Source organism: Dreissena polymorpha, chromosome 3, assembly GCF_020536995.1.
Source record: "Dreissena polymorpha isolate Duluth1 chromosome 3, UMN_Dpol_1.0, whole genome shotgun sequence".
NCBI classification, from domain to species: Eukaryota; Metazoa; Mollusca; class Bivalvia; order Myida; family Dreissenidae; genus Dreissena; species Dreissena polymorpha.
Window position 1 is genome coordinate 29,091,077 of NC_068357.1, and position 72,089 is coordinate 29,163,165.

A 72,089-nucleotide genomic window follows, 5' to 3' on the forward strand; every position below is an offset into this window, starting at 1 on the left:
GAGGTCATAGGTCTCCATACATAGCTCCGAGACATAGGTCTCCATACATAGACCCGAAGACATAGGTTTCCATACATAGTCTCGAGGCCATAGGTCTCCATACAACGTCTCGAGGACATAGGTCTCCATACATAGCTCCGAGGCATAGGGTTCCATACATAATCCTGAGACATAGGTCTCCATACATAGACCCGAGGTCATAAGCGTAAATAGTGGGGTTCGAGGTCATATGAATATAGCATTTGATTACATTTGATTTACTGTTCCAAACCAATTAGTGTATTAATAACCAATCATAAAGCAAGGTAGCTTGAGGAAAATTTTATACTATTATATTGTGCTTTGGGTTATTGTCTGAACCATACTATAAAGACCGACGCTCGGTCGAAGACACGTTACAAAACTTGGTGGCAGCGGTGGGATTTGAGGATATCAGACCGTTATCCGTTACCTACAGCAACAGTATGGCGTCAGGCGGATACCGAGAGCTCGATGCGTTGTATGAAGAGCTAGAGCAACTTCGAATACAAAACCAGAGACTCAGACTAGAAAGTGAGATCTCCGGGCTACAGCTAGAAATGGATAACATGGACACAGGGTCGACCGACCGCAAAAGACTGTCTCGAGGGGCAGGTATGAAACAAGAATCGTCAAGCCCATGTTTCTCAGAACACACTCGAGCACCAGACCTGAAATATGCTGAAGATACCCCGAAGTATGTGACCAAAAGACGGAGTACATCGCGACCCCAAGCGGAGACCCCGAGCAAGGAGCGTACCGCTATAATGAGACCTGCGACATATGATGGTTCCGGGTCCTGGTCCGATTATAAAGCACATTTCGATGCTTGTTCAGAATTAAACAGATGGACTGAAAAAGAGAAGGGACTGTACCTTGCCGTATCGTTGAGAGGTCAGGCACAGGGTGTATTTGGGAATTTGTCCAAACACTGCAATGACTATACAGAGCTTGTGATAGCTTTGCAAGAAAGGTTTCAGCCGCCCAATCAAACAGAATTGTACCGGGTGCAGCTTCGAGAACGAAAACAGCGTGCATCGGAGAACTTGTCAGAACTAGCGCAGGACATCAGAAGGCTGACAAATTTGGCTTACCCTACTGCCCCAGCCGATGTTAGAGAAACCCTTGCAAAAGAGCAATTTTTAGATTCACTACATAGCGTAGAGTTGAGGATACGCACCAAATAGGCTAGACCATCGAGTCTGAATGATGCTGTGCGTCATGCAGTCGAAATGGAAGCCTACTACAAAGCTGAGCAAAAGCACCTTGCCTCAAGTCAGGTGCTGGCAACAAGTACTGCCGAGGGCGATAGCCAGATCAAACATCAGAACGACCTCAAGACCTTGCAGTCTGCAATTCAACAGTTACAAAACGAGTTTCGTGAGTGGAAACGACAAAGTAATAGTGCCCCGAGATCATTTCAACCTAGGAACACGAGCTCAGATAGACCACGGAATAACTTCCGAACACCTCGATGGAACCCAAGGCGCACTAATGTTCCCAGGTATAATAATAGTCAAAGGTCAAATACGAATGCGTCACATAAAATGGACCGAAGTACAGGTGACAAGGGTGGTGAAGTTAAGAAATCCGCTTTCAATGGGGCCGGCTTATTCTTCGTAACAGCACACATCGATGGTTCTGCTGTAAGCTGTCTTATAGACATAGGAGCTACACTTTCATTGATGTCAACACATACCTGGAGTATGATTTGTGGCAAGTGTACCGAACTCAAATATTTTGACAAGGACATTTTCGCGGCTTGTGGAACGCCGCTTAATATCAAAGGTCAAACCACGCTAGACCTACGCATTAATGGGAAAACCTACCCGATCACGACGATAGTAGCAGACATTGATGGAGAAATCATGTTAGGTCTTGACTTTTTCAAGCAGTATCAGTGTCATATTGACTTGGCGTCAGAGCAGATACTCATTAATGGAGACAGGTGTTCTATTAAAAGCAAAGGAGCTTCAGGATGCGCGGGTAGCACACCAGCGTCGTATGATTTTAAGATAGAGCATAGACCACGTCGGTTGCATAGAAATGCTGATGATCTAAATTGGAGGCAATTTAGACAATGTGGTGAAAACTGTCCGGACACGCGAGATGTAAAACCTGCAGTGAATATCATCGAACAGAGGAAACCCCATGATGCTGATATAATATTAGATATTGTCTCAGCTCAGAACGCTGACGCAGATGTTTCACGTCTGAAGCAGTGGATCCTGGATAATGCACGACCAAATAATGCTGACGTTGCAAAATGCAGTCTTTTCCTCAAGACACTACTTAATCAATGGGAGCGTCTCGAAGTCAGAGATGACTTAGTAGTGCGGAAATGGGATGTGTTTGGGACCAATATTGTGTATTGGCAGGCCATCGTTCCGTTCAAACAAAGGCGAGTTGTGTTGAAACACATGCATGGTATCAAGTCACCAGGACACCTTGGTATTAAGAAAACGTTTGAAAAGATTAGACAACAATATTACTGGCCTGGACAACGATATGATGTGAAAATCTATGTGAGCGGTTGTGACGTTTGTGCTAAGCGCATGAGTCCTGCTCGATCAAAAAGGAGGACCATGGCGAAAACGAAGAATGCCGCAAGTACTAGCACCTCGTTTTCAGTATGCAAAAAGGATGTACCGGTTACGGTTAGCTTCCGAGACCATATTATGACGTGTACATTGAAGAGACTCGCATGCAAGACGTGCGGAGTAACCTTCAAGAAGGTCGTTAACCTTAAACGACATTATGCCCGAACGGGGCACGATAAAGTTTCCCAGGGTAGTGACAAGGGATGTTCTGAGTCTGCCAGCGCTTGCGCGAGTGCAGTGATTGATAAGGAAGATCACGGCGAAAGTGACTGGGATTCCGATCCCGAGATCAGTGTGGACGAGAAGGGCTCTTCTTCAGACGAAGATAGTGACTTTGAGTTAGGTAGGACTGTTAGAAAGAGAACGGCTCCCACTCCTGTTCAAGCGCCGGTCAAGCGAGCCAAAGGTTCGGAGTCTGAACATCCTGGACCCAGTTGTCAAGTCAAAATCCTTGATGAACAGTGTAGAGGCATTGATAAGGTAGAGACTGGGAAGTGGTTGCGCAGTAGCGGGGTTCGAGCGGATTACAAACCGAAGGGAGAGAATGCCGTTCAAGTCGACAGTGTTGTCCAAATGAACAAAAGTACGCAGGATGCAGTTATCGTTGCTGAAAGGGGGACACAGACACGAGACACCGTGCAAATGCTAAATGAATGTCAGTGCAACAAATTGCACAAGTGCAATTTTTGTGGAATATACTTTGAGGATATGGCAATGTACTTCATCCACCAGGGTTGCCATACCAATGGACAGCCTTGGAGGTGTAATGTGTGCGGACACACATGTAAAGACAGGCAGTCATTCTTTATTCATGTCACAATGCAACACAGTGCTTAGACTGTGAAATATGATTGTTTTATTTTCTGTTAATCATTGACACTTAGGTAAAGTGCATATTACTGTTACAGAGTATTATAGAGTATCATGTTTTGTTAATTTTTGGTGTTCTTTTAAGACTGCTTTGATTTGCCATGTTATGTTGTTTAAAAAATATATATATATATATAAATACATGAATAAGCGGGACGCTTAAAATCGGAGGCGTGGGTAATGTGGTGATTTTTAACCTACCACCGTTCTTTACTTACGTTCATTTTTCTTTGGGTAAATTGTTCCTTTTAGTTCATATATTAAAAGCGTCCATTGATTTCCGGTAAGCATTGTTGACGTTTAATTCATTGTTGAAAATATGCCTAGAAATGTATCGTTGTATGTCGTTGTATGTTGTTTTTATATCCATTTGTTTAATAAATGTTTATTCTGTTGATAAAGACCAGAATCTCATTATTATGCTTTATAATTAAGTCAAACCACTATTACGTAGATCTCAACTGTATCACTATGGAAATGTCCGAGTAACGCCGCATGAGCAGAAAGTATAAAAGGGCGCGTTTCTTCTATGAATAGTCAGTTGTACTGCCGACTTCGTCGAGTTAACATCGCGAAATTAGGTAATTAAATTATATTATTAACATACATTAGGGACTTTGGGCACATAGAGACTGGCTATCCTCTTCAAACGTTCTGAGAGCCTTGAAGTTGGATTCCTACCCCTCAGCAGCCCGGGTCGCTAATAGTTGATATATAAGTCACATACCTTCACACAACACTACAAGGCTCCATACCTAGGGTAACGAGTCACACAGACTCGGAGTCATAACGAAGTGTTCCGAGGTCATAGGTCTCCATACAAAGTCTCGAGGTCATAGGTCTCCATACATAGCTCCGAGACATAGGTCTCCATACATAGACCCGAAGACATAGGTTTCCATACATAGTCTCGAGGCCATAGGTCTCCATACAACGTCTCGAGGACATAGGTCTCCATACATAGCTCCGAGGCATAGGGTTCCATACATAATCCTGAGACATAGGTCTCCATACATAGACCCGAGGTCATAAGCGTAAATAGTGGGGTTCGAGGTCATATGAATATAGCATTTGATTACATTTGATTTACTGTTCCAAACCAATTAGTGTATTAATAACCAATCATAAAGCAAGGTAGCTTGAGGAAAATTTTATACTATTATATTGTGCTTTGGGTTATTGTCTGAACCATACTATAAAGACCGACGCTCGGTCGAAGACACGTTACAAAGGCACTCCTAGATTTTGCGCGATGAGGGTAGCATCGATATTTTTGGGATAATTTTTTTCGCCGATTATTTATTTTTCTTATTCGATAAATTGATCAAAATACTTAATAATGCACACACATAATTGATACAATTGAATCATATCGAAAAGTATTTGTCATTTTAACTTTTAATAGATATATATTTTGAGCAATTTCCAAGTTGATGAGTTATTTCTATCGACATAATTATATTCGTTCTGCTTGTGACGACCATATTATTATCAAAGCGTAGTAACATTCTGATAATGCACACATTCCTCTCGAGTCTTTCCCCCTTATGAAAATTTTTGATGTTCTTGAGCGCATTAGAAATACACATTTTCAGCGCAAAACATCGTTTGTTCGAAGATGGAAAAACATCATTTCATTTTATATATTAACGTGAACTTTAAGCTTTCATAATTGCAGTTAAATCTGTGAACACTTTAGTTAATATCTCACAACTAAAGTTAACAGCGAATTCAATGTTGGAGGAATGCCTAACGCGGTCTCTATTTTCAACTTAAGTAATACGTTTATAAACGAAATGAATATATAATTAATAATCCGTAAGTATATGTTCTGCGATTCAAATATAATATAACAAAAACTGCTGTTAAAATGAAAACTAAAAAAAGATACGTTTCGTTTTTACAAAACGATACCAGCGGAGTGACAAAACAGAAGAATTCATTCACAACAAATATATGCGAGCAATTGACCAGGAACAAATCTAGTAACGTTTGAAACACAACAAATATATGCGAGCAATCGAACAGGAACAGATCTAGCAACGTTTGAAACACAACAAATATATGCGAGCAATCGAACAGGAACAGATCTAGCAACGTTTGAAACACAACAAATATATGCGAGCAATCGAACAGGAATTGATCTAGCAACGTTTGAAACACAACAAATATATGCGAGCAATCGAACAGGAACAGATCTAGCAACGTTTGAAACACAACAAATATATGCGAGCAATCGAACAGGAATTGATCTAGCAACGTTTGAAACACAACAAATATATGCGAGCAATCGAACAGGAATTGATCTAGCAATGTTTGAAACACAACAAATATATGCGAGCAATCGAACAGGAATTGATCTAGCAATGTTTGAAACACAACAAATATATGCGAGCAATCGAACAGGAATTGATCTAGCAATGTTTGAAACACAACAAATATATGCGAGCAATTGAACAGGAACAGATCTAGCAACGTTTGAAACCAATTTGAGCCTCTCTATGAAGACGGTGCTTAGCGCATGCGCGTAAAGTGTCGTCTCAAAGCACTCAGGAACGACACTTTCCACAAAAACTGGATTTTTGCTAAAAAGATCCTTCATATTAACGAAAAATACAATAAAAGCGTATGTTGTTGTACTTAGCACACGGTTTTAACAGGTTTAGACAAGAGGCGCCGTGGCATTGGCTCCCCATAGTTGATTGCCCAGTCCCTTGGTTTCGTCTTCTCATTGCGTTCTTTCATCTCTTTAACAAGTAGTTTGAGGCCCCGGAGTTTCTCCCTTACCGTCGTTCTTGGAGCGCGTGACTCTTCTATTGGCATCTCTTCTATAAATTCCAGCACTTGTCGGTGTTTGTTCGGCGATGTCGGGGGACGCAAGTCCTTGCATCTGCTAAGTAATTGTTTATAGTTGCTCACCACCGAGTACGTTTGAGGTTTTGGTAACACGCTTAAACTGTTGTACGTCATCGGTAAAAAGCACGGAAAATGACGACAGCGCAGCGTAGTGTTCGTTGAATCGAAGAGGCATGATTGGCAAATTTGGTCTCGCGGTATTCCACCTTGGCGGCCATTTTGAAACCTTCCGCTCTGTCGACTGGATGAGCGTGACTCGATTAGCGCGGCCGATTCAATTCTGGGTAATCGATCTGGAAGTCGAGTCGGTTCATACTCTTCCATTTCTTCCTTTAGAGATCGTGTCACCTTCAGCAGCTCTTTAGATTCGCGGATGAACTTTGTGTTAAGCACTCTGAAAAGTTATACAAGTATGTAAATGATGGCAAAATTATCTGTCTGTTTTGCGTTTTTTTCAATCACAACAGTCGATTGTTACCTTTAATCCGAGCTATTTTCTGTACCGAGACCAATTCCAATGAATCACTTATGAAACCAATACACTAACAACACATCTGCACAAAATTATAAGCATAAAAAGAACTTAAGTGCGTTTTAGCCGCGTCATGCAAAAATAGTTATTATGCCATATGCGGTAAGCGTAGCTCTAGACTAGTCTGTGAAATCACGCAGTGTAGCCAGAAGCTACCCTGTCCGCAAATGAGATCAGAATACTTTGCGTTACATTGTATTGGACAGCATAGCTCCTGGCCACACCGCACAAACCCATTTCCAAGGCTTTTTATTTTAATATCTTTATTTTAAGCCTAGAAACTTTGCACTGATATTCACACCGCTTGTAACAAAAATCGAAATAAAAAGTTTGTTGTGCTGTTTATCGTGCGAAATTCTAGTATTTCAGATATTCTGCAGAACGTTCAACCGACAGTTTTCAATGTTACAAGCTAATTTCTTGTTCAATATTTATTTTTCATGGTCCGCAATCGCAGCGATACGTAAGGAAAACGTAAGTATTTATCTCAAATTTATAGAAAATTTGCTCTTAAAATAAAAAAAAGAGATTATTTTTTGTAAGGGGCTATCCCTACAAGCCCAGCTGGCCCTACAAGCCGGCATAGCTCCACATCCCCACTGTACCGTATCTTGTCCTCAAGGAGGCGGTTGTGCACCTCGTTGACCCTGCGCAGGCGCAGTGTGGCCGTGTGTTTCTGCTTTAGGATCTTCAGGCTACGGTCCATCTCGCTCTCATCCTCACAGCGACGCCGCGGAGACGTCGACCTGAAACGTAGACGTTACTTATGTGACGGTTCAACGTAGCGTAACTTAATAGTATGGAGCTGTAAACGTAGGCTTTACGTTCACGTATAGTAACGTAAATGAAAGGGACACGTTTTGGTACCGACGTAAAGTGTTATTAATATCACAATATAATGGCGTTGATGTTTTCTTTGAGAGACGTTAACGTAACGCGGAGGAGACGTGTAACGAGGTTAAAGTAAAGGACTGAGCAGAAAATACGAAAGTTGCGCTTGACATTTGTCAGTAGAACATAAACGATGCACATTATGGCCAGGCTAAATCAGCATAAATTATTTAAGAATAAACGGCCATGCAAGTACGTTTAAGTTAATAGTAACACTATGTACTCTTCACGCTACATATATGTAATGGTTAAAAAAGAATTTAGAAAACAAGGCTTGTCGACATTCATAGCTTCCATTTGAAACATACGGGCAAGGCATTTATAATTTAGACACGTAACCATCAACAACTGCCTCATTGCTGAATTCTGCTTTTTTTTTAGTTTATAAATAGCTGACAAATAACTATAATAATATTTTTATCATATAATAATAATAATAATAATAATAATAATAATACAAATAATAATACAAATAACAATAATAATAATAATAATAATAATAATAATAATAATAATAATAATAATACAATTCTTTGGAGACTTCGCTGTCAGCTATGGACGTTGTCTGTGACAACACGGACGGTGTTTTCGATTGACGTGATGACGTCAGCTGTGAGTTCGAAGAGACGTTCGACTGACGTGACAGTGTTTGACGTGGCGTTGCCGTCGTTTGTCCTAGAGACCCGAGGTTCAACGGCGTCATAATAATCCGCGACATTATGTTTGCTGGTTGATGTTGAAATCTTTGAGTCACGTACAACCAACAAATGTTTGGTTGCTAATATATGTTAGAAATGTCTACAGCCTTAATAGTAAGCGTGTGAAATTGCGAAAACTAATTATTCAACGAAGATATCTGGTCATGTTGGAGATACATAATTGCAAACAATCTACGGTATATCATTTTTAAATAATTGCTCTTATTGTAATATCACTTTTTGTGAAATTCAGCAAAGCTTAATTTCATTCCAACTGTTTCATTTATACGTAAGCCAGAAACGTATTTTATACGCTCTAGAGTGTTTTCAATAAAAGTCCACGTCGTTCTGATTTGTCCTGTAAATATTCTCGCACCGATTTGTTTGCCAGATTATTAAATCCACGCAAAACGAGATTAACCAAATTCGGCAGGGATCCTTTCTGGATGACCGCTTGTGCACGACGCTGTTTATTAGAGTTAGAATTTGTTTATATAAATCCACTATTTACAAAAAAAACTGTCAACATTTTGTTTAGATTCATTCCGCTTCAAAACATTTCGTTATTAAGCAAACGCAGTCTGGTGAATGCCCCATTTGAAACATAACACATGTTCAGTTTCAACATCGGATAATGCCTAATCAAACAGAATGTTCTTTATTTAAACTCAGTGCATTGAGTAGATTTGTATACCGTATTTGTTTGCGGTGTTAGGTTGATTTGTCTCGCAGCACTTTACGAACCATTTAACGTTAAAGCGACATTTTCGCTCTGTGGATTAAAGCAATAGTCGGCACATCTACTGTACAACAAGGTTTGTCGTTGTGAATACTTGCGGACAGGGATCCGCCTTAAAGAATCCCAAGATAATTAGAAAACTCGATTAAACATACACGTATCATTATTGAAGAACGAAAAACGTTGTTACTGCGATCATTCACAATCGCTTATTGTGGTTTGTGTTATTATTTTAACAAGTTATAACTTTATGCCCAAGCACGTTTGGCTTTACAAAATCTTGCTTGATCTTAAGACATTTCTTCACAGTGAATGCTTGCGATGATTAGCCTCAGGCTGCCACTCGGGATGAGACTTCTCTATAAACGCAAAGGAGCACAAAAAATAACGAAAAACTCTTCTTAAATTAGTAAACACGGTTGTTTAGAGCAACGTCGGACAGTAACTTCATGTATTATTTTAAATCTTTTTACGTAGTGAAGTTTCATATCGCGACCACGTTATGATATACATATATACAACGAAATCAGCGTCCTCACCCAAACGCCATCGTAGGTAAAATAATTCCTTCACATATAAAATGTGCTTTAATCTATCAATTATTTCAAGCTGGTAATTCACTGATACAATTTAAATATAATTGACAATTATCAATTAGTGATGTGGCATCATTATTTTGACTTCATGTCGATCTTATTTCAACAAGAAAATCTAGTCTAACCCTTCTAAAATGTAAAAGATCTTTGTTTAGGAAGAAACAATCAAATGTTCAATTACCTTTTTGTGCATTTATAACGAACATCTATTGACACCGACAAAAATCCTCTACATCAAAAATAAATAAATAACTACATCCTCTAAAGCAATATTTCCGAATGTGCAGAATATCCGATGAAAAAAAAGCGGCAACAGTCTTTTCATGGAAAACTGTAATACATACCGGTAGTTAATGAATGCGTTCTGTTGCTTGAAGGTCGACCCCACATTGATCATTTTTGAGCTTCTTCATTTCAGTATAATACTCGGTACGGAATCGACCGACAAAAGCTTAACCAGATCAGACTCACTTTATGTGTAATGAACTTTTTGGAAATGAAAGACGCCCGGCTTGATTGAAACAATCGATATACCTTTAAATAATTGTGCAATATTAAAACTATATGTTTAATTCAAATATATTTTGGCTCCATTTTTTACGTATTGTTAACAAAGATTTGTTTTTGTTTATTGATTGATCTACACATGTAAAGTAATATAAACAATAAACGTTATGTAGAGAGAAAGTAAGACAAACATTAAAGGTGAGCATAGCCTCTTAATTGGCGATTGATGTGTCTTTAACTCTTTAAATTTGTATCATATAACATAGGTGTGGTGATTGATTGTCAGGTGAATATTTCTAATCAGTACCGTATCGATTTACACAGCTTATTGCTACCCAAAGACAATGCCAAAGTCACGCCGAACGGGTGTAGGAGAGACTCGGTGATATCTGGTTACATGACACAATACAATATCGGGACGAAGTTCATTTGTATTATGCTAATATGAGCGTCAGACATTATATTTATTACAATCTTACTATCTTCATATTTTCCTGGCATGTTTTATCATGTACTAAACATATTCATTAAATAAATAGATTGCTATCAGTATATGGCTATCTAACTGTCGTCGTGTAATAACACACAGGAATCTCAGAATTATTTTAAAAATACAAACGTGGCCATAATAGTATGAATCTATAATCCAATGGAACTCCATCATCATCATCATCATCATCATCATCATCATCATCATCATCATCATCATCATCATCATCATCATCATCATCAGCATCATCATCAGCATCATCATCATCATCATCATCATCATCATCATCATCATCATCATCATCATCATCATCATCATCATCATCATCGTCATCGTCATCGTCATCGTCATCATCATCATCATCATCATCATCATCATCGTCATCATCATCATCATCAGCAGCAGCAGCAGCATCACCATCATCATCATCAGCATCGTCATCATCATCATCATCATCATCATCATCATCATCATTATCATTATCATCATCATCATCATCAACATACCATATTCTTCTTCTTCAACAACAAAAACAACAACAAAACCATCAGCAGCAGCATCGTCATCAATAACAACAACTCGCCCGCAATCCTTATCATCGGCACCAATATTTTCTCACCCAAAGTTACTCTTACATATTTGAATCTTGTGTCCTCTCATCACAGAATTAAATACCGAACACACTTTTGATTTCATTTGATTCGAATGGATAATAAATCAATAATAAGAATGGACTCGCATACGACTTACAGTAAATTACAAATGTATGTGTTATTTTTGTACCTTTATATTATTGGTGTAGATAAAATCAACAAAAGACGTCTACAAAAAGTTAGATAAACGCAGGCTCTAAAATAGATTTTTTTCATTCTTAATAAAAAGAGTATTGAGTATATTTATCATTAAACGGCCGATATTTCTTAACTGCCCCGTTTGCTTTTCTTTACCGACTATAAGAAAATTTATGTATCGTCGCCATTATAGGAAAGGCGGAGATGAAAGAGAACGTCGAATAAAGAAGATTTTAAAGGACTTGTTCACACAGAACTGTTGCATCATTTTAAGTATACATGCATTAATGACGCATTTAAACATTGGTAATAAGTAACCTAAGTTTTTACAACGAATTCACTTAGTGGTGTATGTTTTGTAACTACTTCAATGTCATATTAGAAGCTTATCACACCATTGGGTTCACAATTTTTCGTTTAACATGAATTATACACCGCGCTAAAGCTACAAAATGCTACAATAGATAAGAAACCATCTGACAAAGAAACGTATGCATTTCTTGTTTAAAAAAATGTACATTTGTTAAAAATAAAACGGAGAAATCGAATGTTTACTAGTTTACGAGGCTGAGAATACGTTTAAATAGTGTTCATTAAAATAATTACCGTTTATTAATGTTAAACTGGTAAAAAAAATCCACCTGAACGTCTTGTAGTGGATCATCCGATTATTGAATAGCGCATTCAGAGCAGTCTCATAATATATTAATGTATTTACTTCATTGTAACTCGATGAACAGGCGACGGCATCAATTGATAACTTTTTTATGTTCTTTGTGTGGCACACAATACCCTCCCAAATGGTAAAAAAAGAGATCGACAATAGAGATCAGATAAGTTGCGCGACATCGAAGTTAACGAGATTTTATCTTTATCCGATTTAAATATTTGTCATTATCATGTTGTTATTGACATTACTGCAACAGAGCGTTATTCTTTGGCCAAGAAACACTACTGGGCTTTGAAAATCACTTAATATAACGCCATGGTGGTCATTTCCGATACATCGGAACTTATTTAACGTTGATCGATATTTATGCTTGCCTATAAAATGAATTGATAAATAAGAAAAAAACATCTAAAACAAGAACTTTTAAATCTATTTATTTATTTATGCTATGCTAAAATTCTGGACTTCTTTTGCGTGTCTATGATAAAGTGATATGATTACTTTGTTATGATCCTATAGACATATCAGCGAGTCCATTATATGTAAGCATTTTTTTTCAAAAAAGACAATACGCTCACTCAACGTTAAAAACAACACAAGAATAATAGAGTTCGTTTTGAACAGATGATGTTTCATATGGGCCCTTTCCTCGTAAACACCAGTTGTGCAATAATAATAAAACTATTTCATAGGAATGTGTACTGAAATAACGCAAAAAGATCACTTTCAAATAAAGCATAATTAAAATTAATCACAGGCAAATGTTCTTCCGTCAGATATCAAATATCCAACAAAGCATGGACGCAACACCTTTTGAATTCAAATGTTTCAAAACATTAATTTAAAAACGTTGAACTTAGAAATATCAGGAACTATTTAACGAATATAATTTGTTATCAACGATTTCTTTTCACAAAGTCGCCCATTTCTTTTAAAGAATAATTTAACAATAGGCTCTTGATGAGACCAAAAAGCAGAAACGCATTATTCCAAACGTGCATTCGTTCACCCTTGAGTACATTTAGTGAGCAATACACAGTTTCTAAAATAGTTAGTAAATGTGCAGCAATTTTCCATATAAAAAAGCAAACAAAAAGCCAAACAATTCGAACAAAAGCACCTGGAATTAAATTATAATTATAGAGCCACCAATATACAAATTATCTCTGGAAGTATGGGAGATTTTGGTGGTTATTGAACTTAGCCTCAAATTTATGCTAACATACAATTTCAGAAATCTTGGTGAAGATCAGATGAAGGAAACCATAAAGTGCGGACTTACTGACGGACAGTCGGCCCTTTTGTCTTTCGTCGGGCCATACAAATGAGACGCGTTCTGAGAAAACTGGGCATAATGCATGTGCGTAAAGTGTCATCCCAGATTAGCCTGTGCAGTCCGTACAGGCTGATCAGGGACGACACTTTCCGCTTTTATGGTATTTTTCGTTTAAAGGAAGTCTCTTCTACATGAAAATCCAGTTAAGGCGGAAAAGGTCGTCCCTGTTTAGCCTGTGCGGACTGCACAGGCTAATCTGGAACGACACTTAACGCACATGCATTAAGCCCAGTTTTCTCAGAACACGACTCAGATAATTTGCTACAGCCCAAACCTTTCCGTTTTATTGGTCACATGAGACTAAAGTGTTTGAATCGCACGCAGCTTTCTATTCAATTTAATAAAATTGGGTTAACTTGTTTTCGTCATCTTAATGCAATGTATTAGTGACTGGCCCTTCATGGAATATTTTTGCCGTTTGATTGAAATTCAACTATTGGTAAAAGGATTACAAAGAGTTATACTTTTAATCAATATTTATTTTATTTATGTGAATTATGTTTAACGCCTTAATTATATGAGAAAGCATTTAACTGCTATGTCAAATTTGCTAAGCTACTTTAAATTGGTATCCTTTTAAGATGTCCTATTACGTTTGAGAAACATCGGTTGATATTAAAAAAGCGCAACACTAAAACATACATTTTAATAAATTTACAAATACAGCTCAATTATCTTATTTTTTTCACTCGTTTCACTCCATTACTTGATTATATTTTTAAATTGAAACAAAATGTACGACGGCCATTATAAACGTAATATTTAAACTGTCGCATGCTACACATGCTTTGAAGCAAAAATCCCCACGATTGGTCAAGTGTGTGTCTTATGATCCTACATTTATCAAACACATTTCTTTTGTTGAAATAATTGGCTTTTTCGAGTATTTATGTTATTCCTTTTTGTTTTGATACAAACGTACCAATATAGGTCTAATACGATTTAAACTTATAAGCAAATTTGCTCACATAATATCTTTACATCAATGTTTACATAACAAACATCTCCGATATGAAGTTGACATTTTAACCATGACGGGAAACATACTTTGAAATACATTAAAATAAGATCGTCTTTAAGAGGCTTGCATGTTAAGTTCTATTAAAATGACTACACAAATATTGTTCATTTCCTTTCAAACGCATGGTCGTTTTAAGGTAATAGAGCTCGGGCTAAGACTATGGTTCAAAGCCAATAATATTGTGAATGGGACAGGTAGGTTGAACACAGTCGTTAATTTTAAATTTACCACAGCTGAAGTATAACCGGAATGCCGTTTTTTTTTTTCAGGCGTTTAACTGCATACAGTATAATTTACGTCATTGGTATGCACTTTTACTATTTACATATAACCGGAATAGTCCGTACTGCTAATAAATACATATTCCTGAACGGTTGGGACTCTGGTGACTACAGGTCTGGTAAATCCCCCGAACACGTTCAGCGTGATGAACACCGAACTTTATTAACAAGATATCCCACTTGATACCACTGTAGAATTCACAGTAATATTAAATGTGTGCAATCCATCAAGTAATTGGTACTTGCATGCCGAAGATGCATCACCTGTATTACTTCGAAATATGTTGTAATCGAAGTCACTACAAGACAATGATTTAGCGACACTAACTTTTTTATCTGCTCATCAGAATACGGCCATAAAATCGTATTTCTTTATCAAGTTGACAAACCTGTTCTTCTCGAAAAAATGTATTGCTCATTAAAGGCAGCGGTCTGCACTAAGTGTATTTCTCATGAACTAGTTCTGCATTTTTCACAAAAAGCATAACTTATTTTGTAAATAGACTTTAAATACATGATAAATACACTAAAGTATTTTTCTGTATTTTCAACTGTATCAAATGGGCATATAATGCACATTTAAGACAGTGGTCTACACTTAGTGTATTTCTCCTGTTCTTTTGCATTTTCACAAAAGTACATTACTTCATTTGTAAATAGATTTGACATAAACTTTTGATAAACTTAAGTTCTCAATTTTATGATAAAGTGTTTTTTCGAACAGATAACTATTATGGAGTATTTACAGTATTTTCAAATGTATCAAGTTAGCATTTAATGCACATTAAAGGAAGAAACAAAATGCAGTGATACGTTAAATGCGAAATAATTATACTTTGTTTTCGAGAAGAGTGCTATTAAGCTGAAACGTGTAAGATTTTTGAAAAGTTTATAACGAAATTTATAATAGTATTGTTGATCTTTTTAGTTTCTTGGACACGGCATTATCGTATGATTATCATGTGTGCAGAGAACAAATATCAAGAGGATATAATTGCCAATTTCAATTCAAAATGTGAACTTAAGTAAACTTAATAAAATACACCGATAAGTTTGTTTCGTTTAAGAATGCTTTCGTTACCGCAGATGCAATGTGTACCTATTGTGTTAAGATTTTAATTGGGAACCGGTACATAGCAGTAGTTAAGTTTGGGACTACACGGCTTATTGGAGGCTTTTTTGGAGGATATCAAAAAATTATTCAAACATCTTTTTTTTCTTCAGAACACAATGTTCGCCGCATATAAAAAACAATTACTGCAATTTAAAGTATTGCAAAACACTAGCAAGTGTTTGACTTATCCAATAAATTAAAGATATTTATTAGTAAACGTATGGATTTCCCCTATAAGCTGTGTCAAGTACTCGGAATGCAATCAGAAACACAGAGATATTAATATCACACTCGCGTCTGAACAAATCTCCTGAAAAGAAAAAGACAGCGGGAAACGGAATAAAAAAGAGTTGCTTAATATTCGTATGGTCAAATCATCATCAGAAGCATCATCATATTTTCACAAATTTCAACGACGAAATTCTATTCCTGAGAGTTAAACTTCTACGTTTGCTACTTGGGTACAATACTTTGTCATCATGGACGAAAATTCCACTGTAATTTACGACACTATAAGTCCTTCTTACGACACAGAACGGTTCGTCTGATGAAACGGAAGGTGTATAGACTAAATTAGTAGTAATATTTCGCTACTGTTTGACATAAAATAAATCATTAATTAGAATGGACAGACCGATGGATTACAGCAAATACATCATTATAGTTGCATTTTATTACTTTTATATTGTTTGTGAAGATAAAATCAACAAAGGTTGTCGACGAAAAGTAAGATATAAACTGATTCAAAATCACCGTGAAATAAAACAGCCCTTTCAAAAATTATAGATCATTGTGTGCTTTTATCTTTAAACTGTCGATCTGTTCACATCTAAGTTTGCTTTTCTCTACGGACTATACGATAAAATGAGATGTATCGCAGCCAAGATTTAAAAAGTCAGAGATGAAAAGAGCTCGTAGAATATGCACCGTTTAACCCATTTATGCCTAGCGTCTAGAAAAAAGGCCTTGGCGAACAGTGTAGACCCTGATGAGACGCCGCATGATGCGGCGTCTCATCAGGGTCTGCGCTGTTTGCTTAAAGGAATTTTTGTAAGAAATATTCTAAATATAGAAATAAATATACTAGACATCCCTAATTTTGGAAATAAATTGATCCAATTGAGAAGGATGGGAGAGTCCACTAGGCATAAATGGGTTAAAAGGACCTGTTCACAGTTTTCGAATGTTTGAAATATGCCATCAAATGCGGTTACTCGACAAATTCAAGCATCAGAAATAAAGGTCTCAATCATGCGTTACTAGAAATTTGACAGTGAAAGTAAAATTAAACATTTTTTTAATTGGAATAATCGATCATCTGTAAAATTTTATTAAAAAGAGAAACTTATCATTTTATTTGTAACGGATATGCCCTAAAAGTTGATACAGAAACAAACTGCGTATGAACAATCTTCTAAATAAGTATTTATAACTGGCGTTAAACTGTGTAATGCTTTGCGATGTGATGTCAAAGATATAGTAAAACATCAATTTGTGGATGTTTGTGATCAAGCAAATTTTAAATTTGGTAAACATTAAAAAAGTATATTCTACTAATAGGGATATCGTCGTTTTAAAACTAAAATGAATGAAGGAACCTTATTTTGTATTTAAGTTTGTTTACTTATTGGTAAAATGTTATTTACTTCATGTCTGTTATGACCAAACACCATTAACGCCTGTTGCTTAAGCTAAGCTTTATCACTTATATGAAACTTTTCAAGGCATTAGTTGCAAATAAATAACACTTCTATGCGAAACCCAACTGCGATACATATTTCCACAGAAGATTAGATATACGAAACAAAAACTAGTAACTAGTGAATAACAATTAAAACGAATCGATATGTCCTGGTAACAGTGTTCGCATCACCGCTAAATTTCACTGCTTCCCTGGGATTTAGGGCCTATACAAATGCTGCGTCAAACATTGATTGGTTGAGTTCCAATATTTTGGTCCGGTTATAGAAATAGAAACTTATTTTCATCAGTTCAAACATTTCCTTACTCAATAAATTTACTTTCTTTTCATCAGATAAAGGTATAACACTTTTGCTTTGGAAAGATTCAGCCGATTGCTTTGCTGATATCGGATAACTACAATCTTACGGATTTACAATACTGTTCGAACAAAAATTACTCAACAGTCTGAAAACGTACATTAGTTTCGTATATATTCTTAATACAGTTTTCATTAATATGCTATAAGTAACATCTCGGAAAGTTATTCAAGATTTATTACTTTTTCTAGCCAGACAACAACAACTTGTTGATTGGAAAATGGCCTTAAAGACCACAGTCTGAAATACAACAGTTTACGTCAAGTACTGTATTGTTCAGAGTGAGTTATCATTTCGACTTTTCTACATAAAAAACAGACTTATTAGGTAAATATTTACTCATTTACTGTGAAATTGTCTCTGCGATCATATTGCGCATGTATTAATTTATTCAAGCAGCGTAAGAATAGATAAATGCATTAACTGACTTGACAATAACCCAATTAACAAGCGATCACCAGTGCATTATTATTATCGACAGGCGATGGGACCGCAATAAATGACATGAATAAGTTCTACTTATGGCGCACAATTCCATCTTCTCAAATGACAATAAAAGATGAGCTCGCATAAAGAAACCGACTGGTTGGTATTACATCTACGCTTAAGGAACCTTATAGCGAACTTTGTTTTCCTTTTTAAATGAGCATGTTAATGCGTATTTTAACCAAAATCAAATAGTAGTGTATTATGAATATATCATGAAAAGATCAAATACTGGTAAAACAGACCGTTGTTTTCTTCTGTAAGGCTTACGAAAATACCAGTTTTCAGAATTGCAAATAAGTAATACCGAATTGACATAACGTAATAAGAAAACGTACATCGAACATTTTATATAATATTACGAATCAAAATCAAATAGTGTTCGGTCTTTCATTAAAAGAACAACTTATAGTGGTATAAGCAACAACAATAAATTACTTGTTTAGATAGATTGCATATTTATTATAAACTTTAAAAGTAAACACTGAAGTAAGAGTCGTCAGTGATTATTCATATCGTACCTGATGGTTTAATATGATATCCTTTCCTTTACCGCTAAAGCACAACAGGCTCTTAAATATGCTGCCGGTTAAACCCCAAAAAGCATTTGCGTTTGCTTAGTATACAGTGTATACGGGTAACTAACGCTATCCAGTTAATATGCATTACATAGTTTAGAATACAATGAATTTTAGATATAAATATCAGCACAAAGAAACATTAGCTGCAGCGAGAGGAGAGATCCTGTATTATATATACCACGTGGTCCGTTATTTAAGGCAAGTATAAACCAATTTACAGTACGACAGAGTACTATCCGAAAATCAACCGTCACAGCCTAATAAGCATACTCACGAATTGTGCCAGTTATTAAACGAGTCGCGTTCTGAGAAAACTGTTGATTATGCATGTGCGTAAAGTGTCGTCAAAGATTAGCCTGTGCCGTCCGCACAGGCTAATCAGGGACGACACTTTCCGCTTTTATTATTTTTTTTTAAAGGTTGTCTCTTCTACACGAAAATCCAGTTAAGGCGGAAAGTATCGTCCCTGATTAGCCTGTGCGGACTGCGCAGGCAAATCTAGGACGACATTTTACGCACATGCATTATGCCCAGTTTTCTCAGAACACGACTCAAATAAGCACGATGTCAGCTTTATACTGCCCGTTTATACAGAAACATTTTTAATGCACGAAGAGGTATGCTCGAAAAGTTGCGCTCGGATTTTGACACACAGAATTACGTTCAATAAAACTTGTCTACAAAACTAAATAAAAAATATCTATAAGATATTTTACCGACTTTACCGAATCGTTCTATCCTATCATAGCGTCATTTTTTAAATTTGAATGTTGAAATGTCAAATAAATAGAAATTATATATGTGCGAATGGTTACCGCAGATCTCGATTTATCGAGATTCGTTAATGATTAGACCGATACAAAAAGTACCAACGGAGCTTTCATACGCCTTACAACTACAACAAATCAGTATTTGTCCAATGGCAGTTCTTTATATCAATGTTTACAAAACAAATATATTGAAGTTTAAATTGTAACCCAAGGCGTGAAACATGTATTTTGTAATACTCATGTACTCTCAAGTACTCTCGTTTTTTTTAAAGGTGTATTTAGTCTGCTTTTACTTGTCATCAAGGTTCGTCGTTTTTATGGAACAAAATGTCATTTTCTTGTTAACCTAAAACCGCATAACTCCCAATAAACCGTAATTAAACTATGCCGGCATAAATTACCAGCATAATATCCCCGCTCCATATATGTAAATGCTTATTACCGGAATGGTACATGTTCTTAAATTGAATGCAGTTTCTTGAATAAGGGTCGCTGCACTCGCGAACAGCACTCCAGAAGGTTTAGAGGGCGATACACAGCGATCTTTATCTACAAGATAGCCCACTTGACGCTACTTCAGAAATAACAGTCCGATCAAACATGCGCAATCACTCCTGATTATTTATTGGCACTTACTTAGTTCGATTGAAGTTCATTGCGCTCGTTCTATAAGAAGTTAGAGAAGATACAGAACATACCAGGGTTATTCATGCTGATCCTGACAAAGGTTTGGCGCTTTGTCTAATATTTTTTTCCATCAGAAAATAGGAGACGACATAAAGGTAGATTAACCCATAAGAAATTGGAACATAGGTACAATTTCTGAGAGATATAAAAAGCTATTCGGAATGGTAAACAAAACGATACGAATACCACATAAACGTTGACAACATTATATCGTTCATAGTGAATCTGAAACTAACAGCAGAAAAGTTAATTGTGAAATCACGATGAATCAAATTTCATTTAACAAAAATTACGAAAATTACACACACACAAGCAATACTAAGCGCAGCACAAAGCATTCTTAAACAAATGAACTTAATTGTAACCACTCGTCGACAACCATTAGTACATCGTCGAACCATTCATCAGAATCGTCAGGGTTCACCGGCACGGTATTCGTTACAGGCCCACCACCGCAAAACGCACTCTTAAACACAAAATGCACGGCACTGTCTTGTATGCTTGAATTCAGGTCTTCAAGACATCACTGCATACGTAGAATTAAAGTCCCTGGAATTCATCAATCTCAATGACATCACTGCATACGTAGAATTAAAGTCCCTGGAATTCATCAATCTCAATGACATCACTGCATACGTAGCCTTAAAGTCCCTGGAATTCATCAATCTCAATGACGGGTCTGCATTATCAGAATATGATTGCTTGTTAAACTCTTCTTGAATCACACTCGGTTCATTGCATGTCCCAGTGTCAAATTGTTTCAGTTTTCCGTCTGCATTAAGCGTTCTGGAATGAGTTGACCATTATCGATTCATCCTTTCATACTATACTTTTGCTAGATTTGTGTATGTTCATTCATATAAACTTGTTCTGAAGAAATAAAGTTCTCAAGCAGTCTTCCGCGTCCAATTGCTGGAAAGGGGAGACCACATCTATCGTCATAAGTTTGAGCTTAATTATCACCATTACAGGCTTCTTTAATGTGGATCACGAAAGATGATCAACTCCGACGTCTTTATAAACGGATAAAATATATGGTACATGTACCCTTCTTTTGGCGTCGATCTTTAAAATATCCGAGTATTTACGGGCATTTTGTCTTCAGAAAGAACCTACGTTTCCAGTAACAGGAAAGAGAAGGCCACACTCTTTAAACAATCGCTTGTTGTTTATATACGTTAAATTCCGAATCTTCCCAGGCGCCGTCAATAACATGTTCTTTCGCCACTAAACAAGATTGATTGTCAAACTTGCTTATATTTTGCTTTTTATAATTAGTTGTATTACCTGACCTTATGAATTAACCCAAATCAGGCGTTGTATTGACATCCTCCTCGAATGGTGAAACACAAAAGGATTCTTGGTTTTCTTTGGAAATGCCGACCTGTCCTCTCAAATCTTCGATTTCAACAGCATCCAGTTTTAGGGTGTGGTATTTAATCTGATTAACCCATGCAATATTACCACGGCACATATAAACACCCAGTGGATATTTTAACTGCCCAGTGTTGCGTATATGGTACTTGGATAACCAAAACGAATATTTTCCGTCATCAGCTGTAAGAAATACACCACGTATTCCGCTAGTAACACGATCTTGCTGTATCCAACGACACGCCCATCACATTCCAACACAAGGTGCTGTATCAGGTGGTAAGCTTTACCTTTCTCGGCACAAACAACTACGGAGGAACGGGAGAAAACGTCAGAACACTCATCGGTAAAGATCACATGCGAAGAATTATGGAGAAGAACAAAGCCGTCCGTTGGTGAAGACGTTTACGATGTATAGGCCTCATCCTTTGTTAGTCGGCATCACTTACAATAAGGCAATCTCTCACCTGGAATCCCCGAGGGATTCGTCGCGGGAAATTCACATAAAATATGTTGTCAAACAAAAAGTTAAAAACGAGAGTTTTAAATGTATTTTTCCATACCATATCTAGCGTTGAAATTTTGGCTATAGCTATAAGGAACACTGATTGTTTATGGGTTAACTTTATTTTATGGGAATTTAAGAAAACAGCTTTATCTTCATTGTCAATATTTGTCATATCGAAATAACTGTAGCAGTATCGTTGTTTGTTGGTCAGTAAACAACGTTGGGCTTTGAAACCACGAAGGCTTACGTCCGAATGGCCATTCCCGACACATGGGAACTCAACATTGATCGATATGTATGCTGCTCATAAAAATGACATCGATTCTAACATGACCTAATGTATAATGATAAATTTATTAAAACTAGATCTATTAAATATGTTTATGTATTTATTCTGCGCTAAATATCTGAATGTCTTTTTGCAAATTTATTATATTGTATTATCACTATTGTCGTTGACAAGCAGTTTTATGGACATGCGTGTTTTTCGTGCTCTACATGTGACCTTGACCCTTGAGGTGAGGAAGATGGTCGATACACGCGACTCGTTGTCTACTCATTGTGGTCATGTGTATTACTTATTTTTTTTATTACTAGATTAATGAAAAATGTGAAGTACGGACATGCTGCTCTTTGGCCAAATTTGAACTTAAACCTTTTAGTCTCACCCAAATGCTATGCGATAGTAACCGGCCTTTAATAAAAATATTTTAGCCGTTTAATTGACTTCAAATTGTTGGGAAAAGGAGTACGTAGAGTTAAACGTTATCAATATTTATGTTACCAATGTGTATTTATAACATCAACCGACGACCATAATAAATTTAAAATTTAAATTGTTGTTGAAATAATTATGGAATTTCTTGTGTAAATTTACATAAATGTTGTTTTGATTAAAAAATACCAACATAGATTGTTTACACTAAATCCTAAGAGCAAATATGCTCAAGAATACATTTGCATCAATCTATACAAAACAAACATTATCGAAGGGAATTTTCCATTTTCACCAAGGCGTGAAACATATACCATGAAATATATTGGCAGTTACATGAGTTGCCGTGATGTCAGAATCAGCATATACAAATAAATCATTTTATTTAATTCCATACCATACAGCCCTTCTCGAAAAAAGTGTGTTTTTTACGTATTAACTGCAGCGGATTGCATTAAGGGTATTTTCCATATGCTTTTCTGTGTGTGTTTTTCACAAAAAGTGCCTTTATTCATTTGCAAATACATAGAATGAAAATACACAATTATTACATTTGAGTGTCTTTATTTTATTTTACTTTTTTATTTTAATTGAACAAATACACTTGTAATGCAGTTAAGTGTATTAATTTGGGAAAAATACAAAAACAAATACTTTTTTGTCCTGTGTTTTCAAGCGCTTCAAATGCGAATTAAATGAACATTATACTGGGAAAAAAACAATGCGAGTACCACTACATTTAATGCGAATTAATTACACTTTGTTTACGAGAAGACTGCTATTAAGCGAAAGAGATATAGATCTTTAGAAGATCTATAGAAATGTCGAGAACGAATGTTATAATAGTGTTGATGATCTCTTTGGTTTCTTGGACACACCTTATCAAATGAATAGCATAGGTGCAAAAACAAACGTAAAGAGGATATCCTTGCCAATTTCTATACAAAACATGAACATATGTAAAGAATCAATACACCGGTAAGTTTTATTTCTTTAAGAATGTTTCATTAACGCTGATGTAATGTGTGCCTACTATGTTAAGATTTTAATTGGACAAGCGTATCATAGCAGTAGTTTAGTTAGGTACTTGTAAGCTTGAATGCAATCCAAAGATATGTAAATAACACCACGTAGCAAACCTCTTAAGAAAACTAAATTATAATAATAGTAGTAATAATAATAATAATAAGCATCATCATCATCATCATCATCATCATCATCATCATCATCATCATCATCATCATCATCATCATCATCATCATCATCATCATCATCATCATCATCATCATCACCATCGTCAACATCATCATCATCATCAATGTTCTCATCAGCAGCAACGAAATTTTATTTCTTAAAGTTAAACTCACACGTTTGCTACTTGTGCACAATCTCTTGTCATCATAATGGATAAAAAAATCCAATAAGATTCACTAAACTGAAAATACCCAGGTCTGTCCGTCTGTGGTAACTAAAGGTATATATTCTAAAGTAGACGAAACCGTTTGACATAAATATAAATAATTGATTAGAATGGAAAAGCAAACGGATTGCAGCAAATACATAATTGTAGTTGCATTTTATTACCTTTAAATTGTTAGTGTAGATAAAATTAACAAAGGGTGTCGACGAAAAGTCAGATATACACCGATTCAAAGACATCGTGAAATAAAATAACACAATCACAAATAAAAGACGATTGTGTGCATTTATCTTTAAACTGTCGATATTTTTACAGCTATGTTTGCTTTTCTATACGGACTATAAGATAAACTAAGATATTTCGCCGCCAAGGTTGATTAAACAGAGAATAAAAAGCTCGCCGAACAGCCCCGTTTAAAGAGACTTGTTCACATCTTTTAAATTTTTAAATTTTGCCTTTAAATATGGTTATTCGAGGGATATAACCATCGGAAATTAAGAACTATGATTATAAACTAGCAATTTGATTGTGAAACTATATTATAACTTTTTTAAATTTAATTATCGTAAATGTATGACTTTGGATTTTATAGAGAGACTAATCGTTTTATTCGTAACGGATGCTCAAAGGGGCCTTTTTACAGATTTTGGCATTTTTTAACTTATTCATTAAATGCTTTATATCGATAAATGTAAACATTGGATCGTAAAAGCTCCAGTAAAAATTCAAGAATAAAATTAAAAAAAGGAAAAGAACATTGCCCGGACCAGGTTTCGAACCAGTGACCCCTGGAGTCCTGCCAGAGTCCTGAAGTAAAAACGCTTTAGCCTACTGAGCTATTCCGCCAAGTACAACGTATTTTATACCTTATATAAGCAATCTTCGTAGTTTCACAAAATTTAACGACAAAAACAGAACTCTCCAAATTATTCAATCGTTTCGCGTTGCAACGCTTTATAATTTTTAGGTTTTAAAATCGTCAAAAGATGCATATAATGGCTATATTAGACCATGGTAAATGTTCAGTATTACTGTTTCCTCACAAATATCATAACTAAAACGAAAATTTGCGAATCTGAAACAACTTTTTTCAATTTTGTCAATTTACCAAAGCGTGAAAAGATCCCTTTAATCGATATACACGTTTAGGCCCGAATTTTTTTATTAAATGATTTTCGGATTTTTTTTCTATAAGTGTCGGGTAGGAGGACGGGAAAAAAAGATGGGTGACCAAATATGCACTCATTTTAAAAACTTTATGGCATGAAGTTCTCTTTACTAAGCAACCACAGTGATTTTTTTTCAAACATGTTGATGTGCAAAATGATTACAATCAGACTGTAGGTCTTGATTTGCAGTTTTTAAATTAGTTTGAATTTAAAAAATATCTTAACTGGTTCAAAAGTTATGCAATTTTTTCACTTGTCTATAATAAACTTTTTTGGTGATTTTTTGCTGAGCATTTTGGTCATAGTTCCTGTGCGTTTTGCGGACTTCGTGCGTGGAACAAAACAACTTTATTTCATTTTGCTATCATCTGAATTTATTTTTTTGTTTTGTCTTATTTGGTTGAAACTTGCCATCTCTATGCGGTTTTTTCACAATGAATCCATATTTTGCATTAAAAATACTTTATCTCAACAAACAACAAATAAGCTATGGAGGTTTAAAAGAAACATTTAATAGTTTATTGTCCAGTAAAAAATCAATATCGCAAACAAATACGATTTGCATAATAAAACGCTTTTCATGGGTTACACTGGCCCCAAAAAAGTTGTTGCTACTTAATCACGGTGTGAAAACCGCCGGTAATTCCAACTTTATTAAAAAGGACAATCATTTAAGGAACCTTACTACATTAATGCATAATGGCATTGACTATATTTACATTAGTTGAGAAGTATGTTAACCCATTCATGCCTAGCGTCCTGAAAAAAGGACATGGCAAACAGCGTAGACCCAGATGAGACGCCGCATGATGCGGCGTCTCATCTGGGTCTACGCTGTTTGCTTAAAATATTCTAAATATAGAAATAAATATACTAGACATCCCTAATTTTGGAAATAAATTGATCCAATTTACAAGGATGGGAGAGTCCACTGGGCATAAATGGGTTAATACATAAATAATAATAAGTACCTTCATAAGTCTTAATAATCTTTCTTTTTATATAAATAACTTTTTTTCCACTTGATAAACCAGATATTAAACCAACATTATATAATGACGTTAACAGTAATGTAACAGTTTGCTGCATAAATGTTTCAGAATTATTTATTAAAATCTAGAATCACACAAATATACATCTTCTGAAAGGAAAAATAAATCAAACATCAGAAAATAAAGAATCTCAATTCAAATTGTTAAACAGTTACATTTGGTCATTTGGACATGATATACATCAACTTCTGTTTATTATCAAATTTCGCAAATTCTAAAACAACACCTATCGTTTAAAAGTTTTCTGTTTAATAGCTGTGGTGGTCGATTTCCAGGTTCAATTACATAAATATTTTTCACATCTTTTTCTTGACAGAAAGGCACAGGATAATTGCCACCATCCATTCTTGTTGTCTGAAATAACACAAAACATATTTTTATAAATTATATACAACAAATCAACACATAAATATCACTATCTTTAAATGTCCGAATTTTAACATATCCGAAATATAGTACATCGAGTAAAAGACTTACTTTTGATATCAGAAATAGTTGGTATCTTAATTAAAATATATCGTTCCCAGAACATTATAATAATGGAACTGTTAAACATAAATGCTCACAAATGCCTGTTGAAACAAGTTAACATGTGTTTTTGTCATGGTATTGATTAAAGAAATAGCGTCCCCAATAATCGTTATAATTATTGATCTTCGTGACAGTTTATCCCAGGATAACATAATTGAAAGTTCAATGTCATAAAGGAGGCGTTAATCCGATAATAACCCCCATAAACTTGACTATTTTTTTTTGACATTCATGGTTTGAAATTGTTTTAAAAACTGTTGATTTTGCGATTTTTGAAGTTTTGGTACGAAACAATTCGGACAAAACCGAAGTTTCGTACCCATTTCGTACCCATTGAAAATAACGAAAAAATACATATTATATGCACACATTTTTCACTACAACTGCATTAAACAACACATAAAATTTTATTCTCTAAAATATGGCCGTATTTGTGCGTAAAATATAGAAGGTTTAAAGTTGATAGGCGTAAATGGGTTTCGTATTTCGAGCACCTGCTAAATTTAAATCGTTCTTTTCTTAATTGCTTTCATAATAATTTTTAGTCATTTGAATGCTATTAATTTTATAAAATTGTAAAGAAATAATAAAATATTTACTTACAAATCGATTCCATTCCGGATTTCATTTGACGGTTGCATAATTATTGGGAAATATTTGCAGACTTTGCTGATGAAAGCGTTGTACATAACGTTCTTGCACAAACAATGATGGCGTAGCTTTTGGTAAATTCCAGCACATGCACATGATGAAGGATGTTCACGTATTAATGTGGGTAATTAAAACTGGGTTTATTATGATGATTTATAACTCATTTGAACTTTTTTTTAAACCCAGCAAGCGTTTCGTGTTTAAAAGCCACCTTTTGGCATCCGAAAAAAATCGAGATTTTTTTTTTTGGTTTCGTCAAAAAATTGGAGTCGGCGAGTCCGAAAATCATTTAATTAAAAAAATTCTGGCCTAATATTAAGAAAAACAGTCACGTTCAAGAAAGGATCTGCTGGATAACTGTCAAATAAAACGTTGTCGCTGTCGTGATGCTATAAAGAACCAAAAACTACGTACGGATAGTGCAACAAATGTTATATTTTATAACGTAAAATGCAAAGCTGTTAACATTTTAATAAATTGAAACAGTATTTTTGTCCCGTTACCAGAAATAGCATCGTTTTGAAAATTAATTGCATACAGAACCCTCATTCACCTTATCACTTCTTGCACAAGCCAAGCATAACATTAGGTTTAGCACATATTCGAATTTTGTCAAGGCATTAATAAGTTAACATGACTAACACTTCCTTGCTAAAAACCATACATATACATATTGCCATAGAAGATTAGTTATATGAAACATAAATATTATCGAGTAAATGTTATTGTTAAAAAGGCCTATAGCGAATCGATAATTGAATGTTCGCATTAACCCAGTGTTCTCCATAAAAATTTGAGTAGCCAATTAAATTTTTGAAGAAGCCAGAGACAACGAACTAAATCGGACGTTTATGCGCTGTTTTGAATTGATATTTTGGGGGAATAGTAGCCGGCATTAAGATTGTAAGTAACAGGTGAATTGGCCGGCTTCCAGTGCTTTCAGAGAACAATTATTATCTTAAAATTTCACTGCATCCCTTGGACTCAAGGCGTATTGTTGAGTCTCAAAGTGATTCCGTTGAGTGTCAATATTTGATTCTGGTTATTTACGTTCAAAAAAGTTTTTCATCCATTGTCCACCTTTATCCAATAATATTGTACATGTATTAATTTATTCAAGCAGTCTAAGCATAGATAAATGCATTAACTGACTTGACAATAATCCAATTAACAAGCGATCGTCAGTGCATTATTATTATCGACAGGCGATGGGACCAAAATAAATGACACGAATAAGTTCTACTTATGGCGCACAATACCATTATCTAAAATTACAAAAAAGACGAGCCCGCATAAAGACACCACGGTAGTTGAATGGCATCTACGCTTAAGAAATCTTATAGCGCCCTTTCTATTTCTATTGAAATAAGCATATTAATGCGTACTTCAACCAATTCTAATAATACTCCCCATTGATGCTAAAATGTACCAAATGCCTTATTATTTCAATGGTGCATGGTACCCTTTTGGCACAAAGGAGGGCGATATAAAATTCATGTATTTTGAATACATCAAATATTGGTTTATATATAAGTCGCGTTCTGAGAAAACTGGGCTTAATGCATGTGCGTAAAGTGTCGTCCATTATTAGCCTGTGCCGTCCGCACAGCCTAATCACGGACGACACTTTGAGCTGTTATGGTATTTTTAGTTTCAATGAAGTCCCTGCTTACCGAAAATCAAGTTAAGGCGGAAAGTGTCGTCCCTGATTAGCCTGTGCGGACTGCACAGGCTAATCTGGGATGACACTTTACGCACATGCATTAAGCCCAGTTTTCTCAGAACACGACTCATATAATGGTATATGCCTAACTTAAGCTTAAGAAAAAAACATATTTTCATATTTGTGATGAATTAACTATAAATAAACGTACACAGAAGACGTAATCCGAAGCGTATTATCTAACATTAAGTCCTATTACAAGCAAACATTACTCGGTCTTTAATGTAAAAAAAGCCTATATTCGTACAAGCAACAGAAAATGCACATATTCAATGCTGTATGAATTTTTTTTGGGATAACAATTCTTATTGCATGTTTAAACTAAGATGTATCAGCAACTGTTCATATCAAACCTGATGATTTAGTGTAATATCCTTTCCTTCAGCTCTTATGCACTCATACTCTTTAAAACGATGCCAGTTTAACCGCAAAAAGCAGATGCGATAGTTTTAAAGGTGCATTCGTGTTTGCTTATTAAAGTTTATACGGATAACGTATAATCTCCTGCTTATATGCATTCCGTATCTTAAAACATGATTAATTCCAGAAACAACGTGTAACTTGAGCTTTAACGGCAGGAGAGATCCTTTATTATAGCACGTGGTCCGTTTTTTAAGGCAAGAAGCTAATGACCAGCGTTACATAGCTGAATCCGAATATCGACTATCACAGCAACATATTATTAAACGTATCATGAATTTTGCCAATGGTTAACCCATGTATGCCCAGCGTCTGGAAAGAAAGGCCTTGGCAAACAGCGTAGACCCAGATGAGACGCCGCATGAAGCGGCGTCTATTCAGGGTCTGCGCTGTTGGCTAAAAGGATTTCTGTAAGAAATATTCTAAATATAGAAATAAATATAATAGACATCCCTAATTTTGGAAATAAATTGATCCAATTATGAAGGATGGGAGAGTTCACTAGGCATACATGGGTTAATTCTCTGTCTGTTAAATTAGCACGATGACGGCTTTCTACTTCCCGTTACTACTGAAACACTATTAATTCATGACGCAGTACACCAGAAAAGTTGCGACTTACTGATAATTGGAATAAAAAGGTTGGCAAACAGAGTTACGCACAATAAAACGTTGTACCAATATTTATTTTATTTATCTGTATATGTAAAGCCTTAAACTACAAAAACAGAGTATTCGCCAGTCAATACCAACTCGTCTATGTATTTTAATTAATGACCAGGCATTCACCCAAAGTTGAATATACTTATTTGCAACTTTCTTTCACAAACAGAATGTTCATATAGCGGATTTTTCTTCAATTCATGATGTACATGGGATTTCGCCTATATGTGTGACGATCATTTACTAATAATAAAATAACGTCACTTAGTTTAATTTTAAAATACATCGTTTATGCAATATAAACAACAAAAAAATAAACACGATCTCGAGTTCTGACCCATTTTCCGCCGCTTCACCGCCTTTTTCTTTCCCAAATGTAATTAAAACGGTAGCGATTTCGGACCGCAAATAGATGCTTTCAATGGACATTTTATAAAATATGCGAGAGGAAAATACCAGTGTTCGCATATCGTTCTGTCCCATAACATCGTCGAATTTTAACTAAAATGTTGCGATGTCAAAAAGTTAACATTCTTGTGGAAGTTTTCGAGTTTTTTTCCCTTAACTTAGCCATATTTTATATATCGTTTCGGACGAAAAACAAACTACCAACGGAGCTTTTATACACCTTACAACTAAAACAAATCAGTTTTTGCCAAATTGCAGTATTTTTATCAATGTTTACAAAGCAAACATCATCGATATGAAGTTTCCATTTCAACCCAAGGCGTAAAACATGTACTCGAGTACTCTCGTCATTTAAAGGTGCATTTAGATATATTATACAGGCACACGCTATCAAAGTTAATTTATTGAACAAAGTAATTTTCTTTAAAAGAACGTTACACACGTGATGCATAAGATGTTTTTGCTAGTTTATACTTAGCGAGTGTTATTTTATGAAGGTAAATATGTATTGCATGTGAAGAGGTTTATAGCAAATTCTAAAGTATTAAAATTGTTTGATGTATTTAATATGTTTAACCTTAACTAACATAACTCGCCATGAACCCTTATTAAACCATGCATTTATTATCAACATAATTATTGTGTACGCTCTATACATTTATATACATGTACTTGTTACCGCAATGGAACATGTTGTTCTTAAATTGAATGCAGTTTCTTTAATAAGGGTCGCTGCACTAGCGTACAACGCTCGCAAAGATTTAAAGGGCGATATACAGCGATCTTTATCTACCAGATTGCCCACTTGATACTTCTTCAGAAATAACAGTCCGATTCAAACATGCACAATCACTCCTGATTATTTATTGGTACTTACTTAGTTCGATTGAATTTCTTTGCGCTTTTTCAATAGTCTGTTACAGAAAATGCATAAAATACCAGGGTTATTAATGTTGATTCTGACATAAGTTTGGCGCTTTGTCTAGCTCGGAAGCTTTGATCTGTTCAAAATCTAAACATAAAAGGACACATGCATATTTGTTTTGCTGCTATCTTTCCTATCAGAAAACAAATGTCGTACGGGCGACTAGACGGTAGAATGAATGGGTATATCGGTATTATTTCTGATGGATGTACAATTATCAACTTGAAGTATCGCAATTAAAAATCAAAATTGTGTAAATGATCAAGCAAAATATTGGAATACTACATAATAAACCACGCCAACAATAATTGATGCATATTGGACAGGGCCGTACCCAGGATTTTTTTACTGGGGGGGGGGGGGGCCCAACCGGGGAGGGGTCCCCCCTCCCTATATATATACTTTTTTTAATTTGGCACTTTGCAAGGTGAATTTTAATGCTTATAAAAAACGTATTTTGTGATATGAATTAATGGAATATAACAAGTAAATCAGCACATTTCGGAAGTCTTAGGCTTTAAACATTGGTGTGAATTCACAACAATATTAAAAGCTTTAGATTTCCGAAACTTACAGGTTTAAACTGACGATTATCCACATCAACTCTCGTATTGCTTCCACCATTTTTTTTTCACAAATCAATAACGTCACAGGTTTTTTTAATCTGATTTTTTGGGAAAGACCTTGCCATTTTTGAGGAAAAAAATGCGCGAAATGCCTAATTTTTGGGGGAAATAATGAAAGTCTTAAATTATCAATTTAACATATTTTACTGTTTTCAAACAAATTCAAGGAAAGAGATAATTTAATTATACATTTTTTTTCTACACTGGATCAGGTTAACTTATATAATGAGATCGATTTGTTGTTTCAATTTTCATTTTTTTACCAATGAGCCACTAATAGGTTGATATTACTCAATTCTCGGTACTCAATTATTTTAAATACTGAATTCTGCCAAATTCTTATCTGTTGCTCGGCAAATTTATGAATCTGTTTTTCTTTTAAACAAACATGTTAACTATCTCATCGTAGTCTTTTTCAGTGATTTCCTTTCAAAAATTATAAATACTCAGTTTTAATACCTTTGTCAGTGTTTTTGTTCCGGTTCAAATTCAGGGCCCTATTCTCAATGCAAAAAGTATATATTGGGACTTAAAATCCCCAATAAAAGGTTTAAAAAAACAATTAAACTTTTAGAAGGGAAAAATACGTCTAGGGCCTTCTCAAAGAAGGAAAAAAACTTGAGTCGGCAATTATCAGACCATAGTCTACGACCTCCTGTAGCAGTTGCTTCCATTCGCTGCACTTATCAAAATACATGTTACATCAACCATCGATAGATGAAGCAATTATGATCACAATGGGGGACTGATCGGGGATGTGTGTACAAGGCGATAAGAAAACATTGCCTAGAGGCTTATCTCGATTGGCGAGCGTTAATCCCCTTGTTTATCAGGGACAATAAAACATAGCTGCTCTTTTGTTTTGAGGGAAAGTGTACTGTGGGCCCTTGCACGAGAGAAAAAATTGCAGTGGGCCGATTATTAAAAAAAATCATAGTTCGACAGCCAGCTGGGGGGGCCCGGGCCCCTGGGCCCATGGCCTGGGTACGGGCCTGTTGGAGCTATATCCTGTATCAGCGAAAAAGTTTATTGTGAAATAATGATACATCAAAATCATTCAACCAAAATAAGTAAAAACAAGACTATTGTCAAGCAATATAAGTCCCCTACCGGCTCCACCATTGTCAGAAATTCCACCATTTTCAGATTTTTTTTATATTTGTTGCCATAGCAACCATAATTTTTGACGTAGGATCAAAATGAAATGACGTGCATAATGTCCATATTGCCATATATCCATATTTCAAGTTTCATGAAAAAATATTAAGAACTTTAAAAGTTATCGCAGGATCCAGAAAACCACCATTTTCAGCAGTATTTCTAGTCTATTTGTTGCCATAGCAACCAGAATTATTGACGTAGAAACGACATGAAATGACGTGCATACTCTCCATATTGCCATCTATCCATGTTTCAAGTTTCATGACAAAATATGAAGAACTTTTAAAGTTATCGCAGGATCCAGAAAAGTGTGACAGACTGACAGACTGACTGACACACGGAGCGCAAACTTTAAGTCCCCTCCGGTAAAACCGGTAGGGGACTAAAAACAAGCAAATCAACTGTTAACTTCAATTCAATTCATACTATGATCAGCACTAAGCATTCTTAAACACATAAACATCATTGTAACCACTCGTCGACACCCATCAGTACATCGTCAAACCATTCATCAGAATCGTCAGGAATCTCCGGCACGGTATTCGTTACCGACCCAACTCCGGGAAACGCACCCTCGGACACACTATGCACGACACTGTCTTGTATGCTTGCATCCAGGTCGTCAACAATGTCAGACACCACTGCATACGTCGCCTGAAAGTCCTTGGAATTCATCATTCTCAAATAAGGATCGGCATTGTCAGAAAATGATCGTTTGTTAATCTTTTCTTGAATCACACACTGTGAACCGCATGCCCCATTGTCAAATTGTTTCTGTTTTGAGTCCTCATTCAGCGGTTTGGAATATGTCGGCATTCTCAATTTATCCTTGCATACTCTACTATTGTTTGATGTGCATGCATCCACCGCCTCCCTTCCGCTATAATGCGACACATTGAATGGATCCTCATATAAACAGTGCTCTGGGGAATTAAAATGCCCAATACAGTCTTCCGCTTCCAGTTGCTGGAAAGGAGAGACTACCTCCATTGCTTTAGTAAGTTTCATAACATTACAACTTGATATCACAGGAGTTATTTCTCTTGATGTGCTACATCCTGATCGAAAGTCTGGTCTCATCCCTTCACTTCGAGCCTCTTTTCCTTTGCCATTGGAGCCGTATTCAACATGGCCCCACTCGCCGAGGTCTTGAAAGGGCGACACCACCTGCATGTCATGCGTAATACGTGAAATGTCTGGAGTGTGGTCATGCTGGTATGACTTACGTTTCACCTTGCTAATAGTTGTTTGACCTACTTTATCACCATCACATGCTTCTGTGACTGGGAGCTGGTACGGTGACCAACTTGCAACGTCTTTCCTTACTGATGAAATATCTGGTACAGGTTCCCTTCTTTTTGTGTCGGTCTTTGAAATATCAGATTTAAAGCGCAAACTATTTACGGGCATTTCATCTTCAAAAAGATCCTCCGTTTCCAGTAACAGAAAAGGTGAGGTTACATTCTTTACAAATAGATCAGTTGTTTTTATAGACGCATTTACATCCGTATAAAGATTTTCCGAATATTGCCTGGCGTCGGCAAGCATATTTTCTTGCACCTTCATACTAGAAAGAGTGTCAAATTTGTTTACCTTTTGCTTTTTATATTCAGGTGAATTACCATAACTAATGAGCTGATTCAAATCAGGCGTTGTATTGACATACTGCTGCAATGCCGGAAGACAAGGGGATTCTTGATATTCTTGGGGAATGCCGACTTGCCCACTCAAACGTTTGCTTTCAACAGGATCCTGTTTCTGTGTGGTATTAAAGCTCATTAACATGCCAATTGGCTTTGTAATACATGTACCATTATCACATGACATATTAACATCCAGTGGAAATTCAAACTGTCCAGTGTTAGATATGGTCTTATGAAAATCGGAATGTACATAGCTTTCTTTCTCTGCTGTAGGCAATGCCACATTTTTTCCACCGCTGCAAGCAAGATCTCTCTGCTGGGGAACAACAGCCTCTTTGACTGAAGGCGGATCCTGATCTGCAAACCAGTCAGTAGGCCTACTATCCCCCAGGTGGCTCTGGGATGAATGACCCTCTCCTGATAAAGGACGGCCTCTTAAATTGCTGCTGGCTGCAGTGTTGTTCGAATCTCTCGGTACAGCACTAGATGGCTAAAATGATTTAGTTATAAAAAAATTAGATATTGTTTAAAATAGTTTCAATACAAGTTAATAATGAGTGCTTTTTTGCTTAAAAATCCATGTTACATTCGAAAATTCGATATATTTTTCACTTCACTATAATGACATGAAAGTATGTTGAAAATGATGGAACATTTGCAACTGAATGAGAATAAAAACTTTAATGAACAGCTATCAATGTTCGAATAGACTTAAACAATTTAAATAATATTTGAAATATTGACTGGCAATTAAAAAATGAGTTATGAATATAACATGAAAAGTAATTACATCACATACATGTGCATTCTCAGTTAATATTTTAATTAAACTCATGAAAAACACTTTAATTGGTTTAAATGTACATGTATTTATAAATAAATATGATGGAAGCCTATTATTGTGCTGCATAAACCAATCCACCTTCCAAGAGTCAGCCTGACTGTATCCCCCCCATACTGAAGAGTGACATCGCTGACTTATGTCTGTAAGTCTACATTGGAGTTGTTCTTTCAACCCCACACTGTCCTCCACCTGCAATGGGAAGCCAATGTCAATGTTATAAACAAGTATATTGGTATTTATGTACATTAATTTAGTCCATTTTCTAACAAAATACGGATAGAAACACTGATATCATCGATAGTTTTTAACACAGGTGCCTGTAATTAAACAACAAAAATAAATGAGAATCTCTTTTTAAACACATCCACAAATATTCATTCTATTTAAAATATAAATGGCTGTTTCTTAGAATCATACAGCTAACCACCGTTCAGGTACATACATGAGCGATTTAAATACAAAAACAGTTACTGTCTATTATTCCTTATTAAATTAGCCTCATACTAGGAAAACCGGTTAAGGTATGTGCTGAAAGTGTTGTCCCTGATTAGTCTGTGCAGACGTCACAAGCTTATCAGGGATGACACATTCACCAAAACTTGATATTTACTAAGAATTAAGAGACTTCCTTTAAAAAAAAATACAATGAAAGCGAAAAGTTTTAACACTGATTAGCCTGTGCAGACGTCACAAGCTAATCTGGGACCACTCTTTACACACATGCATTAAGCCTGTTTTTTCTAGTGAGAGTCTAATGTTGAGCCTGGCGAATCCCAAGATTCCCTACCTGCATGCTCCTGAACACTGTATCCCGGAAGCTGTTGTTACCACTGAGACACACAATGTCTGTGATGGCACTGCAGACAGATTGGATAGACTGCTCCACCACTTGCTGGGTCTGAGAGTGGACAAATGTAGTTTTAATAAAGACGCTTCCATGCAGAACTATCAAGATTACACTTTAAAACAATAATTATTAGAAGCTTAGATAAATGTTCAACAGCTCGTCTTAATAATCATTTCACAACACATGAAATAACAGTTTAATTTTTGAAGACTTTTACTTGTTCATCACCATACTGTAAAGTTAGTTTATTTCATTTATTTCTTGTTTTACTCTCAATATTCTGCTATTCTTAATTCAAGGAATATTTTTACCATAGATATGTATATTTGTTGTAAACAACTAATTAGTAAAAACTAAATATTTTCTTTAAAATCTCTTTAACGCAAGACGTATCTACAAAGCGGTTATTCATCTGTGTACAACAGGTGCAATTGCTCAAAGAACATGTGATTATACTGCACAATAGCTTGAGGGAAGTTTAACTTGTTCCTCTCAAATCCCAAATTTGTCAATTCAATAGAAAGTTTTACTACAAAATCAGTTATCCACATCATTTTAGTGTTTCAGCAGCTTCAAAACTTGTTCACAAATTGTATCATTTTATATCAGATTTTCCACGCAGGAAGTCAACGAGAGGAATTTTAGCATTTGAAAGTTCCGAAACCATAAGTGTATTATTAAAGTTAAAAAAATCCATAGCTGCTTTACCAAAAAAACAAACAATTTTAGACGATTATTCACAACTAAACATATACTAAATTAAAATTGTCATCAGTGGAGACTGGTAAAACCTGTTTTGTAGTTATCATGTGTTGCAATTACAATTTACTTATACTATGAATGTTCAAAATTTGCCTATTTTACCAGTGTAACTGTCGTCTGATGGAATAAAACAATGTATTTTTTACTGATAATTTGTTGAATGAATTTATTATTGCCCAAGTCCAAATCCACAATAAAAGAAGGAATAACTGTTAACAATGAAAACGTAATTTCCATTAGAGTTAACTCCCATTTAACAAAGTTGAAAAGTACATGTAACCAGGTGTAAGAAAACAAAGATTGAGCACATCAATATATATATATATATTAGAATATTCTAATTGAAGTGCATGCACATAACGAAATGCTGAAACTGCTAATGAAATTCACTAATACACAAATATGTTTTTCTTGAATCATCTTAAGAAACGTGTGTCAAATGGTCTGTTGATGCGTCTTGTGTGTAGTGTTGGGCCTTGTGTGCTTGTCACCTTCGCTTTCAGCCTATACCACTGGCTAGCCCTGAGCGAAAATGAAGCCGAGTGCGTAAGTCTTCACTGCCAGTACATAGCCTCTCTACAGACAAGTCCTATGTAGTGCCTCCTAGTGGCGAAACTTGTCAACTGAGCACCTCGGGGCCTCAGGCTGAACTACAGGGACTCGGAGGTGGTCTGCCCCCAGACATGCGGCATGCCAGGCCCAATGGTGTGTGGAAATGCCCATGAACAGACCCCCAGCCAAAGGGTAAAATGGCTCCTGTGTTCCCAGGGTTATAAGGTTCCCTGCCTACAGGGTTAAGTAGGAAACCACTGCCTTGTGGTTTTTCGTTGGATCGGCAAAGGCTAAGGGCGAGGTAACCCCAACAGAAAACCCAGGGAGTTGAAATCAGAGACGTTAGGCCAATGGCACTCCCTTAACAAACCATGACGTCATGTACATCGCTATGACTACACCATTCAACCAGTGTTAATCGATGAGGTGCTGAGTCTTTGGGATCCCTCCAAGGAGATTCAGTGCCGGGCTCTGAGCCTCGAAAGAGTCCACCCACAGCTACTGGGGGTCCCTCCTTCATTCCACAACAAGCCAAGAGAAGAGGAGGAAAGAAAGCTGGCTACAACAAGCCCAGGAGGAGAAAAGACCAACATTAACCTTTCAAGGTGATGCATTGGAACGCAGAAGGAGTCTTCAATAAAACGTCAGAATTAGAGCATATCCTTCATGAACACGACATTAATGTCTGCTGCATTCAGGAAACTCATCTGCAGCCAACTAAATCCTTCAAGGTCAGAGGATACCAGAGTTTCCGATGTGACAGAGAAGGCAGAAAGAAAGGAGGCATCCTGACATTAGTCCGGAACAACATCAATGCTGTTCAGATTAAATTGCATATGGATGACTCTGAATTCCAGGTTCTGAGTCTCAGGAAGAACGATTTCAATCTGAAGCTTGTGAATCTCTACTCTCCGAATGACAAGGCTCTTTCCCTAGACAGTATCCCAACAGAAGAATCTAACTTCATTGTTGTTGGCAACTTCAACAGTCATTCACAAAGCTGGGGATATGATCACATGGACCAATGGGGAGAGGAAGTAGAGGAATGGCAGGATGACAACAAGCTTAATCTTATCAACCAGCCTGAAGATTTGCCAACTTTCTACTCCAGGAGATTGCATACAACGTCGACCCCTGACCTAGCTTTCTGCACTGGAGATATCCATGGGCATATCAAGAGAGAAGTCTGTGATCAACTAGGAGGAAGCGACCATCACCCAGTTCTCCTCATCATGAACCAGTCTACCTCTTCATCCTCAAGCATCCCCAGATGGAATTACAAGAAGGCCGACTGGACCTTATACAAACATCTGAGTGATGGCTTCTGCAATGAGATCAGAGTGGATGGTAGAGATATTAACAAAGTTGTGAAAGACTTCAATGCATGCATACTGAACGCAGCACAGAAGGCGATACCACGCGGGGCCAGAAAAGACTACAAGCCATACTGGAGTGAGGAGTTGGAAGACCTCCAGACCAAGTTGACAGAAGCCAGGGTGGAAACAGAAAGCAACCCTACACAAGAAAGCAACCTCTCACTACAGCGAGCAAAGGCCGAATTTCTGCGGCACAAACTTGAAGCCCAGAGAAAGAGCTGGAGAAACAAAACAGCATCACTCAACCTTGTGCGAGATGGCCAGAAGCTGTGGAGGTTAACGAAACAACTGAATGACGATGAAGTTCAAGTGAGAGGCTCAATAACTCTGGAAGAGAATGGAGAGCTGCTGACTTGTAAACAAGCGGCAAATGTCTTTGCCAGTAACTACAAAGATGTCAGTGACATCCATGTCAGTAGAGAGAGACAGAGAGAAGTAAGAAAAGAACAAAGGGGCAGGAAAACAGATAATGTGACATCAGACTGCATGAACCAAAGCCTGACACTGCACGAACTACAGACAGCAGTCAGGCAGCTGAAATTAAAGAACCAGACAATGTGACCAATGAAATGATCACCCATCTAGGCAGTTCAGCAATGCACAAACTCCTAGACATCTTCAATCACAGCTGGACACAAGGCAAACTTCCTCAAGTCTGGAAAGAAGCCATCATGATCCCTATTCTCAAGAAAGGCAAGGATCCGAAGCAGGCTGGAAGCTACCGTCCAATAAGCCTCACTAGCTGTGTCGGGAAGACAATGGAGAGAATTGTAAACACACGTCTAAAGTGGTATCTGGAGACGAACAACTTACTTGCAAAACAACAAGCTGGATTCCGGCAATTCTGCTCCATCGAGGACCAGACTACCTACCTGGCCCAAGAAATTGAAGATGCTTTCGAGGAACAGAAGGTTGTCCTGACAGCATGGATAGACCTTCCAAGGGCCTTTGATAAAGTCTGGACTGACGGGCTCCAAGTCAAACTGATGAAGAATGGAGTTGGAGGAACCATGTTGAAGTGGATCAAGTCATATCTATTCAACAGAAGGGCAAGAGTCAGCTTAAACCAAAGAAGCAGTAATTAGTTCCTTCTACGGCATGGTGTCCCACAAGGAGGAGTCCTGTCCTCGACGCTCTTCCTACTCTTCTTCCTACTCTTCATCAACGACCTTGTGTCTGAATTGCCAAGGGGAGTGAAGGCGGAACTTTATGCTGACGATCTTGTGATATGGTGCAAAGAAGAGCATGCCACCACAGCCACATACAGAATGCAAGAAGCAATAGACACGCTTACTGCATGGGCTGAAGACTGGTGTGTTATGATCAACAAAGAGAAATAATCCACCACACTATTCACATTGTCATCAAAACAGAAAGCAGGGACGGTGAGGATGGGAGACACTCCTATGACTGAGGCAGACGAGACTACTTACCTGGGAGTCACCTTTGACAAGAGGCAAACCTGGAAGCCACACCTCGTGAAAGCAGAAAGAAAGGCCCGAAGAAAACTTGCAATGATGCAAAAGCTTGTGGGAACCACATGGGGGGCAAATGAGCACATACTCAAGACAGTCTACCAAGGCACAGTGAGACCCCAATTAGAGTATAGTTCCCCCACATGGTCTACCACAACCAAATCCAATCGCCAGGCTCTGGATAAAATCCAGAACCAAGCTCTGCGCATCATAACAGGAGCAACCAAGTCCACACCAATTGCCTTCATGGAAAAGATAACAGGAATACAACCACTTCAAGAAAGAAGAGATGTCAAAATCCTGCTTCAGACAGAGAAGTATAAATGTCTCACGGATCACCCCATGTCAGCCAGAGTTAAAGGGTATACCAAAAATCTGATCAAGCGCAGCAGCTTTGTACACGAAGCTAAGAAGCTCGACAAGGCCTATGCAACAGATCTGACCATCCCCACCACTCCCCATGGTAGAGAAAACATTGTAGATCCGTTACAAAATGACCTGTCAAATGTTGCCGTAAGATCCAGTGTTCCTCACCTACAGCCAGGTAAACAAGAGGATGAGCATGTCAGAAAGAGCCACACACTTGCCATGATCGATGACCAATACCCAAGGGAGGCATGGACTCGTGTCTACACAGACGGTTCTGCCACTAGAGCAATCACAAATGGAGGTTCTGGCATCGTCATTCTGTACCCATCTGGAAAACGAGAAATACATCATGCAGCAACCGGAACACACTGTAGCAATTACGAAGCAGAGACTGAAGCTCTCATGAAGGCAGTCTCAATAATTGAAGACTCGACTGAAGCTGTCAACTCTGTAGTCTTCCTTACAGATGCCGTGTCTGTATTAGAAGCCCTGACCAACAACAAGATTCCTCAGCTTGCAAATGCCTTACAAAGAATCAGCACCAACCTAAACGTTACCCTCCAGTGGATCCCAGCACACTGTGGAGTGGCCGGAAATGAAGATGCTGACCAACTGGCAAAACAAGGTGCTCAGCTAGAACAGCCACTTGTGCAAGTAAACTACAAGGAGAAAGTTACCATCATTAAATCACTTACCAGGCCAAGACAAGAGGCAGATGCATATCATCTCCTAAGCAGGGCAGAGCAAGTGATAATGGTCAGACTCCGATCAGGGCACAACAGACTCAATGCACACATGCATAAGAAATACAGACTGGCCCCGTCACCGACCTGTCCGTGTGGCACAGAAGACCAAACAGCAGAACACATCCTCCAAAGATGCAAACGTCACGACCAGGAGCAAGCTACTAAGTGGCCCCAGGACACATCCCTCCACCAGAAGCTCTATGGAGACGTGGATGACCTGAGACGGACCACATCATTTATCGAAGAAACTGGTGTGATCGTGTAGAGCGAACGCCAAGAAGAAGAAGAAGATCTTAAGAAACATATCTTTGGGAGATTGTTACAGTGAACAATTTGGGAAGTGTTACATTAGCAATTGAAGACTCAGCCACATATAATGTTGATATATTTCAGAATCAATATTGTACAACATGATTAAACAATTTGGCTTATGTGCATCAACTTTTATTTTAACTAATTTTTTAGCTGGATTTCATGAAAAGCATTAGGCTAATTGAAAGACTTTAACAAGTGATCTTATCGGGTAAAACCAGTACCTATGTCGCTAGACAACATTATAAGATAACTACCAGAGTGGGGATCAAATGCTTCACTTTAATATAGCTAGAAGGGCATCATATCAACTACATCACAGCAACTTCATACACTGTAACTCCACTAATATACCCGCTCCGTTATAATGCTAAATCCAATATAACGCGGGTAGGTCTTGGCTCCCATTTTTTCTCCAAACTTCCATTTCAGTCTAGAGCGTACCTTCAGTCTTGCCTTCACAGGCTTCATTGCTTTGTCAACTGCAGATGAGAGAGTCTGTAGAACAGCCGGTCTCTGTTCACACAGAAAGGTTGGCAAATATCGTGTCATCCAACATAGGCCTGGATGGGAGAACATGATGCATGGAATAATACTTTTATCATATTGCTACATTGATATGTGTCTGATATATAATTTTTATAAAATGTACACAGGAAGTTTATATATCAGTCTATTTTTGGAGGGAGCTCATATTACTCAGAATCAATTAAAAATTCATCAATTTGGTAAAATATAATCTGACTCAACAAAACAAACAAATATGTACCAAGTAAACTTTGGGATGTAGAGGCATCATCAACAGAAAAATGGGATACTGCCTAAACCTCACCTGATAAATTAACAAAGATAGGGAAGTTAGCTTTTATTCTCTATATAATAAATGCACATGCAGTTTTTATGCTAGAATGTTTCTTTTGGGTTGTTCTTTTTAGTTTTAACCTTTTTATTTTAGCTCGATTGCATTTAAACCTCAGGCTTATTGTAACGCTCTCGAGTCCGTTTCCTGGGACTAGACCAGTACTTGGTGTCTTTGGGGAGATCTACAGAACGCTCCCACAGTGGGGATCGAATCCATGACCTCCAGATCGCTAGGCGGACACCATATCCATTACACCACGGTGACCTTAGTTTTCTTTTTTATATAAGTATATGAAATTAAATACACCAAATATGTGGAATTAATAAAAATCCTGCTGCTTCATTCCAAAACAAATGAAAAACTAACAGCACCTCTTTTTAACAGGAGGTATACTATTGTTATGATAATTAATTCTCAAATTATGGTGTTTTTTCTTTACTCAGCTTTTTACAATTTAAGTACACTAATTTTAGTTAGTTCTTTCAATGTTTCTAACCCAAATCTTTGATGACATCACGTGTTACTGGCTGCACCACCAGACACAAGTGGATCCAGAAAGCCTCGGGGTGCTTGCTGCCACATGTCACCTCATTCATGCAATCATGGGGAAGAAGAACTGTGGAAAATGCATCAACAGTCTTGTAGTTACCGTTATTATGTGGGGCCCGTTTTAAACAACAATATTGTATCCATAAAGGAATAATCATTGTACAGAATTGGCTCAATACATTTGAAATAATACGTTTAGTTTGAACAATAGATATTTTGCATACACAATTTATTGTATATATTCTTATCTTATGAACTTTAGATACATGCAAGCCTTTTTTAATGGCGATATTTTGTGTAACATGTGCAACCTTTTGTATTCACCAATTTGTATTCACATAATTTTAACTTTTTCATATAATTAGTAAATGTTAAAGACATGCAATGTCAACTCTCAGCAATAGAAATGTTGAAAATCAACTGATAAATATATAGTTTTATTACATACCTAGTGATAATTTCAATTATACTGGTGTCTGTTTAGTATCATATAAAGAAGACCAAATAAGAATTCCTTACAGAGTTGCCAGTGTGAAATCAGTTTCCATAGTAAACGACTGAAAACAACCAGACTTTTTAATGATATATATTAATATATACATTATAATAGAATGTAAATATTCGCATAGTTCATCATCATGGTATGTTTACATTTGGAATGTATACATCATTTGTTGAGTTGGTTATTAATTGATAAAAAAAAAATCAACGTAAGAAGGTACATACTAATTGGAATATTTCATGGTTTTGTTGTTCTGTAGGTTAGTATATCACTTGTTTATAATTGTGTGACTCAAGAAGTACATCCTAACACACACAAAAAGATTTGAGCCTGATACGTTTTTATCGCATAATGAAATGTGAAGAACTAACAGTACATGAACTCTCATCCATCAATAACTGCACCTTTTGTCCATGGATCTGGAGTGTTCACACTGATCTTCATGCCATACTTTGCCCAGTCCAACTCTGTCAGTACGCTCTCGCCCTCATACTGAAGTGGTGTGAAGTTCTGTCCATACATGGTTAACTAGAATGTACATAATTATCCAGCGGTTATTTATCTGTCAGTCTTACTCAGTATTTTCACTTAAACGAAAACTTCGAAAACGTATCATGTAAACAATGTAGCAAAATAATTGGAAATAATGTACAGTAGATTATACTTACAAAAACAAATGCATTTCTCAATGCGTACCATTTAAATTAAAATGCAAAATTTCATATTATAAGGAAAAATACAAATAAGTTTGAGGAGTGCAGGAGATTTTCTCCAGATCATGTGCATCAACTAGCAAGAGGGCCTGAAAGGCCCAAAGTCACTCACCTGAGATACAAAGGAACTGACATGTTCTGTGCAGCCCAAGATGTCATCATAACGCATTTTCTGACAAAGTTTCATGAAAAGTTAACTATAAATGTAACTTTTTGAGTGCTCAACAAGGTTTTACTATAGCCTTTTAAAAATAACTTCCAAGCCCACTGGCGTTTTTCAACAGACTGGAACCATTTTCAAACGCATCAAATGCTCTTACCAAGTTTCAAGCAGATTAGACAATAAATGTGACTTTTAAAGTGTTAACAAGTTTTTACTATAGCCATTTACGGAAAAATGCCCCCCTCCCCAATGGCATCAATGTTTTTCAAGCAACCGGAACTATTATTTAAGTCATCTAAGTGTCGTTGGGACAAATCATCTGACCAAGTTTCATGAAGATCGGACAATAAATGTGGCCTCTGGAGTGTTAACAAAGTTTTAATATAGCCATATGATGCAATATAATGAAAAATGCCTCGACCACTGGCGGCCATGTTTTTCAAGCAACTGGAACCATTTTCAAACTCATACAAGATATTATTGGGACAAATCTTCTGACCAATAAATGGTCAATAAATGTGGCCTCTTGAGTGTAAACAAGGTTTTACAATAGCCATATAAGGAAAAATGGCCATGTTTTTCAAACAATCGAAACCCTTTTGAACTCATTCATGATGATCAGATGATAAATGTGGCCTTTAGAGTGTTATCAAGGTTTTACTATAATCATGTAAGGAAAAATGCCCTGCCCCCTGGCTGCTATGTTTTTTAACCAACCGGAACCATTTTTGAACTTGTCCAAGATATTATTGGCACAAATCTTTTCACCAAATTATATGAAGATCGGACAATAAATGTGGCCTCTAGAGTGTTAACAAGGCAAAAGTTGACGCTGCACAACTCACGACGGAAAAAAGTGATCACAAAAGCTCTCCATGAGCATATTGTGCTCAGGTGAGTTAATAAAAAAAACAACAGATTGATACTCATAACAATTTTAAACAGTAAATGATGTAACCACATTACTGTAACACATGAAGTCCCATAATGACTTGCGTCTACAGGCACATAGGCCGCTACAGCTACAATTTGGAGCACCACCGTGTTGGAAGTGTTGTCCCTGGTCAATGCCTGCACGGTAAGCAGGCTGGGCTCAGTGGCAACTGGCTTGATATCCGTTGTGCTACCACTATCCCTGTATGCACAGTAAGATAATTGAGCCTCATTCTGTGCAAACTGCATTGTATGCATGTGCGTAAAGTATCTTCCCAGATAAGCCTGTGCAGTCCACACAGGCTGGTCAGAGATCACACTTTCCTCTGTAATGGTATTTTTCTTTAAAAGGAAGGCTCTTCTTAGCGAAATTCCAGTTAAGGCAGAAACTGTCGTTCCCGATAAATCTTGTACAACCCTTTACACACATGCATTTAACCCTGTTTTTACCCAGATGGTGATTCAGCTAGTTGTTTCGGTAAAGAGTGTCTCAATGGCATGATAAGTTATTTATGCTTATATGTATATAGCATTAAATTAAGTACGCCAGAAGAACAAGAGCAAATCAACAAGCTCTCACGCAATTTAAAATGAGGTCAACATGAGAACTTCTCTGTTTGAAACCAAACACACATACAATTATTTTTATCAATTCATTTCAATCTGCAATTATCTGAATTACAAAGACACTTGTGCAGTTCAATATGTCAGTTATGCTGTAAAACAAGATTGCAAAAACAGTTTACTTACTGCAAGAAATAATGAATGTCTGTCACCATATCAGATTGAATGCCCGGAAACCACTTCCAACTAGCAACACTGAAATTATTTCCACATACACATGGTTTAGCAAGTCATTTGCCCTTATTTTTTTGCTTTTAAATGAATGACAACAATTCAAGTTAGGCAAGGGACAACCAAGTTATAATAGCATAAATGAGCAAATTGGAATTTGAAATCAGATTACCTTGAAGTAACTATGGTACATGTTCTTTCATATGTCAACACATAATAATGTATATACTAGTATGACACAGAAGTACGAGTTCCATAAATGTCAACGCTTTAGGTCTTCAGAATTTCTACTATTGTGTCATAAAATCTTAAACAATTGAAATTCACAAAATATTATATAATTCAATCTACAATGTATTAATTAATTTAATTTGGTAATACATGAAGTATGTTTAATTTATTGCAATTTTACAGCTTCATGCAATTTTTCTTATACCTGAATTCTGTCTCCGAGATTACGCCACCAATCTTTGTGTAAAATAAGAGCTGGCTCTGAAAACAGAACAAACTGAAAATCAATCAAGAATTTATACTGTGAGTCAAGAAAGTCTCATTTAATATCAAATTTCAAAAACAATAAAACAAATTACAATGAAATTTTTGAAGATGTATAATAACTACGCATCAAAAGCATCAACAATTATCAGTACCAATAGGTTATGTAATGTCCATGAAATTTCTGGGTTCTAAAGTTCATGAACATATTTACATCACAAAAGGCTGTATATTTTGAACTTTAAAATTCATTTGTAACTAAAATTTGCATAACATATTTTATAAGAATGGGCCCAGGACATAGAAGTGAGTATACATGCAAACGACTAATTCAAAACAACATTGTTTTACCATTCAATCAAAGCAAGGACTGTTAACAAATAGAACCCAGATCATTGTTTAAACATGAATTTAACAAGAATTGCATACAGCTGTACAATATATTTACTTCTTTGGCAAAAAGCGCCTTTGGAACAACTTTAAGAAATTTCTTATGCATATTCGGATCATTAAAGGCTATTTTGTGTATACAAACAGGTTTCATTAAAATACTTTAAAGAAGTAATAATTTTGGATTGATGATAATTTTAACCTTGTATAGGCAGTTAGCCAAAATTTGTAAAAGATAATAATCTGTGAAAATTTAGGGCTTAATGCAATAAGGGTCATTCCCAGATTAGCCAATGAAGTTTGCACAAGCTAATCCTGGATGAAACTTTCTGCCTACACTAGATTTTTGTTTAGAAAAGACCCCCCCCCCCCCCTCTACACACAAAAATCCATAAAACCAAAACATGTTGTCCCTGATTAGCCTGTGCAGACATTAATTCCAGTATTCCAAGAACACGGCCCATAAGATCTACAATGCATACTTAAGTTTAACTTATTTAAGAAGTTTCTCAGAAGCTACATGTATGTGAGTTATGGACCTGGTGACCTACATGTGGTTTGAAAACTCTTAGAAGTGACATGAAGTTGTGGATCTTCCTGGATTCCTGTATCATCCACACAGAGCTCGCCAGGACCTTGGAAAGGCAACATGCATCATGGAAACTTAAGTTCACGGTTATGCGATATGTATATTCCTGTATATTAGGTATTGATGAGAATTATATAATTTATGATGGTTTTAATCATCCTAATCATGTTCCTAATACAGATAAACGAGAACATGAATGTAACTATAAATCAGGTAATTAATGGCAACAACACAAGTAAGCAATTCAAGTCATATGAGAGAGCATGATGTTTCCTTGATTCCCTAGCTACTCAGATGTTTATGTATACTTAAACCATCTTCAGGATGATCACCCAGGCTAAGAAGAGACATGGAGCTTATAGAATTTAGGGGAAAGACATGCAATAAATTGGTACATGTACCTGCAACAAACAAACTGGAAAAGGGATTTCGTATCGAAAAAATTATGACCTTAAGAGCAAACCCGAAGAGAAATTACAGATGGAAAAATAATGATTTAAACAGCATACCCTGAGGTAAATGACAGACCCTTTCAGCTTCTTTGTTTTATATGTATGTCTCTCAACCACAAGTTTTCCCTCACAAAGTTTCAGATTCAGCTGCAAAGAATGATACTTAGTCATTTCAGTAGCCCCATCAGAACTGATACTATCTGAACATTTATGCCTTTCTTCTTCATGCGTTCCGTTGCTTTTCTCTGGATGATCTTTAAAATGGTGTTGCAAGCACAGATGGCTTTCATTTTCAAACTTGTCCAATTTGGATAGCAAAACAAGGAGATCAGATGTGTCCAATAATTCTGTAAAGCACGTGCATTTATAACAAATGTTGCCCCTGTGAGATAAAACAATAATATTTCACATGTTTATTATTCTAATCAAAGCAGCAGAAACAAAAATTATCCCTCATATTAAAAATTAATCCCTCATATTAATAACCTGTGATCAGAAATTGTATGACAGTTTAACTTTTTAAAATGCAAAGAATCAACATTTTATCATTTTTATCAATTTATTACCTCCAAAATAACATACATGTAATTGACTGGTATAATAATTATATAAAATTTAACTTACCTTCAAAAGTATCCTTTGTAATTTTTGCTGAAGATGTCACTGCAATCAAAATGCTCAATTTAAAATATCACTTAGTATGAATAGCATTTAATACAAGAGATTGCCAAGCAATATGGTCCCCTACCGGTGAAACTCCACCATTGTCAGATTTTTTTTTATTTGTTGCCATAGCAACCAGAATTCTTGACGTAGGAACAAAATGAAATGATGTGCATAATCTCCATATAGCCATCTATCCATGTTTCAAATTTCATGAAAAAATATGAAGAACTTTTAAAGTTATCGCAGGATCCAGAAAAGTGTGACGGACAGAATGACTGACTGACACACAGAGCGCAAACCATAAGTCCCCTCCGGTTTCAACGGTAGGGGACAAAAATAGGGTTTTTCTGCTTATATATAACAAGAAACCGTCGGAGACGGGTGATGCTCTCCAAAGTTTTTTTTGTCACAATGTTGCACTATATATTCAGATAAAAGGAAACGTCTTGAGGGCACAGTAGTTGGGGGGACAAGAATTCTTTTATAGAAAATTTCAGAGGGCCATAACTCTGTGAAAAATCATCCGACCAGAATCTGCTGATAATATGCACATCTCCTCTTGGTAGTGAAGCTTCCCATAAAGTTTCATTGAATTCCGGTCATTAGTTGCTGAGAAATAGCCCGGACAAGAATTGCACTATATGTACAGTTAATGGAAAATTTCAAAAATTTCAAAGGGCCATAACTCTGTGAAAAATCATCCGACCAGAACCTGCTGATAATTTGCACATCTTCTCTTGGTAGTGAAGCTTTCCATTAAGTTTCATTGAATTCCGGTCATAAGTTGCTGAGAAATAGCCCGGACAAAAATTGAGCACGGACGGACACACTGACGGACAGACGAAGCGAGGACTATATGCTTCCCCCAAAATAAATTTTGGGGGAGCATAAAAAAGGCCATAAAACGGACCCAATACCAAACCAAAATTGTAAAATATGCCAATTTCCAAAAAACCAACAATACAATGTAACTTTGTCTTTTTAGAAAGAAGTGTCAAATGATTATTATATTTAAATTCAATTTTATTTCATAAACATTTAAAAAGGTATATAACTATACATTTTTGTAATTTATACGATTTTGTCCTGATGTGTAAATATTTTTTGATAAAAAATCCCAATTCGGTCCATTTCGTCTAAAAAAAATTCCCAAATTAGCCATTTTATCGATTAAAAAAATCCCAATTTGACCAGACTCTCTTTACCAAAATGGCTAGAAATACCCCTGTATACTATCATTAACCCATTGAATGAATGTTTGCATCTATATGGCCATTTTTAAATACCCACAACAAATATCATGGTTATAATAGATAATTATTTCAATAAACAGTTCTTATTCACAATATTTATAATCTGTACAAGGCAATTAATACAAGTAGTGCTGTGATGAAATTATCCTTTACAATATTAATCACCCTGTAAAATTATCCATGAAATTTCAAAACATCCAAGCCTGAGCGCCACCTTGGAAGTTGCATTGGCTCATTTATTATTGCATCTCAAAAAAGAGATGGCGCCTGTGATTAACAGCCGTGAATATGACTACTTTGGGACTAGCAGACACCTTTTTAATTCTTAAGTTGTTTATAAAAATATGTTTTTACATGCCTCTGAATCAAAATACCTTTGATGTAGAATAAACCTTTATTTGAAGCATGGTTTTGGTCTATCAAAGTTTTGGCAGTCTTGATGCTCACACTTATGTGGCAGTCTCTGGTCCCGTGATGGGCGACAATGTGAAGAAGCTTTGAAGAAAAGTGCCATTAAAGAATATTGCCTGATTAATAGAATTAAGAGACATTAGTAATCATTAAAATATTTTTATGTTTAGTACACATTTTTTATTGATTTATAGCTTGACATTAAAAGGGGGCTTTTCACGTTTTGGCAAATTTACCAAATGAAATAAAATTGTTTCAGATTCGCCAATTTTTGTTGTAGTTATGATATTTGTGAAGAAACAGTAATACTGAACATTTACCTTACTCTATAATGTCCATTATATGCATCTTTTGACGATTTAAAAACCTGAAAATTATCACGTGTTTCAATGTGAAACGAGGATTGCTTTATATAAAGTATAAAATACCTCACTCATTGTACGAGCACGAATGGCGGAGTGGTCTAAGCGATAGACTTTTACTCAAGGGGTCAGTGGTTAGAGCCCAGTTGAGTGTTACTTTTTTTCTTTCTTTAATTTTATTCTTGTTGTTTTTTTACTGCAGTTTTTAGACCCAATGTTTACATTTATCAATATAAAGCATTTCATGACAAACTTCAATATATGCTTAAATCTGTGAAAAGGCCCCTTTAATATGCAACATCTCTGGTAGTCACTTTGATACATTATTAGCTTCAGCAAACAGGTCTAGCATGCTAAAGAGCCAGTTTGCATAAGTAATTTTATCAAGAGATATATTCATTCAGGGGTGTAGCTGCTATTAGGCACAGCAGGCCTGGGCCTAGAATTTATTTTTGAAACATGAAAAATAAATAAAAATGCTTCAACTTAGAAAAACGCATTAAAATGTTGACCCTGAGGGGGTTAGATGTTAAAAATCTGCATTTCATATTGACATAATCCTCAGACAATGGATTCTGGTCGTGTTCAAATGACATATCTTCCATTTATCAACTCTACTTCTTTCTATGTGCATAGACTCTAGCTCGCTTCTTTTCACATGACTTGCTGTTACAAGTTTACATAGATCTACATTTCGATCTACTTGTCTCCCTTTCAAAACTACAGTAAGGTGTAATAGATTATCGTTGGATTTTTAAGAAACATTCCAAATGATGTTTATGACCGCGGAAAATTAAAATGGAGCACTTGGCCCCGTATCCCGATCTATTGACTGAATCCGGGTCAGTTCGGTCCCTTGATGCCGAACAAAAACGTGCCGTTATAGACATGCAGACAGTATTATTGGAAAGAATTCCCATGGTTTGACTTGTGAATAAGTGGAGTGTTACACTTTTAAAAGTTTCTCTGTTCCATATTGTTTTAAAATTTAGTTTTCTAGTATAAAGATAATACAGTAAAATTTAGTTCTCCGACATTGAGATAAAACAATAAAATATCAAAGAAAAACAGGCAAAAGTCCTATATTTTCTGATCTTTTTATTTGTCTAGATATGATTTAAATCTCACCACAGGCGTTATACATTTAAAAAAAATTATGGGGAGGACCCCCGAACCCCATGTTTTTAAGTATCAAAGCCGGGCCTACAGCTAAAAAAATGCTAGCTACGCCCCTGTCATTGAACTTCATTTGAGTTTATTTGTATCAACACAAACAGGATGCTATAAAGTGAACTTTAAGATTATAAGAAATACTCTTTTTCTAATTATTATCTAGATGAATCATTAAACATGAGTTAAAATGCTAGTTCGACGCCTTGACTGCGCATTATCGTAATGTTACTAATGATAGACACTTTGTTGTGAAAGATAAAGTAAATACATATAAATAAAACATTACGTCTTTTACAGCTTCAAACAATTTTAAATTGCTAGTTTGATCATCTGCATGTATCATTTCTTTTCATTCCATTGAAAGGTAAAAAGCATATGGAATTTTAAATTCGCCCACAACAAAATCTTCGTAGATGTCAAAACTCGCCTGTGTTTCAAAGACGCTTGTTGTCAAATTATCGGAAAGAAAATAAATGAAAAGTTAAAAAAAAACAATGAAAAGTTAAAAAAAAAACATGTGGACTTTTGAATGAGATAGTTTAATTCATGCTTGTATTGTTGTGTGTGTGTGTGTCATTAAATGCTTTATATTGATAAATGTAAACATTGGATCTAAAAAGCTCCAGTAAAAAGTAAAGAATATAATAAAACAAGAAATATCTTTAAAAAGATATACGGCGTTGATTGGTGGTTGGAGTTGGTGAAAGGTAAAGAGTTCAATGAATGAGCCCAAAGATAGCGAATGTCTTCTTCTATGCAGTTCTTAGCTGCATCACACGCAGAACGGGATGTTTCGCGGGTTTTCGCGGCCTATTTTACATTATTACATATTGCTGGTCATTAACCTATAGATACAAAACAGAAAACCAAAAGAAGAATGGAATTGAAATTAAAACATATGAGTCAACCGGCCACACGCTAAGTATCCGTACATATTTTAAATATTTATACGCGCGTTCTTCGAACAAACCTGTTTTAGTGGTTTGTCGGGCATTGCTATTTGATTCGATTATTAGCAGTATCGATAATCATCGCGCTCATGCTTAATACATAAGTCAATATGGTGAAATAATTCTTGTTAAATTAATCAAAATAATATTTATCATGGTATTGTTGAAAATACATTAAGAATCTATTGTTGACATACCATAATTATATCGCCGAATATCTTCATTGAACATATTTCTGATCTAAAGAAAATTCCAGTTCAACTAGTTCACGCGATAGCGTCTATATTATATAACGATTATTTTACTGGCCGCTATAACTGACCCCGATACCTTGCGGGGTGGAATGCAATGCATTAAAGCGAGGCCACGCTTCCACTGCTGGAACGACGGTTTGTTTAAAACTTTATACTCTTACAAGTTAAATGTTCAATTTCGAAAACAATTTAAAATGGTTTGGCCAAAACGAATATCAGGAAAGGGAAAAACGATACTTTTATAAACTTAAATAAACTAGTACACAGACAGCAATATGGAAGTAATTAATAAATATGAGAACATATAGCCTTTAGGTACAAAAGTTCTTGCGCTGGCAATCCTCTGAAAATAAAAGGTGTACGCACAAACTGTATTGATGTCAAGAGTTGAGTGTAAAACTGTTCTATCAAGCCTTTTCATTAGAGGTAAAATTGTTTCATGCTGAACACGCTGTCGTCCCTCGCTCAGACGTTCGGTTTGCATTTGATTGGATGACAAAATATCATGTCACTTTAACCAATTGTTTTTCTTTTCACATGAATAAAATGTGTTCATATCGCGTGCTAAGAACTGTCGCGTTTGAATTTGATTTCAATTTCGGACCACAGGTGGTTAGCGTGTGGCTATAATATTAATTAGTGAAAACATCATTTTGAATGATAAATAATTATATTATAACGAAAAATTAACTTTTCTGAAAAAAATTCACTATCAAATATATATATATATATATATATATATATATATATATATAACAAGGTATGCAACTTAAAATCACCCCAAAACAGGGTGCATCGCTTTGAACTGTCATATCTTCATCAATTGTGCAGCGATTTGCACGATCTTGGTCTTATTCAACGCAGAAATGAATTTCCTTTCTGGAAATGTATATGTCTTGCACTATTTTTACAAATGCTGGGTCAACTTTTAAGAAATAACACGATACACAACTCGTATGACCCAGTTGACAATGATCATGCAGTCTTTATGAATAAAAACTCCAGTTGTAAAGACACACCTCCGCATTGGACCAATGAAATCACTCGTGTGTTTGAAATGTCAGTTAGTTGAAATGTATGTAAACAAAGGTTTCAAACGGCGCTGGACAGTTAGTCTTGATGCATAGTGTAACGACAAGAACGGTAATAATGTTTTTTTCATACGTTTTATTGAATTATGGTATCGAGGTACATGAACTTAGTTGGGAAGATGCCCTTTACTCCGTGAAGATTTCAGTCTTAAAGACTGCATGATCAATGTCAACTGGGTCATGCGAGTTTTGTATCGTGTTATTTCTTACAAGTTGACCCAGCATTTGTAAAAATATTGCAAAACATATACATTTCCAGAACAAAATTCATGTCTGCGTTAAATAAGACCGAGATTGTGAAAATCGCTGCACAATTGATAAAGATATGGCTGTTCAAAGCGATGCACCCTGTTTTGGGGTGATTTTAAGTTGCATACCTTGTTATATATATATATTTGATAGTGATTTTTTTTCATAAAAGTTAATTTTTCGTTATAATATGATTATTTATCATTAAAAATTATGTTTTCACTAATTAATATCATAGCCACACGCTAACCACCTGTGTTTCGGACATCAACATGAAATACATGTTTTTACTATTTAGTAGACTAACGTACAAAACGCTCAAATATTTTTTAAGAAACATGTATTTGGCAATATGTGAATATTTAGAATGGAAAAATAAATTTATACGTCATTTGTTAATAAGAAATGACATAATTATTTATGGTTTGCTTGTATCACTTGTTTACTTTTTATCCGCAAGGTTAACAAATATGTTCATCGTCTTATTGCTTTTAAATTAAATACCTTCTTTATGCAAATAAAAATCATACAGATTAATTATAGCCATGAGCGTTTTATGTAACTTACATTATTTTTTTAGAGATGTAGACATGTGGATATAAACGACATGTGTGTGTTCTGATAATTATAAATTGTTTCCTATAAGCATGTTATATGATATTTTTCTAGCTTTGTGTTGTTGTTTATGGTGCAAGTTAACAGAATTTAAGGTAGGTTTTTATTATTTCTTTCCATAGATTTACAAAATATAATTCATTTTAACAACGAACAAAGCCTCAAAGCCGTTCAAACGAATAGGGCCTCGAGTTTTGCAACTGTTTTGAAAACCAGATCACGTTATTAACACAACACAATACACGAAAAACGATTTGACCAACCATCGAGCAAATTCTTGAAATTAGTGAATCTGTCTTTACGAACTCCTGCGGCGCTCTTTCTTCTTTTATTGAATGTCGTTGCTTATTTGTAAAGCTTTGATAATTTCATTAAGATGTTAAACATAGATTAGTCACGCATGCTTTGGTATTTACTCTAGATTTAACCGAGTATAATTAATATATACCTGTTACTTTGACTCGAGACTGTTAATCTTTAACTGATTTAAGGTTAATGTATGCATATCTACGACACTATCGTCGCAGCGTGCGAGATAAGCTGGACAGATATGCATTTTTGGCAAGCTCGTGTATGAAAAGGCAACGCTATTAACATTGTTTTGCGCTTCATGTTTCAATTTGACATGTTGTTAAAATTTAAATAGCATTTGTAGTATGTCATTAGTCCGTTTAATAGTTATCTTGATACGTGGTTTACTTAAAAACTGAAAAACAATGCGCCTGTATGCATGTACGATCATACGATACTATGATCGGTAAACGGTTAGTTTAATGAAAGTTATTTGTCCTAATTTAAAACAAATGAAATTAAGGACTGTGTTCTTTTTGTTTCTTTTTTAAATCACTCTATCGGATCAGTGAAATATGGGTATGGCCATTTCTGTCGTGTCGATAATTACGTTGGTGTGAAAGAGCAAAAGTGGTCGTTGTGTTGTTGATACTTAACATACAAATATTAAACTCAGGTGTTTAATATTATTGGAATTCCTTCTAAGTTGTAGCATGAAGTATGCTATTTATTGAATCTAGGTGTGAATTGTTTCTTAAGTGGAAAATGGTAAGTTCGCGTTAGTGGTTTTGTATTCAAGTATTAAAACAAACTTTTAGTTAAAGTAAACTATATAGGTACGTGAAAAGTAAGGCATATGAAATGACTATATTGGACAGCTGGACTAAAATGTGATATTTCTGCAAGAAAGTGATTATTGTGTTTGCGTTGTGCTAAAATGTATTTTGTGGATTATGCGTACATACCTAATTGTTCTTGTTTAATAGGAGATGTATTATTTTTAAATCCGTTTTGAGCATGTGCTATTCCCGATACAATATGAATTTGCTTACGATAATCATATATATGTATATATACACTGTGCCAGAATTTGGCATAAGATTGCAACTACCTAATATTCAATAAATGTTTCTAGTTTGCAAATCAATTTATTTTCGTTTGCATAAGACGATTACAGAAGTCATGATCTATTAATTGCTGACATTGCTAGATGGTGGTCACTACATATATGACGTGACTTGCGCTGACATTGCAATATCAAAAATACAATATCGAAATAATACATCTCCTATTAAACAAGAATAATTAAAGATGTGCCACACACGTCAGGTTTGTATAAAATTGTTATACATACATTTTGCTTTTATCAGCATTATTTTTTAGACAGTTGTGTGTCTTGATGTAAATGAGTGTCCAAGAAAACAACAATGTCCAAAATGGTTTCTCTAGGGTGTGAATCTCCGCGCTAACCAGAATCACATGAAGACATTTTCAACAGATTAATCTATACACATATCACTAGTATTTTATCAATGAACGGGCACTTGTCATTTCATTTACATTTAATGTATAGTAACAATGCGGTTATACATCCAACGCTTGAATTTGTATTGCACATACACACAAGTATTATCACAGACAGGTTTAAGACGCGACATTTGCAACTTGTCCTGCGGTTCAACCATTACAACTAACATCCATTTAAATATACAATAGCCGAATTGCAAACCGATTAAAGTTTATTGACAAGTAAACATAACAGGTAAGTTCTATGTCCCTCGAAATGGCGTAACGAAATTACAAGTAATTGTAGTTGAAGAATCACCATTGGTACCTTTATTACCAGACACAAAACGAAACATCGAACGTTTTTACTCTGAAATTGTTCACAAGAAGAAACATGTGAATGGACAGCAGCGAAATATCCGAGTATCAGTTAATTGATATATTCATCGTCGGAAAATCGATCACTAGAGACAGGGAACGGCTAACGAGCATTGTTGTCAAGATTTCTTTATCGCCGTATCATTTACTATAAAAGATAATCAATTTATATTAGAAGCTATATTGACAGTTGCCGCGTGATTGGATGGTGAAATTCAAGGAATCGTGTGTTTAACTTCATCTGACGCCTGTTCGACTGATTTTCAGATAAAGTATACTGGAAAGTGCTCACATCGTAAACAATTGAAGTGAACTTAAGAAAATTATTATGTTTGGATAATATTATTCATTGGATTGTCGCTGTGCTCGAATGCTTGCTATATACTAAAAACACGATGGCGAGTTGCTGTTTTTGCTTCTTGGTAAGTCATACGTTGACATTTTGAGCTCCAACATCGCCGGAGAAATCGTGCTCATATATAGCAACTTAGTTACGCTCGATTGGTCCTTGTCGGCTCAGGTACACTTTAAAGTACCCCGAGTACTATTGAGTATACAACAAAGTACCCGCGTAACGAAAAATATACAAAACAGTATTTAGGCGCATGTGCGGATACCTTAAAGCGGATTTTCCATATCCCTGACACTTTGTAGTTAACTTAAGAGTACCCGAGGTACTATTAAGTAGAGCCTGAGCCGACAATAACCAATATAGCCTTACTAAATTAATTAGGCTCTATTGGTCATTGTCGGCTGGGGTACTACTTACATGTACCCCGGATACTCTTAAGTATACTAACATATACCCCGGGTACGGTTATATACTAAAACGTACCCGGGAATTTTAACGCTAAATCGGTCGTTGTCGGCTTTCTTTAGATTAAATATGTTCACATTTATGTAAATTTTCTGTAAATGGCCCCTATATTATCGTAAATTATACTCAAAAAGCATGTTGTTGCAGTTTTTTTAAAGAAGTTTATTTACGATAAACAATATCGTTTTACGGTAATCGGTAACGCTTTTTACGACATCGGATTATGGGCGGGAATACAACTCGGGTACAGTCTTATATCGACCGGGTACGTTTAAGTATATTTGCCGTACCCGGGGTACATGAAGTATACTTAAGAGTACCCGGGGTACATGTAATTAGTACCCGAGCCGACAATGACCAATCGAGCCTAAATAAGTGCACAACAAGGCTAAAGTTTCGCGTGGTGCCATTGCAGATAGCGTGACGTGTCCATTTGTTAGGTGACTGAATAAAATATTTTTTTGTCGACCATTTAACAATTGTTCAGTAATTAACTACACGGTTGGTGATATATTTGGAGACCTTTGGCATGTTGGGATGCTTTGTAAGGGTTAATATGAAGACAAGGAGGAATAAGTGTGTTATTGACCTTTTTTTAAATATTTGATGGTTATATTTATTATCGACGTTAGTTGTACTTGCATTTTGTATGATGAAAATTGCTGGAATAAATATACTAATGGCATCTCTTTAATTTCAAAATTGATCACACATGATATTTATCCCGATGCTCTAAATATAATGCATGAATATAAAAATGGATTAAAAGCAGCGTCAATAAAGCATTTAAGCAAAAAGCGTTTTCTAGCAAATGTCTTTTTATTCTGAAAGGCATTATATCTAAATAAACGAGTCGTCAAAAACGTTTTGTAGATTTTTTTAAATTAACTGACTCGTATCGTTTGTCATAAATGTTAAGCATATTAACTTAATATTATGAGACAAATACCAAGTGATGATTTACCCCCATGTATCGTATTTATGTTTACATTAAGATTTGTTCGTTGTATCATTAACTAACCTTATTATATGGTAAGCTGGTTCTCTGATTACAATATGCTATGAAAACAGCCAGCCATCAGATGCAATATAATTCGATTCAGTATATTCATTACATGATTCTTTTCAGGGTCACCAACCTTAAAGAGGAGATTCACACACAAAATGTAAGACGTCTGAAACAACAAATAGTTGGCGTTGTGATCTTTTTTAGGGGAACCGGAATATAGTGATCAGTGAATCGATGTAGAAATGTTTCATTTTAAGTTGTATGTTTTATCGTGTGGAAAGAAAAAATACACACCAGAATTAACATAAAGTATGTGCACTGGATGAATAAATTGACAGCTAATGTGTTCGAAACTCAATATACCATAAATTAACTGCAACAGTGCACAAGCAGTGTTAGTTATAATGTAAACACTAAACATTTTCGTTTAATTGGAGTCGTAGTTACACGTAGCGCATTTGAAATGTGAATAACCTCGTGATGAAAAAGTAATTAATCTTGTGCCTGTTCCATCTATTTCATGTTCGTGTTGAGATTTAAACACCCGTCTACCTATATATCTGAAAGTAAATTTAACACTTGATATTAAACTTAATATGATTTATAGCATCTGAAGTATTTATGCACATATATAAGCGGTCGGCGTTTGAAACAATGAGATACAAATGAATACATATTCGGGGATATATTTGTGATATATGTTCAAGTTGTAATGCTGTTATGTTGTTGTAATGCTGAAGAATTTGGATGTAGTTAATCGCATTGAAAGGTGGTATTCGACTTCAATAAAAGTACTTGCGCGTTTAATAAATTAACTTCCTATTTATTGTGATGCCATGTGTCTAGCGTGCACGTTAGGGCATATAATATAACACACATGAGTAACAATAATAAATACTCAGTGTACGATGAGAAAGCTTGATAGTAATGCAACATAGTGAGCCTTTCCTGGATTATGTGAATTTTAGTCTTCACGCAAATGTAGGTCATTACAATGCCAGTAATATCGAAACCGGTAACGAAGTCAAAGCAACCCCCTTCCATTCTTGGGCCTAAGCCCTATCAAAACAACCCAAAACAGGCGTGGAGAGCGGTCGATTCCTCTCCTACGAGGACTACACAAGTCAATGGATTTTCGGAAGACGACGCGGCGCCTACCGCGGAAATAAACAAACACAAGACAAAACCGTCCATTCTTCGACAACCATCGACCGACCTCTCTCAAAGTCAGAGCAAGTCTGGAGCTACCGTCACATTCTGGGACCCTGATTACGAGAATGCACCTGTAAAGTATTCTCCCCCTATAAAGCATCGAAAAAATCCCTGCAATGAAAGACGCCAGGCGACGCCAAGTTCAGCGACAGCCTTAGGATTCGACGTTGCTGATTTGCCCTTAGAACCGACGAAACCTCTACCGACGCCCCCACATTCCACGACAAGCAATGCGAGAACACTGCTTAAGGAATGCGAGGTATTTAACATTTGCTGATTTATTTGTAACCAGGGACCTACACGTTTGTATAGGTCCCTGTTGTAACTGAACTTCCAAAATATGTTCACTAGTCTCCACATCCCATATTTCGGTTGTGATTATACATGGAAAGTAACACCTATTCGTTGCATGCATGTACAGGGCTTCTTAATAAGACTAAAGAGGTATCTTGAATCCATTGCGAATTACGTCGGTACTCACGTATGAATGAAATATTTTATTATATGCCTGGCAGAATGCGTATCGCTATATTTTTTAAACTGTATGAAGACGAATTCACATAGTAAGTTCGGAATTGCACAGTGTCCTGTAATAGTATAATCTTTGTGATTGTTAGTTGCAATATTTTACACCAATCGTAACACTTCGTCCATCTCCGGGGTTTACGCAATAAAAAGCCTGTTGGACCCAGAGTGTATTTTACTCATGTTGACCGAAGTCAAGTCAAGTAATATTTATTTATAAAGTCGGGTATATAAACATATAAACATAAGCTCTGAAGAGCTTTTAAAACCGACTTTTAAACTCAACATTTACATGATTACACAAAAGCACATACAGTATACAACTACATAACGTAAGACACATTATTAAAAAAAAAGTTAAAACTGTTTAACAGGACAAAATGAGCAATACATGGCAACACAACATTGGATAACGAAATCGATTATTTATCAAACCAGTCAGTCAATTAATTATTTAGATAATTAGACAAACAAAACAATCAACCGAGCAATCTGCTAAAATTGAACCTACTCAAGCATAGATGTCTGTAGATACAGATTTTGAAACAGCATAGTTATTATATAGCATTAAAATATAATAAAATAATCTGACTAAAATCATTAATCATGAATATTTACATAGGTTTAGCACAATAAGGTTTCATATCACAAATTTCAGTGTGTATTCTATAATATGAATATAAAGCATTTGGACACATAGTATTTTATCATCCTCTGAAGAAGGAGGAGGCTAAAGCATAACAAGTTACATACATGCATATCACGTTATAGCATAAGTTTGAAAGAACTTGGTAAGAAATAAATTAAAATAAATAAAACAGAATATAGAACTAAACTTAAAACTTGTGGGGTATCTGCTGATCTTGACCATGAAGGCCTAAAAGGTGGTTAAATAAGACGCTGAAGATTGAAATAACCACAAAGTGTGATCAATAAAGAGATTTAAAAACACTTATCCCCCCTCAAAACGGATTTGGAGAAGACTGATCAGCAGCTACCTCACAGGAAACTCAAATATATGGTACTACAGCAAAGGATTGAGCAGAAACATTCTCTACATACATAATGACAGACATGCATAATAGTCCCGCAGGAGAAAACTAACGAGAGGGAAACTAGACTCATAGATACACCGAAGATAAATTACACGAGCTTGAACATACCTGTTCACCGTTACAATAACAACACAAAGCGCAGGTATTATATAGGTAATTTTATCATTACATATTTAACTTTTAAGAATGTTATAATTTGATATTTGATTAAAAACTCGCACCAATATCGTTTCATCATGATTTACTTGTTTATGAATGATAGTTGTAGTGCCATGTTTACAACAAGAAATACCAGACTGGCATAACATCGGATAAGGAAATTTCGGATTTGGTAATGAAGTTAAGGACATCTTTGTTAAACTAAATCTTTTGTCAAACGACTTCAATGATATCACTTTAAGACACGCAAAAATATTTTCGGAATTTTCACAAAAAAATGAGTTTGATGTTATTTGCTCTTATCACTATAAATCTAGCTGAAATAATTTGCGTTCAGAATAAATTTGTACCGAGAGTCTGCCAAAGCAAAAATCATCAAAAGACTATATGGCGGCAATTCATATTGACTAGCTAGAAATCATACTTTTAACAAAAATTTAATTTGAAAAAAGTGTTAGCCATTTTTATTCAAAGTTCACAATATAAAAAATTATTATAAATGCAATTTACCAAGAGTCTTTATAATAAATATGGTCATCTTTATCATGTTTACTTAGGCCTAAAAAAAATAATGTTTGTTTCAGGTTACCCGACCAACCGTGTCAGTTTACCCCTGCGTTTTACACTATTCTGCCGCGTTTAAGATCGCAAATGTATTGATTGAAATAATTACATTCAAAACAATGTATTACCGGTAATTATGGACCAAATCGGCAGAGTTGCATTCAGTTCACACATGTTAATCTCTTTTGTCCAAACACCGCAAACAGCAGTCTACACAATAGGTCAGTAGACTCATGCTATGCGTGTTTTCATAACGCCCAACACTTAATCCAGTTCCGTCCAGATGTTCTCTTGAATCAGTATACATGTACTATACGATTACTGTTTCAATAATTACTCAACTAAAAGACCGCAACGATAAAGATAGGTCATGTTTGATTTGAAATTAATTTAGAGGAAATATCAAATTATTTGCGATATAATTGTGTTAAAAATTACCAAAGAAACTTTTAACGGAAATCAACAGATTTCAATGGTTACTGTGCTACAAAGTTTGTATAAAAAAATCTATACATGCACGCTTTCCTTGACCTTGTACATAGCCGCATAATTTTCGCGCTCTTTTGTCGGGAAATATACATGATGACTATATTAGAAGCATTTGTAAACGTCGTGTTAACATTAAAAAATCGGAAGTGTGTTTCAGATTACAAATTATTATTCTCATTTGGGAATTTAACAGAACATTTATACTTGTGTTATATGTGTTATGAATTAAATATTGATTTGTTAAACCTTCACGTAGTACGTGTCGAAAAATATGTTTGATAATATTATGCATGAAAAGCACAATTTCCAGGAGGGTAACACCCGTTGGCTATCATCAGTCTCTTACGTAACTTGCCATGGTTTTATCGCGGAGAAGTACACTGTTCGGGCCAATTAATATGCTACATGTAGGTTAAACATTATCTATTGATAGTGGGGTTATTTACGCGTATCTGATTCTCACTGTTGCCACCAGTTTATATCAGATCCTACAGTAAAAAAAAAACAAAAGAAAAAAAAAAAACATATTTTTTTTTTAGGCCTTATTCATAAATCGTCAGATGGACAATACTATCGTATGATTTCCTTATGTAGATTGTCTCCTCATTTCGACCACTTTGTTAACATAAAGAACATGGCTCTCGTGATGACATCACACGCATGTGCTCAGAGTATTTTGTTTCAATCACATACAGGTACACTTGAAAATTAATACAGACACAACCCAAAAGAGGAAAAAAGTATAATTGCTGCTTGCATTTCAAAATCTTACTTCAACTAAATTAATCCAAATTTATCCCCATGTCATTCAATTTTTATTTGGTCCTCTTCATTCAACTTCCACATAAATTGCAAAGTGAGGCAGACGACTGCGCTAGTGTAAACAACGATTTCATGTATTTGATTTATCTTAAAGAAAATTCAATTACTTTTTCCCGGATTCTCAGAAAATGTTGTATGGATCAATCTGTGAACACATCGCGTAAATAGGTGACATGATATACAAATCATCATGTTCAGTCGGTACCGGTATACCCCGTCCCGAGGATGATTATTTTATCAAATTCTTTAATAGTAACATATGTGCCGAAATTGTATTTGAAAAAATGGCAAAAATTTGTGTGTTTTTTGCAATTCTTGAGCACTTTCATGTGTCCTTGTTGGTCAAAAGAAGATTGACCAATAAAACAGAAGCTTCATAAATTGTCAATAGAAGTTAAAACAAAGTTTAACAACTGTTTCAGCATGTACTAAATATGTTAAAATTGAATTTTCGAAATTTTGTTGACCTAATGCCTTTTGCAATCAAGTACTCTTGCTTTTGCAATGTGACGTCTCGATACCAGGTAAACAATGTGCGTAGTGTATGTAATTTTCGGGTGTGTATGAAACTATCCGCTTTGCGTGGTTTAACACTCTGTAAATAAACAATTTTGACATGGATTTAAAGGGAATTAAATACATATTTAAAGGTAAATCGTTTATTGCGGCATTGTTTGCATTAATTCAGAAATTCTTTTACTTGTTTCTTTAACCACTGTATACACTGTAATTGGAGGATATATCTGCTTAACATCAGAATACGTAATGAGTTTGCAAAGAGCTTGCCTTGACAATTCAATTCCACTGAAGTCGCTTCAGGTGGTTCTTGTAGAAATTTGTGGTCAATTTGAAATATTATTACTGAAGTGCTGTGATGCTGATATTTTTTTTAGAGCAAATGTTAACTAATTCATGGTTTGAAAATACATGTTGATGTGCGTTAAACGTATTCACGCATTCCCTTAGGTACTGGTGCACTATGGTGTTATATGTTAAATGTTTATACCACATGCATACTGTTTTCTGTTTTGTTTACCTTTAGGAGATTTATTTAATGCCATGCCTATAGATAATACTGTAAAAATATGTCTGTATTAGTTAACTCTGTTTATAATGTCAATATTAACTGTGTTAATCGGCGACAAAGCGAAAGATATTTTCTATGTATACGTATTATTCTTATGCTTTTTAATAACTATTGTAAACTTGTGTCTGATTATTTGTTTAGCTCTTAACATATTTAGAGGAAATAAAGTTATATACAAACTTATAAACAAAAGTAAAGATCTCTATGCTATATGCTCTACAAGGATGTACACCTGTGTAGATGGGTTCCACAAAGATGATTTCTGCATAACTTGTGCCCACTTTTCCATGTTAACGATGCAATTACATGAAATTTGTGTTATTGCAATAATAAGGTTTTTGTAACATGAATAGTAAAATGTTAATAGATGTTTGTTAATTCAAATTTATTGCACGCACATTGAATTTAAATTTGATCAATAAAACTTATCTTCGAATCTTTAATATGACATGAAATAGATGTAAAAAAAACAAAAATTTGACTGTATTGATATAACCATTACTAGCCATGAAGACCCATTTGATAAAACAGTATTAATTAGGCATTGCTTGACAATGTAAGGTATTGTTTTTTCTGGCATCACTATGAAAAATACTTGATTTCAACCATAAGAATTTAAAGCAGAAGCACGCCAAACATAAAGAGTAAGATATTTGGACAGAATCACTCTATTTTGATAGAGTCTTGCTTTCATTAGAGTCTGAGTAACACAAATCTACATTTAGGTACATTTCTTGTAAACATACTAAAATTTAGACTGCCCTCTTTTTAGTTTCATGTTGTTATGGAAACTAAGAAAATAAATGTAATGTTGCACAAGAGGTACATTTTACGCAAAATTCTTTTGTTGCGATGCACACAGCTAATATTGACATTATAAACAGAGTTAACTTATAAACACATATGCTTGAACTTAAAAAACTTTGCAATTTGTCAATGAATACTCCATAAGAATGGTCAGAATTTAAAAGAAAATGCAAAACAATTATGAAAAAAAAGCAAACGCTTTAACAATAACATTAGAAACTAAAGTTATTGTTGTAACACAACAGCGTTTTTTTTTCCCCACAAATTTTAGGGGGAAAAGAATGAGGGTCAGTGGTAAAAAAATTGTGTTGGTGGGGTTACATTAAATAGAACTATCATTGGGTTACAGGAAACCTAACTGTTTTTTAAGACCTAATAAAATGGTTATATACGGTATGTTTTCAAAATTGGAAATAAATGTTTGATATAATAAGCATAAATTAATTAAATCTGGCATTAAATAGTCAAGTAGATCAATTTGAAACTTAGATCAGTTTCTTTCTAAAATTCAAATATCAGCCACATTAAATTATGATATGCACGGTGGAGCAGGATTGTTTGAGATCAGACAGACACCATTTATTTTTAAATCAATAAATAATTAAATTGTTACCAGTGTACAAATTAATTTGATTAGATAGCTGATTAATAATGCATGATGTGAAGACTTATATTTAGACCAGGTGTTCCTATTTGTCCATGTATACAGGTAGTAATTGCTGATTATTTATTGAGGATATTTATCAAACAGAAAATTCATGGATTTTGATTGTGATCAATCGTATTTTGATTCAGCTTATTTGAAAATAAACATGAGGCCACATCAAATTGATCAGATGTATGCTTGATTGGCCACATCTATTGATACAAAATATTTGTATTGTTTAATTTTGGACGCATAGTCCTTTGTGCTTTGCATCAGATTAAGAAAAAAAAAAAAATCTTTTTATTTTGGTAGTACCTGACCATTTTACGAAATGGACTGTTTTCTGTTAATTATCCATAATGGAAGCATTACTCTGTCTTGTCCTTTCTAAAACAAAAATGTCATTTTCTTCAAAGTTGTTGTGAAGCAGATTGTTATCCCCACTCTTTTTGAAAAGTGTGGGAATATTGTGGTTATCTCCGCCGTCTGTCCGTCCGTCCTGGCCACTATCTCCTCCTACACTATAAGCACTAGAACCTTGAAACTTACACACATGGTAGCTATGAGCATATGTGCGACCCTGCACTACATGTATTTGGAATTTTGATCTGACCCCTGGGTCAAAAGTTATGGGGTTGAGGTGGGGCCGGGTCAGAGATTTTCACTCATTTTTTTATTTTATAAACTTTAACATTGTCCATAACTTTTGCAATATTGAAGATAGCAACTTGATATTTGGCATGCATGTGTATTTCATGGAGCTGCACATTTTGAGTGGTGAAAGGTCAAGGTCAAACTTCAAGGTCAAAGGTAAAAAAAACAAATCCAAGGGAAGTTATAAGCTTTAAAGGGAGGTAATTAATGAACCTGCCAAATGGTAATTTTTTTAAAAATAAATCAAAGCGGCGCAAGTAGGGGGCATTGTGTTTCTGACAAACACATCTCTTGTTTGATGTTCTTTTACATTAACTTCTTCATTTCTTCACCGATTTACTTCCAATTGATACTGAACATCTCGTATGACAATACGGTCAATCTCAACTATGTATGGCCCCATTACCAACCCTGGGGTGCCCCCTGGGTCAAACATGCGGCGTGGGGATACGCGTCGGCCTCTGCCACGCCATTTCTAGTAATAATTTAAAGTACTAAATGACAAAAACACAACTTTAGGGTACTTTGTTACAATTACTAACAAACGTCAATGACAAACAAGATCAGATGGTATTTAAATGAATCATTTGGCAAGTAAAAATATTTGAATGGGTTGTTGCAGAAAAGTAAAATTAATGTGGATGTTATGTTTTACCATTTAGCACTTTTCGTCTGCCTCTGGTCTTATAGCAAAAATGAAATAAGTACCGGTATGTTTTTTCTTTTATTGCGCTCCCTGATCACTCCTATTTTTTATAGTTCAAAATTCCATTGAACAATGATCAGCTTGATGTGGCCTAAAAGTAACTTTTCTTGCTCAAATAATCATAGAACTTATCATTTCTATCAGTAACTAAAATGCTATAAATTTACTTAATCAATAAAGACAGACTAGACAATATAAAATTATTTTGTTATTTATCAGAAAGTTTCAATAAATAAAGTAAATACAACACAGTTAAGAAATATTACAAAGTTAACAAACAAAATTATTTTATTATATTGTGAAGTATGGTACTTTTTTGCTTTTATGGCCTTATTTTTTTAAGGAAGTATTTACACTTCATTTTTAAAATCCTGTTTAGGATTGCACTGGCTTATCTGGAACAATACTTGAAAGTACATGCACTAAGTCCTGTTTTCCCAGAGCATGGCACCATTATATTGAATATCAGAGCTCCAGATAAGGTTTTGTGAAATTCTTAACGTTACTACCAGATCTTCAAAAATAATTCTTAACTCTGAAATTTTATTCTTAATGTTACTACTAAGTTTTGAAAAATAATTCTTAACTTTTCTAAATGACCTAAAAATAAATAATAATGGTTATTTTCATGCAAAAAATCAAAATAAAGATACTAGCAACTTTATTTATACGAGTTCAACTATGTCTATTCAGTATTATACAATTTTATTTTTCAAATACCTTCATATGCCCAAACTGTGCTTAGATTGCATGCCTTCGATGAATTTTTACATATTTCACAATTTAAACGGGTATCCCCTTCACAATATTTTCAACGATTAGCCCGGGAATTGTCCCTTCCACTCGTTCAATGTTTTTTTGTTTAAGTTTGGACCCGTCATGTCGCGTTTTTTTTTTAGCTTTTTCCGACTGTGTCGGCAACTGAACATACAACATCGTATAAGATCTTTTCTATAATGTCTTTCTTAACATTCAACTTCGGCTCACTTTGCGTACAATATGTTAAAATCGTGTTTTTGCACGCTTTGCAGTTTTTTAAGATGCTCTCTGGGCGCCGCCATTGTTTTTTGACAGAGAGACTGTAAACGCCGCTTTTATTGGAAAAAATGCGCTTTGTTAAACAAACCCGATAACCATTCTATATATGCACCGAAAAGATCTTTAATACGCGAAATTCTCTTAAAAAAATCGATACGAACCGATGTAAAAATAATATTCGTAACTTGATTTTGTAATTCTTAATGGTACGACAAGATTTTAAAATAAATACGTAACAGACGTGAAAATAATTCGTAATTACGAAATACGACCCTTATCTGGAGCTCTGGAATATGGTCCAGACTTATTAATAACAGTCAGCTGTTAGTATCTTCACCATGCAGCATATACTTTTAAAATGTCAAAAGCGGCAGCCATAGTGGTATTCTAAACATAGCATTCCACTCCGTTCACTTTTTGGAGAAAAATTCTTTAATATTATATGGTGTGAATTTGATGGCATATGTGGATTAACTTTTTGTCTGGATTAAACTATTTAAGTTTATTTAATCTGTAGGATGAAGTGGTATGTAAATAATCGAAATGATGTGTTCATGTAAAAGAAGCCTCTATTTAATAACTAATGACCGTGTAACACTTTTTAACAACAATTTTATCTTTAGTTTATTTAAGAGATCTTTGGGTTAATTATCCACTTACTTGGAGGCAATAAAGCCACACAATACTCTTTTCTTCAGTGTTTAGAATCATTTAAAGTGGTGTACCATTTATTTAATTGTTGTTTACCAATAGGCCTGCATTGAAAATCTATACTTGTATCTGTGCGATCTGCGAATTGATTGGTTGATAACGGGTTCGTGCTCTTACATGCTTTGTGTGTACAATTGAAAAACTATGGAAATGGTTCATTGGCTGTAATGGCACATTGTCAAAATGCAGTACTGATAACAGGTAAATCCAATATTCATAGATTTTAACAAACCGTAAAGTTTCCGCCCAATCAGGAAAGACCAGTGTGTAAGATGTAAATACTGCTATGTTCATTTTCTTAGTGCAAATACAGGATCGCCTTTATTAGTGTGTATATCAATATCTTCATTCAAGAGTTTGTGTTAAATTGAAAGTGGATGGTAAACCCTGTGTTGTGATTGTGGAATCATAATTTTTTTTATTAAATACAAATTGCACTTTTTGGCAGCTTATAGAACTTACATACATATTAATAGATTCATTCAACGTTTCTGGAATAACATTTGGGAATAAAAAGTATGTATACCAACATGTTGTATTTGTCTGGGTTTTTTTGCCATCTGGTTTTCTCTTAGTTATTATGTTCACTAATTTAAAGCATTTAAGCTTTTACACTATAATAATTGTGAAAATGAACCTAAACATTTTGTTAAATTTCAGTTCTATATCCAAACTTTTGTTATAGCTTGTTTGTATATAAGTCACTCATTTTGCTTTAAACATGACACAGTTGAGCTTATAGAAACAAAATCTGTGTAAATTATAATTACAGCAGCGTGGTAAAAATCTTGAGTCATTATAACTGTACTTTTGCCAGGATTACTTCTTAATCGGTCCTGGGGCCTTAAATAACACTTTGGTAGCATTAGTAATTACTTGATCTGCTAGCTAAACAATGGGTTATTACAAAATAGGCTGTTTAGATTAGGCTGTGTTAATCTTTGATCTCTGGGATTTTGTGACATAAGGTTAAGATGTAACTTAAGGTTTTAGCGTACAATTTCTAAATCTGGTTGTTTGTTTATGTTGTTGTTGTTGGCCATTTGAATCTTTTTTTTTGTTTATGAAATAAACATTTGACTATAAGTATGTTCAACTTGCTCCAGAGTATTCAAGAGACTTCCTCCTCATGCATTTTTCAACTAACATAGATTTTTCCCCCATTTTTCTTTCTCATACTTTAATATTCCCATAACAGTAAAGAATTATCTTTTCTTCAAAACACAGCCTGTAGAGGTAAAACAAGCCCTGGAAAAAAGCCATGTTTTAAATCATTTGAT

The 72,089-nt window shown here is 35.4% G+C and overlaps 2 protein-coding genes across 8 annotated transcripts; both read right to left on the reverse strand.

Moving 5' to 3' along the window:
- Window positions 1-5,376: 5,376 nt before the first annotated feature.
- Window positions 5,377-30,204, reverse strand: LOC127873459 (uncharacterized). Of its 2 annotated transcripts, none has more exons than XM_052417342.1 (3): window positions 30,091-30,204; window positions 7,482-7,622; window positions 5,377-6,738 (listed from the first exon to the last, which is right to left on the reverse strand). In XM_052417342.1, exons 2-3 carry the CDS (start codon window positions 7,580-7,582, stop codon window positions 6,129-6,131), a joined length of 711 nt encoding a protein of 236 aa, XP_052273302.1. In that variant the 5' UTR covers window positions 7,583-7,622; window positions 30,091-30,204; the 3' UTR covers window positions 5,377-6,128. The 2 variants fall into 2 exon arrangements, with proteins under 2 accessions (XP_052273302.1, XP_052273301.1); XM_052417341.1 differs by lacking the exon at window positions 30,091-30,204 and adding an exon at window positions 8,295-9,069.
- A 3,586-nt stretch (window positions 30,205-33,790) lies between these two features.
- On the reverse strand, window positions 33,791-53,607 carry LOC127873448 (uncharacterized). Of its 6 annotated transcripts, none has more exons than XM_052417314.1 (14): window positions 53,461-53,607; window positions 51,603-51,723; window positions 49,934-49,972; window positions 49,367-49,656; window positions 48,820-48,903; window positions 47,820-47,875; window positions 47,339-47,407; window positions 46,622-46,790; window positions 45,184-45,307; window positions 44,225-44,344; window positions 43,311-43,429; window positions 37,215-37,325; window positions 36,506-36,616; window positions 33,791-36,073 (listed from the first exon to the last, which is right to left on the reverse strand). In XM_052417314.1, exons 1-14 carry the CDS (start codon window positions 53,515-53,517, stop codon window positions 34,403-34,405), a joined length of 3,141 nt encoding a protein of 1,046 aa, XP_052273274.1. In that variant the 5' UTR covers window positions 53,518-53,607; the 3' UTR covers window positions 33,791-34,402. The 6 variants fall into 6 exon arrangements, with proteins under 6 accessions (XP_052273274.1, XP_052273275.1, XP_052273278.1 ...); XM_052417315.1 differs by lacking the exon at window positions 53,461-53,607 and adding an exon at window positions 52,068-53,283; XM_052417318.1 differs by lacking the exon at window positions 51,603-51,723 and having other exon boundaries at window positions 53,461-53,581.
- Window positions 53,608-72,089: the final 18,482 nt, after the last annotated feature.

Bases quoted from the DNA above. Each gene is read 5' to 3' on its own strand.
- LOC127873459 (XM_052417341.1), bottom strand. From the start codon at position 8,485: ATGTCGCGGATTATTATGACGCCGTTGAACCTCGGGTCTCTAGGACAA. The intron at 7,623-8,294 runs GTATTATTATTA...TCTACGTTTCAG, and splicing joins AGCGAAGTCTCCAAAGAATT to GTCGACGTCTCCGCGGCGTC. The intron at 6,739-7,481 runs GTACAGTGGGGA...ATAACTTTTCAG, and splicing joins CTCCTTGAGGACAAGATACG to AGTGCTTAACACAAAGTTCA.
- LOC127873448 (XM_052417314.1), bottom strand. From the start codon at position 53,517: ATGATACATGCAGATGATCAAACTAGCAATTTAAAATTGTTTGAAGCT. The intron at 37,326-43,310 runs GTACGCTCTAGA...GTCCACTCTCAG, and splicing joins CTGTGAAGGCAAGACTGAAG to ACCCAGCAAGTGGTGGAGCA. The intron at 36,617-37,214 runs GTAGGGAATCTT...TTCCCATTGCAG, and splicing joins CAGTGTTCAGGAGCATGCAG to GTGGAGGACAGTGTGGGGTT.